The following is a 72089-nucleotide window of genomic DNA, read 5'->3' as shown; positions in this document are numbered from 1 at the left end:
ATAATCATTTATTATTGCAGCATACCTGACCTCTGGGTACCAGCAAGTCATGGAATACAAATGAAAACCTGTTAAAATTCCACCCACTCCTGTCCAGTGCTCCAAAAGTCTCATACTCTAGAGATCGCATAATGGTCACTCTAGGCTGTCCTGGCAAAACAGCCCATCTGTTCTGAGGTGAGGCTTAATGGTGTGTACTTTTTACATGGAACTTTGAATCAGCAAAATACTGCTGCCCTTGTATTCTTTTTTTAAGAAGATTTGTTTTATTTATTTCTCCCCTCCCCCTCATTGTTTGCTGTGTCTGTTGTCGAGCTGGTCTTCTCTTTCTAGGAGGCACCAGAAACTGAACCCAGGGACCTCCCATGTGGGAGGGAGGCACCTAATCACCCAACCCACCTCCGCTCCCTGCTTTGTTGCATCTCTCATTGTGCTTCCTCTCTTTGTCTTGGTTCAGTTGTCTCACTGAGTCAGCTCACTGCGCCAGCCCATCACGTCAGCTTGCTGTCTTGCTGGGTTCTCCAAGAGGCACTGGGAACTGAACCTGGGCCTCCCATGTGGTAGGCAGGAGCTCAGTCATCTGAGCCACATCTGCCTCCTTGCCCTTGTATTCTTTGGCCACACATCCCCACCCAGAGGCAAAAACATTCTCTATACTGTCAGCGATCAGATAGGCTGAGATGCCATCCAAGCCAGCCTTGCTCCCTCTTTTTTTTTGGCTTTTTCAAAGGTTTTTTTTTGTCTTTATTTTTTTAATGTTAGATTAAAAAAATATGAGGTCCCCATATACCCCCCACCGCCCTCACCCCACTTCTCCCCCCATAACAACAACCTCCTCCATCATCATGAGACATTCATTGCATTTGGTGAGTACATCTCTGAGCACCGCTGCACCTCATGGTCAGTGGTCCACATCACAGCCCACACTCTCCCACAGTCCATCCAGTGGGCCATGGCAGGGCATACAATGTCCAGTAACTGTCCCTGCAGCACCACCCAAGACAACTCCAAGTCCCGAAAAATGCCTCCACATCACATCTCTTCCTCCCACTCCCTACCCCAGCAGCTACCATGGCCACTTTCTCCACACCAATGTCACATTTTCTTCGATTACTAATCACAGTAGTTCATGAATAGAATATCAGTAAGTCCACTCTAATCCATACTCTATTCCTCCCCTCTTCTTATTACACACAGCAGTGACTCATGTCTGAGGATATTGGTGGCCCTTCTAAAAGTGCTGAACCCCATCCTGCATATGACAAAGCCATCCTCAGCGACCATGCTCAGTAAATCAATCTGCAAACAACGGCCACGCCAGTCCCACTAAGAGCATCACTCTCCATAGGTGGCTTTTTGCTTCCCAACCATTATGACTGTGTATACATTTACCTATGGGCCCCACACTTGGTGCAGCAGGAGGATGGTTCAGTGTGTAGTTTGATGCCCAAATCTTACCATTTACACCATGATCCCTTTAGGGATCTAGCTTAGAAAGTATGCACAGAAGGAACTGAGGCAAACAAAGAAAAAGAAATGTTGCATTTTGTTTTTATGGGTTTTTTTTCCTAGTTCCCAACCTCTTCAAATATATGGAGAATTGAATGAATGTCGAGAAAGCCAATTCAAGTATCCCCCACAGCAGCCTTCTAAGAAGTCCACACTAGACTGTGCTTTCTTGGATGGAACATAACCACTTGGCCAACCATAGCTGCAGGGGGAGCTGGGAAATGCAGTCTTTTCACTGGGTGTCCTGCCTTCCCGAATGAAATCAGAGCTCCCCATTGCTGTGGAAGAAGAATGGAACAGTAGGGGATGGTAACTAGCAGCCCTGTTGTAAACAATCAAAGATGCAGGTTGAGGAGTCTGAAAAAGAATGTGGACCAATCAATCTTAGTTATTTTTCCTCTCATGGGAATGAGTGAGCAAGGACATAGAGGGCAAGACAGAAGCTTCCAACTCTATGTCCAAAAGGCTTACAGTGTTGGCAGAAGTTCAGCCTGTGAGCTTTCCCCTATCCCCTACCCCCTTCATGCATCACCCTGATTTTTGTTCAGCTGTTCACCCTTCTTTCTTACAATCTAACTGACCCCACTCCAACCTTCAGGGGCAGAAGTGGTTCGTGCAGGAGGAATCTTGTCTCTCCTTCCATAGAATTAATTCAGGAAACCAGGCCTGGGACAGTCAGGGCATGGATTCCCCTGCACAGAGACTGATGGCCCAGTTCAGCCAGGAAGGTATTGGGGTGGGGAATGGGCATCGCTCTGCAGGGAAGTCCTTTTACCTCTCCTGGGAGTCATCAGAACAAGCTCACTCTCCTGTGGACATTGTGGTGTGCAAACATGAGACCTGGAGCTGCATTAACCTAAAAAACTTTTTCTGTAAAAAGCCAAATAGTAAATACTTTTGGTTTTGTAGGCCATACCATCTCTGTCGCAACTACTCAGCTCTTCCCTTGTAGGGCAAAAGCAGCCATAAGTAATAAATAAACAGATGCAGCTGTGTTCCAATAAAACTTTATTTATAAAAAAGGGGGCAGAGCATAGATTGCTGACCCCTTACCTAGAGGCCTAAATTAACTTCTGGTGGAAGGAACTGCCAAGGGACAGCAGTAAAAGAGACTCTGTGCCACCAGATGAAATCACTCCACTGCCATGCTTGCTGGGGTAGAAATGGGTTGGGGAAGTAGGTGCAGGGAGGAAAAGCAAGTGAGCACCTGGTGCTGTAGAGTTTGGTCTTTCCACTCAACTTGAAAAAACTGTTGACTCTTATCAAATTCATCCCAGGAGTTCCAAAGAGCTGAGAAACAGACAATGGGGGTAGCAGAGTTGGGGTGGCAGCGGGATAGAGAGATTTTTATGGACTGAAAATATCCACTGCATGGATTTACTGTAATATATTTAGTCAACCACCAATTGTTGAACATTTAGATTATTTTCCATTTTTAGTTACACACAACTATTTCATTCTTTGTGCACATCCATAATTATTTCCTTAGGATAAAAGAATATACAGGAAAGTGGATGTGGCTCAGCCCATTGGGCACTCACTTTTCATGTGGGAGGTCCCAGGTTAGGTTCCCAGTGCCTCCTGGAGAAGGTGAGCAAACAATGAGCAGACAGATGAGCAAACCACTGGGGGAAGGAGGGATAAATAAAGTGAATAAAAAATAAAAAACAAATTAACAAAAAGAATATACAAAACAAAACACTTTTGATATATATTACCAAATTATCCTTCATTAATAATATTTGACAGATTTTACCACACACTTCCCGGTACAAACTCCAATACCACTGTATAGTCAGCAATATATGTTATAGATGAATATTAAGAGATATTATATATTAAATATATCACATTAAATGTGTATGTTATATCTAAATATTATAAATATTGTATGTATAAATATTAAGAGATCTATTATAGAAATTGGTTCATTGTAGGGACTGGCAAGTCCAAATTCTGTAGGGCAGGCCACAAATTGGAAAATCCAATGATATTGACTTCCCCAGGAGAAGCTGGCTGAAGAAGAGGCAGGAATTTGTTTCTGACTGTTGAAATCCTCAGTGCTCACTTTGAGGCCTTGAATTGATTGTACAAGGAGACTCCTCTCACTGTGGAAGGTAACTTCCTTCATTGATTGTATCTGTGATCAGCTGTAATGATTTATCTACAAAATACCCTCACAGTAACAATCAGGCCAGTGCTAGTTTGACCAAATGACTGGATACCATAACCCAGACAAGTTGACACATGAAATTAATCTTTATAACCACCTTTAAGATTGTATTGACAGCTCCATTGGCTACTACCTCAGCAGAGTGAAGTTTGTCTTAACTGAAATTCATAAAAACTATCTAGGAATTGCAATGACTGAAGAGTTTGTCTTATTTGGCATTCTTATCAATAGAAAAAGAATGTGAAATTACTAATTGTGCAGTAAGACTGGTTTTTTGCTGAAATTAAGAAAAAAAATTTGTGAAAGAAATATATAATAACTTACGCATTATAAATGCCTTTCATTACACATGGGACATCACCGTCCCAGCAATACAACACTCAGACATGAGTGGCAATAATTAAAAGCGGTCATCTCTTATATTTTGCCAATTATTGCCCATACAATTCCCCTAGCTTTACACATACTTTAAAAATTTTGTCATTATAATGGTCTACTCATCAAGGCGTTTATTTACTGATTCGATTTGTTTGAGTTATAACTTTTAGATATTTAGACATGTAGAATGTGGGCTGTCATTAGTACCACTGCCCCAGACTCCATGCATGTTGCAGCAGGGCTGTCCGGATGTGCCATTTATAAAGTTGCTAAATAAATGGTTAGAAAATGATAGCTTATGTTTTTAAGTGACATTTATTTAATGATGATTAAGAGTAACTTTTTTCTATGTTTAGTTAATCATCTGTGTTCTTATTTCATTACTTAATTTTTCTTATCCTTTGCTTTACTTTATATTACTGTGTTCTTTTTCTAACCATTTTAAAGAATTTTTAAAAAATGTGTTTAAGAGCATTATCCCTTTGTCTAGCTTGTGACATTGATCTTTTTAGTCCATGCGGAAAATACTTTGAATCATGGAGTGAGGTAAAGATATAAATGGCCTTTCAAACCCATTTTCCCCCAATGTGATATATTGGTAATTACTCTCTTCCCTACTGATTTATGATAACTTATTAAATATTAATTTCCTCTAACTATTAGAGTAAGCTTCTGGTTTATTTATTCTTGTCTAATTATATCTTTTTGTATTTTGGAAACAATTTGAAACTGCTTTTTAAAAAATTTGCTAGTACAGTACAAAGAACTTTTTTTTTTCTGAATCATTTGAAAGTTGCCAGCATCCTGCCCCATTACCTCAAATACTTTAGTGTGTAGTACACTACAAATAAGTACATTCTCCTACATAACCACAATATAGCCATTGAAAATCAGGAAAACCGCATTGACCCATCCCTCACTGCCATCTCGTTCTCAGGTTTAATCTATTCCATTCAAGTTCCTCCAGGATCTCAATAATGTCCTCTCTGGCAAAAGGAATCAGTTCAGAATCATACCTTGAATTTAGCTGCCATGTCTCTTTAATTTTCTTTATTCTGGAATGCTCCTCAGTCTTTTCTTGACCTTATGATCTTGCCACTTTCGAAGATGACAAGCCAGTTCTTTTGTAGAAAGTTCCTCAGTTTGGGTTTGTCTGATGGTTCCTTGGAATGAGACTCAGCTCATGCGACTCTGGCAAGGACATCACGGAACAGTTGCCAGTCCTTCAAGGTGCGTCCTCTGGGTGGTGCCCAATCATGACGTATCCATCGCATGTGTGCAGACATTTCCATCTAGATTCATTTTGCTGTCTGTCTCTATACATGGAAAAACATGGCTTTATACCAGTAACCTCTAAATCCTCCCAACACCGCGGGGTTCGTTCTTATGATCCTGTTCTGATCTGAATTCTACAACTTTAAAACGTGAACTTGCTAAGATGGCCTCTCTTACCCAGTCGTTGTGAGGGAAGTCAGTCTACCTGTTTTGTTTAGCTTAGTTTTTTAATGTGGAGTACTCTATATTGTGATAGGAGAATAAAATACTTTTGACAAAATGAATGTATTTCAGTTCATCTTTGAAAGAAATAATTTAGATAAAGCTTTGAACACTTGTTAACACCTATTTCCTGCTTTATTCACCAGGCGAGGAGGTGGCAGGAGGACCCTAGGGACAGAAAAGTGGTCGGTGAAGCTCCCTTCTGGTGCTGCTTCTGTTGACACCGCTCTCTGCTGCTCAGTTAGTGGTTCTCATCTCATGCGCTATTTCTGTGAGCCAGAGAGTCAGGTGGAAATTGGGCAGTTTTCTGAGTTATATTATTGAGTAATTCAGGTTCTCTATTTACACATAAAAGTAGAAGAAAGTAACATTTGAATTCCAAATCCTCCACATTAAGGAGTCTATGTTGATTGAATTAACTGGATAATTCCCAGACCTTCACTTAGTGCTGTACTGTTCTAGCCACATATTGGTTGCTGCATCCAATAGTTCCCATTATTTTACAAGTATTAGCTCACGTAATCCTCACCACAATCCTTTGAGTAAGAAGTAGGCACTATTCTAGAGCCCACTTTGGAGAGAGAGAAATGGAGACACAGAGAAATGTTGCCTCAAGTTACACAGCTAGTAAGTAGGATCACTAGCATTTGAAACCAAGCAGTAGAGACCCAAAGTCGAAAGTCCTTCTTCACCTGACCCAATCCCCATTCCGATCCCACTCCTCTCCCTGCGAGTATCTACTCTTAGTGGTTTGGTGAGTAGGTATATACATACTTAGACATGTTTGTATATTACTATGCAGCTTTGGAACTCTTTCCTTTTCTCTTTCTAAAGCCTCACTGGGATCCTTCTGTATTCACTATTTTATCACCTGGGCTTGTTGTGCCCATGAGTACCTACAAATCCTCCTCGTTTCCTTACTTCTGCATAGTACCCATGGTTCCATGGCCCGGTGATGCACTTAACCATTCCCTATTGAGCATTTAAGTTGCTTTGTAATAACAAACACTGCAACAATCATTGTTGTTTGTACATTGTGTTTACACTACTGAACGTTTCTGCTGGAAAAAGTCTCATAGAAGCGCATTGCCAGTTGAAGGTTAAGAACATTTTAATTGATAATAGAAGCTGCCAGACTGCTCTCAAAAGCAGTACCCCTTTACAACTCCACCAGTGCCTGAGGGCATCTATTTTTTCACACCTCTGTCAATGCCACATATTATCAAACTTCTAAAAATTGTATTAACAAAATTATGTGTGCATATGGTAACCAAATAAAGAGCATCCCATACCCTACCTCCTTTAGTTTTACTTTTCAGAGGCAGGCTTGTTTAATCATTTCTATTTTTCACTCCTGGAAAAATGTAATTTGCTCTTATCTCTATTTCTTGACTATTAACTTCAGACATTATCTCTTGATTCTTGACTATGAAAGATAAGGATTTAGCTCACTTATACTACTCAGCTTCTCCCCCTTTCCCACCCCAGTGCTAGGTAGATATATTATTACATTTTGGTTTTCTATTAGTCATGTGTAGTAGAAGCTGCTAGTGTTTCTCTAACATCCATTCTCCACCTGCTTCTTAGAAGACTCCAGTGTTTAGCTGAGTGCCTTGCTGGACTTCCAGAAGCTTCCTCGGTGGGGAGGATGAAAGGCCACATGCCAGGTTGGTGACACAGAGAGATAAGGCCTAGATCACTGTGACACCACAGAGTAATCCAACCCACCTCGGACTGTCCACCTTTATTCTTGTTCTGTAAGAGAGAAACAAGCTTCTATTTCAGATTACTGTAAGTTTTGTTGATGTCGTTCCATGGACCCAAATCTAAGCCTAAACAATGTATTATCATTTTAACTTTGGTAATAATTACTATGCTGGTCCAGGATACATTATGTTTAGTCTCCATGTCTCCTCAGGCTCTTCTTGACTCTAACAGTGCCTTAAACAATCTTGGGTTTTGATTACTTTAGCAGTTTGGAAGAGTAATGTAGGATATCCCTTGATGGAGATTTGTCTGATGTTTTACTTATGATTAAATGGAAGTTATGATAGGTTACCAGGGGTAGGAAATGGGGATTTAATGCTTCAAATGCCCAATTTCTATTTGGATTGATTGCAAAGTCATGGTAATGCATGGTGGTGATGGTAGCACAACATTGTGAATGTAATTAACCGAACTGAATTGCACATTTGAATGTGGTTAAAAAGGGAAATTTTAGGTTGTATACATGCTCTAGAATAAATTTTTTAAAAAATCATAGGACTATACAACACAAACAGTGAACCCCATTGTAAATGATGGATTATAGTTAATAGTATAATTATAAAATATTCTTTCATGAATTGTAACAACTGTACCACACTAATGCAAGGTGTTAATAATAGGGTGTTATATAGAACTCTGTATTTTATGCATGATTTTTCTATAAACCTACAACGTCTCTAATGAAAATTTAAAAATTTTGTTAAGTAAATATTTTCCATAGTTTGGATGATTATATCAACTCTATGACATGACTCATTTTTTATATATATTATTAAAAGACCAAATTTAAACTCATTGATAAATTTAATCATGTATTATGTATATTTAATATATGGTTTTAATTTGTCCTGTTAAATACATATGTATATATTTCTAAAAAATTTGTGAGTGAAAGATGTTTGCATTATTCAATGATACAAACTGAATGAAAATGAGGAGATAATGTAATAAAGCATGACTTTTAATAACTTAAAAAAACAACAACATCAACAAAAGAAACTTGGAGTTATAGATTTGGGAGAGGAAGACCACAGAGTGAAGAGCCATTTTCATCACATCAAAGGTACCTACTATCAGCATGACTTATCTCTACTGATGTGTGAACCTGGGCCATCTGGCCAAAGTAGTGTTTCTCAGGATTCCCCTTTATAATGTTACACTTTTCCCCGTCCCCTTTCCATATTGAACACTTTGGAAGAAAGTCACCATCACAGCCCACACTTAAGGAGTGAGGCGTGGTTTAGTTTCCTAGGCTGCTCAAGCACATACCATGAAGTGGGTTGGCTTAAACAATGGGAATTTATTCACTCATGGTTTGAGGCTAGGAAAAAGTACAAATCAAGAAGGCATCACCAAGGAGATGCTTTCTTCCCAAAGACCAGTGCTCTGGGGAGGCCGCCAATGATCCTTGGCTCCTTTGTCACATGGGAAGGCATGTGGTGGCATCTCCTGGTTTCTCCCTTCTCCTCTGGGTTCATTGGTTTCAGCTTTTGCCTGTTTCCTCTGTGGTTTCTCTGTCACCTGGATTTCATTCCCTTACAAAGGACTCCAGTAACAGGATTAAAATCCATCCTGAAGGAGGTGGGCCACACCTTAACTGACGTAGCCTTATCGAAAAGTTCTACTTACACTGGGTTCAAACTTACAGGAATGTATTAAATTTAAGAACAAGTTTTTCCGGGATACATACAGCTTCAAACCACCACAAGGTGTTATGCTTTAACTCCTTGAGGGAACTAGGAATTCTGCAATATTTGTCTATTCTTCCCCATCTATTTATATCAGTATAGTCATAGATATTTATACTGCGGTTTATAATCTGTTACTACTTTATTTTGTTGCTTAAATTGCTCCAGCTTTGGCCATTGGGAGCTCTTTTAGTTGGCTACTATGTCCCTTTGACTTCATTGTGGGGTGTTTTTATTTATTTTTTGAGCACTTCTTTACTTTCTGGCACTATGAGATGCTCCAGGATCATTTATACCCTGCCCCCATCCTAGAATAAGCCATGTTTCCAAAGTTCCCTGGTTCCTTTTATTAGAGAATGGTATTAGAAACCAACATCTGGGTGCAAGGTGTGCTCTTGTTACTGGAACGTCATTGTGTGTGCATGTGTGTGTTTTGGGGGTGCGGGGGTGTTACTGAGGGGAAGAGACAGGTTGGACATTTATCATTCAAACAGAGTCTTTCTTTTGTTAACACCACTTAATTAAGAGTTAGGATATTAGAAAATACTCCTAAGAAGCTCTTTTAGAAAATTAGAAAGAAGTAATTTGTCTCTTGATTTGTGAGTTAAATTTATGAAGTGACCAGTAATTGTTAAACCCTTATATGAAAACATTCTTATATGAAATACAAAAAAAAGTCCAAAACGTTTTTTAAAAGCCAGGCATTCTCTTTTTGTACATAAAATTAAAGTGAATATTAATTAATTTATGGAAAATAATGAAATAATATTTAAATAAAAATGCTTATCTCATTGGCTAAAAGATTTTTTTGGGGGCGGGGGGTCTTTGGCATCCTCAGAAGCTGTTGTCCTTCCTGGCAGTGTTCTTGCCCATTGTTTTAATTGTGCTTTTACTAGCATGAGCCTGTGCCTATGTATGTCTTTGTCTCTTTCAGTATAAAGCTCTTCATTTGGAAGCTTCCCTTGTATGTACACTATTTTTCTAGCAGAATTTCTCTTATTTGTAGCAAAAACAAGCAGACTAATTCTGCTTCTCGTTTAGGATGAGAAAAGACGCAGATGGACTTTACTACCTGTTAACTCTGAGAAAACTCTTAAAAATATAGAAATCACACACATATATATATAATGTATAGGTCTATGGGAGAGTGGAGGAAAGCCTAGGAGTTTATTCTAGAGAATGGATTTCTTCAGAGATTGTAGAGAACTATGGGAGTTTTGGGATCTAGGTTTGGTTAGGTGAGTCAAGAACCACTAGGTGAGGGTCTAGGATGGATTGGATTCTGGAAGTTTCCCAAATGTAATGGTGGTTTTTTTCAGCATAACAACCCTCCTGCCCTACCCCCTCCTCTGTCAAATAAATCCCAAAACCTGAGTGAAAACTGAAAAGTCACTTATCAACCATGATGGTCCCCAGATGTACACAGGTAAATCTCATGTAAAAAATGTTTTTCCTGGTTCAGAACAAAATAAAATTCCCTTTTTGTCATTGCCACTGACTCTTTCCACTCCCGTTCATCTCTACAACCTATTCCTCTATCTCTCTGTGCTCCAAAATTAACATAAAACACATCTGTGGGTAAAGAATTGTGAGCAGCTAATGCTAATAATTCATTTTCTCTCTCACTTTAAAAGAACTTGGTTTTGGTACTCCTCACATGGTTCTTTTTTCTCCATCCTTTTCTTTTCTTCTTTCTCCTCTTGTCTGAAGCTTCATGGGGGAAGATGACTGCCACCTCTCTATCCCAGTGGGCGACCAAAGAGAAATACAGGCATTACAGGAAGGCTGAGAGCAATGAATGCTTTAGATTCCCAAGACCCTGTTCACAGGGATCCCAAAAGCCTGTTCCCATCAGAAAAGCCTCCACAAACCTCATCAAATACAGCAGTGATTTTTTGCACAAGCACTACTTGACAGATGCCACCTAGACAAATTTGTGTCTTGGTTCAAAGATCCAGGATGAAAACTGAAATTCCATCTGGAAATAACAGTGACTTGTCACCTGACGGGCACCAATTCATCAGTGGTTGGATGAAGTGGTCTAAGGAGATTTAATATTTCTGGAAGGTTAGTACCAAATGCAGGTGAAAACTCATTCATTCATTGTATCAGGCAGGGTCCATCAGGAGACAGAATCCACTCCAGTTATTGTAAGAGAAGAGTCTAATATAAAGAATGGCTTGCTAGCTATAGAGCTGTTAACTAGATTAGCATACAGTGCACTAATTACTGAAGGTTTCTGATAATTTTCCCACTGGTAAACTGACCAGTGCTAAACATCCAATAATGTGTTGTTTTTCTTCCTATCAACTGTTGCTGTGAGAATTTGTTGTTGCGTGAGTGACTGATGCTTATTTGCCTCATAATATAAGATTTAAAGTCTTACTTGGATGTGTCTGTGCAGTTTCTGCTCCATTAGACTGACCTGCAGAGCGAGTCATTATGCTGTGCCCCACAAAGGGGAATTTTCCCTACACATGGAAACGCTACATCCATCTCCTTCTTTTAAATCAATTCCTCTTGCCCATTATTATTACCAAGGTTGCCCACAGGAGGTAGAGAATGCAAATGGGTGTTCATTACTGCTGAATATATTAAAGTTTTTGTCCTTTTCATTTAACCTATTGAATGCACTTCAATAGATTTAATTTAAATCCTGTATTTTTCCCTGTCCCAGGGCAGACTTCCATGCTGCCTGGAGTGAAAGTGGCCCTGTTCTGTTGGTTGCCTTTTCACATTTCCTCTTCTTTGACCTCCTCCTCCCACCCCCACTCCCACCACTTTCATTTCTCTTCTGGAAAGCATTTCAAAACTGCCAAATAAAGGAAATAGTGTCATTGGGATGCATTGGAGTTTTAATGTGGTATTTGATGGAGTGCTACATGTTGTTTTGCTTACAAAATTGACTTAAATTATGTGAGTTGTCAGAAAAGCCATCCCTGTAGATGAGGGTAATGAAAGAGTATCTTATAGCAGAAGGGAATGGGATGACTCATTGATGCGTCTGAGTTGCAATTTTTTGTGGCTGTTTCTAAAAACATTTTAATTAAATTCACTGGTGATAGCACAGTGGCAGTCACAAATGGTAAACATAAATTAGCTGTTTTCAAACTGTACTGGAATCTTAGAGTTCCAGAGGGTGCCTATGGGAGGGGGGTTGTAGAAAGCAAGGAGGAAAAGGAAGATTTAACAGGTGGCAGAGATAAGCTAAATCGAGGAGTACTAATTTGAACCTTTTCTTATTTTTTGAAATGGTTTTTACTTATTTGCTTCAGACCTTCCTTTGAAAAAGAGGCAATAAAATTTAAGAAACAGAAGTCATCTTTGTACCTTTCCCTGGCCCCTTGCCCAACCTACCTCCAAGTGACCTCCCCTGAAGGTGGTATACAGCATTCCTATCTATGTTTTTTATACTTTCACTCATCTATGAATTTATCTGTAAATAATATACAATACTGTTGTATTTTTTGTTTACATATAGGAATTGTGCTGGACATACCATCTGCAACTTGTTTCTTTCACTGAACAACATGCTTTAGACATTTTTCCATGTTATATGAAGACCTCTTTCATGTTTATTAATTGCTTGTAGTATTACATTGCATGCTTACACAACAATTTATGAACCCAATCTCCTTTGGTTGGATATTTACATTGTTTCCAAGCCAGGGCCAGCATCCTTGTGCTTGTCTGTTCTGGGCAGTCTCTCAGATGGCCCCCAATGATCCCTTCCATTTTAGCATGGGTTCAATTTAGTCACTCACTTCTCCTGAATAGACGGCAGCAGGGGTGATAAGATACCATTTTGAAATAAGGTTACTAAAAGACTGTGGCTTCCATATTGGGAGCCCTTTCTCCTCTCACTTGCTTACTCTGAAGTAAGCCAGCTGCTATGATGTAAGTTACCCTATCAGAGGCCCACATGGCAAGGAACTAAAAGACACCCCTGGAGAACATCCAGCAAAGACCCGAGGCCATCAGTCCAACAGCCGAGGAACTGATTTCTTCAATCAACCATGTGCATGAGTTGGAAGCAGAGCCTCTCACAGTTGAGTCTTTGGATGAGACTACAGCCTTGAGTGATGTCTTCACTGCAACCTCTTCAGAAACCTTGAGCCAGAGATACCCAGCTAAACTGCATCCAGATTCCTGATACATAGAAACCTTGAGCTAACAAATGTTTGTTGTTCTAAGTGATTAAATTTGGGGGTAATTTGTTATGTGGCAATAGGTAGCTAATACAACGTCTCTGCAAATTACAAGTTTCTTTAGAGTTCTACTACAATTGAAATTACTGGGTCTTGGAATGCATGTTTGGAATTTTATTATAATTTTCAAAATATTATAGGTAAATATTTCAAATAAGAAAAAAGACAAGTAGTTATATTCAGTTATAACAACTATATGAACAAAGTTATTTGTTTGGCATAAATTATTCAGTCACTCCTAGAATTCTTCTATATTACTCACCATTTTATTATTTAGCACATGGTTGCTAGTCCCAAATTCTACACTTAGGTTAATATATGACTCTAAGTCCCAAGATTAGATTGTTTCTTTTTTTATTATTATTTCTTTCCCCTTCCCATCCCCCCAGTTGTCTGCTCTGTGTCTATTCGCTGTGTGTTCCTGTGTCTGCTTGCATTCTTGTCAGTGGCACTGGGAATCTGTCTTTTTGTTGTGTCATCTTGCTGCATCAGTTCTCCGTGTGTGCAGCACCACTCCTGGGCAGGTTATGCTTTTTTTGTGCAAGTAGGCTTTCCTTGAAGGACGCACATATCAGCACTGTGCATGGACCAGCTCACCACACAGGTCAGGAGGCTCTGGGTTTGAACCCTGGACTTCCAATATGGTAGGTGGACACTCTATAAGTTGAGCCAAATCCGCTTCCCTAGATTGTAGCTTAATTCCATTTCCAATTTGCTTTAATTTTATCTTCTTTTTGGCCAATAGGCCAGAATGGATGCTGTGCCAGTTATCTATTCATGGTTTCTCAAATCCAAATTCACCCTTCAATACCTGCTCTGTAATAATGGATTGGACTCTTAAGCATTTTCTTGTACAGTGAGCATGATGTTAAGCTCTGCCAGTAGAGGGCGCTAGAGGGACATTGCAGGAGGAAGAGATTGGTCTTCCTGGTTCTGCTGTACTGTATTTGGATTTTCTTGCTCATGTTGTATAGACTACCAGTGGTGTTCATAAGTGTGATGGGGATATCCAGTGGTGCTCTGACCCAACCACACAGCCCCTCAGCAAATTGCAGACCCAGGCAGAGCCTGGTGATCACTTTACTGTGATCTTCCCAAGTGATCTTGTCCCATCACTCCCTTAATCTTACTACAGACCCTGACACTCCTGCTAACTGCAAGCCCCTTTTAATCCCAATTGCAAATATCTTCTCTATCACCTCTTGCTTTTCTAGCTCACTTACTCTAGTGTCCCAACTGGAGCAACTCCATTAGACCCATCATCCACTTTCACTCTCCCTGCAATCAATCCCTTGTCTTTGTCTTCACACCCCTCCCAAGCCACCTTAAATTCAAGCTCTATCATTATAGTCATTATAGTAATCCCTCCTTACTTTGTTTTACTTACTTAGCTAAACCATAATCTAATTACATCAAATTCAACTTAAAGTCACAAACCCTTCTGCCTGGCCTCATCTTTCATTTTAATTAGCCTTCTAGAAACCAGAATTTCTCCAGACCATTTAGTCTCTCACTGTCCTAGATGACAAAATATCTTCTTGCTTCTCCTCAAACACCAACTCCTCTTCATCCTCACATGCAGCTGATAACTTAAAATTCCACTGGGAAAATAGAAGTAAACAGAATAGACCTTCCACTAGCTACCACTCCACATCTATCCACTCCCAGAACTCCGTTTTCACTCCTCTTTGTGGAGGAAACCATTACAGCCTATTCTCTTTCATGAAGCTTCAGCTCATCTCATCTACATCACCAGTTTTCCCCTCTTTTGTATCTTTTCCCAACAATTTTTAAACATGTTTCTCATCTTACAAAAAAAACTTTTTTTTTTTTTTTAGATTTATTTTATTTATTCCTCTCCCCTTCCCCACTCTTGTCTGCTGTGTCCATTCGCTGTGTGTTCTTCTGTGTCCACTTGCATTATCCTGTGGCACTGGGAAACTGTGTCTCTTTTTTGTTGCATCATCTTGCTGTGTCAGCTCTCCATGTGTGCGGTGCCACTCCTGGGCAAGCTGCGTTTTCATGTGGGGTGGCTCTCCTTGTGGGGCACACTCCTTGAGTGGGGGGGACCCCTACACGGGGATGCCCCTGCATGGCATGGCACTCCTTGTATGCAGCAGCAGTACTGTGCATGATCCAGCTCACCACATGGGTCAAAAGACCCTGCGGGGATCAAATCCTGGACCCCCCATATGGTAGGTGGATGCTCTTTCAGATGACCCATGTCCACTTCCCACAAAAGCCGTCTTGATGACATTTCTCCTTCTAGCTATTGCCTCTTTGTTGGCCTCCCTTTTCAGCAAAACTCTTCAAAAAAATTTTTTTTTTAAGATTTATTTTATTTATTTCTCTCCCCTTTGCCCCCACCCCGGTTGTCTGTTTTCTGTGTCTATTTGCTGCGTCTTCTTTGTCTGCTTCTGTTGTTGTCGGCGGCACAGGAATGTGTTACTTTTTGTTGCGTCATCTTGCTATGTCAGCTCTCCGTGTGTGCGACACCATTCCTGGGCAGACTTCACTTTCTTTTGTGCTGAGCGGCTCTTACGGGGCGCACTCCTTGTGCGTGGGGCTCCCCTACGTGGGGGACAGCGCTGGATGGCACAGCACTCCTTGCGTGCATCAGCACTGCGCATGGGCCAGCTCCACATGGGTCAAGGAGGCCCGGGTTTGAACTGCGGACCTCCCATGTGGTAGACGGACGCCCTAACCACTGGGCCAAGTCCGCCGCCCAAAAAGTTTTTGATATTTCATTTTCTGACTACTCTTCTACCATTTCTCTGTTGTCATCAATGTATAGAAGTTAAAGTAATTCAATGAACACCATCTAGATTTACCAATATTTATTAGTTGCTTAGCTCTCGTTGCTCACAAAAACAATGGTATATTTATTCCAGCAATTATCAAATAATGGTCTGTAGACTCTTGGAGGTCTGAGACAATTTCAGGGTGATCCACAAAGTCAAAACTTTACTACCAATATGTAAATTGCCTTTTTCACTATGTTGATATTTTTCATTTTTTAAAAAAAGATTTATCTATCCCCCCCACCCCTGTTGTTTTGGACTCTCTGTCTGCTTTCTATGTCCATTCATTGAGTGTTCTTCTGTGTCCACTTGTCTTCTCTTTCGGTGGCACTGGGAATGATCTCCAGAATAGGAGACAGGCACTCAATCTCTTATGTCACCTCAGCTCCCTGTTCTGCTGCATCTCTTATTTTATCTCCTCTATGTTTCCATTTTGTTGCATCATCTTGCTGTGCCAGCTCTCTGCAGGGGCCAGCATTCCACTCAGGCCAGCTTGCCTTCAGCAGGACGCCTTAGGAATTGAACCCTGGACCTCCTATATGGTAGATGGGAGCCCAATTGCTTGAGCCACATCTGTTTCCCCATTTGTTTTGTTTTTAGGAGGTACCAGGGATCAAAACTGGGACCTTGTACATGGGAAGCAGGTGCTCAGCCGCTTGAGCTCTTAATACATCCACTCCCCACCTTATACTATTTTGAAGCAAATACAAGGCATGGTATAATCTCATCCATAACAATTTCCTTACATATCTCTAAATAAGAGCTTTATGCATTAGTGTAAATGATTCTAAGGTGGCAGAACTAGAATATAAACTTTGCGTTGATTATCCATCTAAGTGTGGATGTTGCCCAGACTACTACAGATTCAATGCAATCATTTCCGCCCCCAAGAAAGTTACAGTCTAACAACAACTCCCAACATTAATAAAATATTTTGATCTTTAGTGCATTTTAAGCACTTGCCTTAATGGCTTTCAGCAAATTTTAACTATGAAGTCTCTGAAATACCTTTAAAAAATAGTCCAAGGTAATGGCACTGCTTCATCTCTTTTGCAAACTCAGTAATTTGGGTGATCAGTCTGTTAAAAAGGTTTCTGAGAGGGGAGTGGATATGCCTCATGTGGTTGAGTATCTGTTTCCTACATGGAAGGTCCCAGGTTCGGTTCCTGGTGCCTCCTAAAGAACAATGACGAAAAACAAACAGCAAGCAAAACAAATGAAAAAACTCAGGGGAGCTGATATGGCTCAGTGGTTGAGTACCAGCTTCCCACATACGAGGTCCTGGGTTCAATCCCTGGTGCAGGTTCCTCAAAAAATAAATAAAAACATAAAGTTTCTGAGGCCAAATCAAGGTTCTGAGCTTGTTTACTGATGTCTGCCATAAATACAGGAGAAGGAAGCAGTGGCACAAGCATTACATGTTTACCATTCCTGGTCTCAACAGAGAGTAATTTTTGCCACTCTTCTGAACTTATTTCTCTCTCATTTCGGCATGTTAAATTTTACAAGATTATGCTTAAAGAATACTTTAAATAACACATGTAGGCATGTCAGAATGGCTATTATATTGTCACTAACTATAATTCATATATTTTAAAGACTTTCTTTCATTAAAATGTACTGAAAACTAAAGGAAATAAGGACATTATGGTTGTTGTCATTCATAAAAATAAGCACCTAGAGACAACAGTGATGAACTGACAAGCAATTTATACTGCCTACCTTCCCCAGATATGCAGCAGGATATAGTGTCCATAAAACTAGGATAGTAGGTCAAACATATAAAAATATTATATGGAGAGAATCAAAGTAAAGTAAAATTTTACAAGTCAAATAAAGTAAAATAAATGCAATACTAAAGTTCTATCTCCCTCCCATTCCTTCCACTGATACTCCTCTCCCTCACTCACCAAGAAATTATACACTGTAGGAACAAATGAGTGTAAGAGGTTTTTATTCAATTTGTAAAGGATAGTTTTAAAACAAAATGTCAGTAACACTCTTAAAACATTGGTTTATTCCTTTAACATTTTCTCTAGCTTCACCCATTTTTATTACAAAAATCAGAAAAGTACAAATTCATTACAATATTTGCACAGTGTAACCACTAGTTGCCTAAACAAAAGCCAATTTTTATAAAACCATAAACTTAAAGCAATTTTATTACAAGAGATTTAAAAATTCTCCCAGCTAATTGGATATACATAGCGGCATATATTTTAAAGCAGAAAACCCCAAAATAATAAAAATAAGGAAAAAAACATGTCAAAATAGTTAAGTATTTTGACCTGATACAAATAGTAATTTCCACTACATATAAAGAAAACCATTATCTGTGGTAAAAATTCTAGAGACAAAATAGGAAATGCAGAATAAAAATACAATAAACCAGAAGGAAGTCCTAGGCTGACCCTGTTTTCAACAAACACAAGGCAGTGATCTACTTTACATCATTAAAGGAAGACCATTTATACCCCGAACCACTGTGTTTACAATTAAAACCACATGGCAAGTTGCAAAGGTAATTTCAAACAACATTTGAAAAAGACAAAAGTTCTCTTCTTCATATAAATCAATGCAAGAAATCTGTTGTAAGGCTGTTCCTTGCATAGGGAAATAGCTGTGTTGTGTCATAAATTCAACAGGAAAGAGGAAGCACAAGCTCTTCAAAATGATGCACATGTGCAAATATAAATTACCAGGCACCTCACTTAGAGCCCCCTAATTTATCTTTGACAGATATAATTTAATTTGACAAAAGGAAAAATGGCAATATCTGGTGGTAGTATTAAAAAGGAAATAATGAGTTTGGTGACAGAAAAATTAATTCCAAAAGTGCACCTTATGAAAGGACCAACAACCCACTGTAGAAACATCTAAATACCATACAAGCCCTACTCGTGCATAAACTAGGACAAACTTGTCAAATAAAAAGTTGACTTTGTCAGTAAATTAAGGTATAAAAACAATACAAGTTGTGACATTCCTTCAAATTAATGCTACATTAATATGTTGAGTTGGTTAATAGGAACGATTAATATGTTTCAGATAAAGACAGCCCATAATTTTTAAGACCCATGATAAAGGTGCATTGTACCCAAGACAGCACTGTCGTATCTTTCTTCCACTTTAACAGAACAGGAATGCTCTATAACACTACTAAGCTCAGGGATACTTTCAGCAGTGTCCCCGAACCCATGATAATGTCCATAGTGCAAATTCTCCCCCATATCTTCCACCCAGGAAGGCCTGTTAGCTACACAGCTACTTGGACTCCCGTTCAGGTGCAGAGAACCGCACATATCAGGGTTAATGCTCATAGTCTTTTCTGGCTCCTCAGTGTTATTAACAGAGAGAGAACCCTGGCTACTCATAAATGTCAGTCCTGGAACTAATCCATTGCTAATTCCATTAGATCCTGTTAAGCATTGGTCATTCCTGTTTTCCATCCCATTGAGCTGTGTCGTAGAGGGGAAGTCCAAATGTCCATTGATGACACATCCATTTGTCAATGTGTTCGATATGGAGCTACTGTTTTTCATATCTGCATTAAGAAATATACCTGTCACCAAAATTCAGAACCAGTGGGGGAGAAGAAACTGTAAAATGCTTCACAGCTGCTATAATTTTAAAGGATTCTTTTAGTTTCTTTCTTTCACTCTATTTCTTCTTTTTTTTGAACAAATTAGTCCCTTTTCTAAAGCAAAAAAAAAGTGCATAAGTAGATTTAAAAATATAACAACAGTGGTATTTGTCTGGCAAAATATGAAGTTTATGAATTCCAGTAGCACTGGGTAGCCAAATTTTCAAAAATTTAAGCTGAATAATACCAAAAGAAATGAAAAAAAAAAAAACATCAAAATATCTGTTCTCATACTATGATTTCTTTTGGGGAGCAGTTTTAAAGTCATATCCACAAAAGTCTATTGGAGCACCACTCACCCTGCAGTGTGCTTACGGTCCATGCCGTGGCATGGACCATGTATGTTTCTCATTTTCTTGTTTCGTAATAAATTTTTTACTCCCTTGCCTAAAAAAAAAAAAAGTCCAGCAGAACTGAAAGTAAGCTTTTCCGCAAAGGGTTAAAACCTCTCCACCACTTACGGAAAAAACCCAACAGTGCATTAAGGAAGCTCTTCAGACTAATCTAAGACAGCATCATATCATGCTTTTATTTTTAGGAGGTACCAGGATTGAACCTGGGACCTTGTACATGGGAAGGAGGCACTCAACCACTGATCTACAACCTCTACCATCATATGATGCTGTTTTCTCCAATAACAATAATAATAGTAATAAACAAAAAACAAGCTTTTAAAGCTTTTAAAAGCATCTTTTCTCACTAGAGAAGGAGTATTAAAAGAACAATTTTTTTTTCTTAGTAGCACTCTATATAGCACTTCTGCAAAATGCTACATGATAATTAGCAGAGTACAGAGAATACTGGTGACTACAGGAAAGAACTATGAATACTAATGATTCTCATACGTACAGTCTTGTACCCATTGTACAGTTCTCAATAATTTCTTATGAGTTCAACTACTCAAATGACTATGATATCCAAGGATTTTTTTTTATTAGATTACTTCCAAAAACATCTATGTTGGAAACAATGTTGTCAGGTTAGTCTGCATATATAGACATCAATTAAGAGGAGGATGTCGTAAGGAAAAAAGTCAATTACAAAATATACGAGCACAATGGGATAGGCAATTACAAGTTATTTTTGTGTATTTTGGAACTCAAGAATTTAAAAATATCCATGCTCACATGAAATCATGGAGCAGTACAAAAAATGATCTAAAAATTGCCTCTTGCTTGGTAATATTAAATTTTATCCTAATGTTCTTCTCTTGAAGTATGATATTAAATATATGAGCCCAGTTCTAATATTTTTTAGAATAGAGACATATTTAATGCACATTCAGTTACCTTAATATATCATACAACACCTGTAATTCTTCCCATAAGGGCTTACTTTTAGTCTCATCATCTATATACCTCTGATTTGCATTCTGATAGATTTCTGTGGGAAATGGCAATCTACTTAATGCCAACAAAACAATCATGGCTTGTTCAATGAACATAAATATTTCATTAATCATTTTTTTGCAATTTAAGAAACAATCATAGCTCAACAACTGCTATAAATTCTTCAGAGGATCAAAGATTTTTTTTTTTTCAAATCAAATGATAGCTTTTCTATTTAGTTAAAACTCAAAACTGGAAAACAAGTGTTTCAAGGATGAAATATGAAATAAAAACCAAATAAATGAAACTAATTATTCCCAGGGGAATATATATTGCTTTTTTTCCCCTTCAGAAATAGAACAGCTCTCCTAGTTTTGCTGATGGCATCACCATCAGTGTAAGTCTAGTTTACTACACTTATTTTTTCATTTAATTTTCACTGCATAGTTGTTTTTTAATTGAATCCATATAGTAAATAGTATTTTTCTTTAGCACCTACTTAAAAAAGTAAATGCATTCCATAATTTCATCTCAATATAAAGGTTTATAACCTCATATTGTTATGGAAAGTCTAGTAAAACTAAATATAAAAAATAAAAAACATACTAGAAAACTTGCTAGAACATAACCTTTGATTGGACAGTATTTACGTACGATGGCCATCTCAAATACTGTCCTTTACTCTGTTCAAGGCTGACTTTTAGAGACTAATATTTTCCTTCCACCCATTTAAAGATCTACTCCCATGTATTCCTCAAACATCTAAACAATGGAAATAGTGAAGGCAGCCATGATCTGCTCTGAGAAAAAGTTTCTGACAACTTATCTTTCTATAAATGGAAATCACATACATGAAACTGACCTTGTTTCATTTCAGTTCCAACAACATAATTTTACCTTACTTCCAGCCAGTTCAACATAGGAAGATCTGATTTTAGAAGAAATTACCATTCTATTTTGAGTCCTTTAAAGAAGTAAGAAACTTCAAATCCTCCTGAGTCTCGAATCCAGGGCATTTAAAATGTGAAAAATTATTTGCACATAATTTTTCAAACAAGTGCTATACTTGACAATAATTTTGCCAGAACAAAAAACAAAACCAAAATTACTTGTAAGTATTTAAATGAGAATAGTCTGAGTTTTTTATAATGAAACTCAAAGGACAAAGGAAAGTAGTTTTAAACTTTAAGTATAGAAATGTAATGTTAATTCACATAAGGTAAGATGAAAGTAATCTTCAGTGATTTCATACATTTTGTGAATTCAGTCAGATGGTATTATAAATCAAAATGATGGAAAATATGGGGTATACTTATTTGGTACCTATGACATGGGATGACCTTGACCTGAAACACAGCATGACTTTTTAAACATTACATTCAAGCTTGCTATTAAATTAAACTTGAAAACCCTGGGAATTAATATTTAGAAAACAAAGAATGACTTTGTTTGACTTTTGAAAAGCATTTAGCAATGCCTTAAAAAAAAAACCAAAACTGGCTCTATTGTTATTTATCTTTCTCCAATGTCAAACAGACACTGACTACAGAATATCTATTATTTTAAATGTATCATTCGATCAGCATTTCCCTATTTTATTGAAGTATTTGGCAACAAGATGAACCTCCCCCTAACAACTCTGCAGTTTCTAGAAAGATGTACACCTTTCTTTTTCATTTTAATGAAAAGAAACAATTTTTTCATTTAGATTGGGGAAAGTATATAAAATCTTTTATCCCCAGTGAAGAATTTAGCGTAGAAAAAGCCTTAATAATGCAATATAATAAAAAATGAATATTTTTAGAAAGATAACACATTGAGAATGGCTAAAATGTTTTCTTAGTTACCTAAATAAAAGGAACAGCAGAAAAAAGGATTAACTAAGTAGATACATACTTTCATATAGTCTAAATGCTAGAAGGAACTGAGCCTTCTGCCTCTTAAATATTCAAATATAACTATCAACTGTTTTAATATACCAAAATTTTATATGCAAAAATGTGTGGTTTGTGAAATATAGTGTTTAGCATTTCAATAGACTTATTCTGAATGCCATAGAAACCAAAGCAACCAGGAGTTTTAAGTGAAAGATTCCATACTGGTGTGTTTTGGTCAAAACCACATTTACAGCTGTTATTCTTGTTGTATATTGCCTGAAACTACTAGCAATAGCATGTTTGGTATGTTCATCCAGAGATCACATAAATGAAAATTTAAAATGCAAAACCTCATTAAAAATAAGCAAGGCACATTAACCAAAAGCCTCAATCAAAATAGGAAGATTGCACTTATATTTTCATATTCATTAGAATGCACCAAGAACATCCTTATAGCTACATATTTGTCCAAGATACGCAAATTATAGTATAACACTCTATAAAGACACTGGACAACAATGTGTGAAAATTTTAGAGAGGAATTATGTTAGAAATAACATGCATACTGCTTCTTGCAATGACAAAGGGTTTGCATTGCTGAAACAGTATATATTTCTATTTCTTTTGGTCCAACAGAACCACTCTCCTGTTGTTTGGTGTCTTCAACCATTTGATTGTTGTTGCAGTTAACAGGAAATTGTCCACTCCCACCTGTTACAACAGCAAACTCTCTATCAATGTGCATTTTGTCAGCATCATCTTCTGATTCACTGTTCACTACTGGCATGGAACAATCCAAGCTTTGAGCTGCACAGAAAACAAAGACTGTTTTAGATTCCCTTGTATATACAAGAAAACTTTAAGACAAATGTTTTTCATTCCTTTTTGTCAAAGCATATTCATGAATGCTTTAAATTGCAAAATTTTTTTAAAGTCTCAGATTACTGATAAACTTTACACTGAGAAGCTTTTCAACAATAAGTTTTCAAAAAACTTTGAAATATACAATGTTTCAATTAAAATCATTGAAAATTTCAGATAACCTAGTTATAGTTGATGGCAAAAATCCTCATTTTAAGGCTATTTTGAGAATAAAAATCAATATTATGTAAACTAGAGACATTTGTAAGCACTTTTCTCAAATTTAACATATTCCATAATTATGTACAAAATGTTCTTCATAGAAAAATACCATCAAAATGATCCTCAAAATAAATAAATAACACAAGCATTAAATTCAGTAACAGAAACTAAGTAAAGACCAAGACCCAACAGGTTTGTTCATATTGTTCCAGAGTGGAATCTAATCTCTCTATACAGCAAAATACAAAGCTGAAAATATTAAAAAGTCCAGGAAATTTGGAACTGAAGCTATATATGCACATTTCTTCCCAATTAAACTTTAAATTTTAGAGGGAAGCTAATCAGCATATCTAATCACTTTTCCTCCAAGTAATACATACTCTATGCAAAAAACCTTTCTCTCCCCAAACTACTAGTAATTCACATTCCTCAAGAATCAACCACTCCTTTGATGTACGGCCTTCTAGTCTAAGTAAGTACATATTTTTATAAGAACAAGGTAATAAAAATTGCTATACCTTGATTTTATTCCTTTAACATAGTATGAATGCATCCCCACATCAACTCAAAAGAATCTTTAAAAGTTCATGATTAACCTATTTTATGGCTATACTATAATCTACTTAACTGAATTTCCCATTGCTACCTGAGTTACTTCATTTTTCTTTCCTATCATGAATACTATAATCAACATTCTTATAAATGTACCTTTGTACGTATTCCTGGTTCTTTAGTCAACTACATACTTAGAATTATTCCTGGGTCAAAGGATATGCACAACAAATAAAACAACAATCTTCAGTGCTAAATGTTTCTTTGATATAGACATTTACAAAACAGAGAATTGATCTTAACAGCTTTGGTTAGTTCTAATTTCAGATGCACATGAATCATTTTCAGTACAGGAATGAGTACACCCGTTCCAGATTACTGTTCAAATTGTATAGAAACCACAGGTAGTACTATTCAACTTTGCTAATGAACTAGTAACCCAATTTCTTATGGAGTGTTATTACTATGTGGCAGATAGTATGACTTGGCTAGCTGGGACATAGAAATCTGCACAAGTATAGCGCAAAAAGCATTCTTTAAACATAGTTCCTTTAAAATCACAGGCATTAAAACAGTGGATTTCAGTCTTTCCCACTAAAAGCTTTTCTTAATCCTCCACATCCCTGGAGAAAGCAGCAGTCCACAGGCCCGAAATCAGTGATGGCAAGGCTCCAACCTTCACTATGAAACAGGGCTCACTTTCAAGGAGTCAGACAGAAAGAGGGCATTTTAATAAAATAACAGGCAAGGGATGTGGAGTAGTGGGCACAGGCCAAGAGTAGATTCCTTAGTGTTTCAGGTCTACCGGATGACTAACTTCTCAACCTGCAGGGAGTTTAGTCATTTTAGACGATAAAACAGGTAGACTAATCCAATCAGAAATGGGGGCAGGTTTCAAACCCATCTGATTCTGACATGCTGCTCTTTCCTCATTCTACACAACTTAAGTCAAATCAGGTAGTTTTTCCTATTTTGAAACCAAGTAGCCTATCATGCTAAAACCACAAATATACTTTGTTAAAAAGAAACTGACTTCACTGGGAATACAATTAGTTACCTTAATGTCTGACTTTGTCTTAGATTCCAGGTGCCAAAAATCTTGGGATAAGTGGCAACTATAGGATATATTTGCAATTTCAGACTTATAAAAAGCAGGCAGAAAAATGAAGAACTCCCTCCCTCAAAAAAAAAACTTCATGAAAGCTAGGATATGTATTTTTACTCACTAAGCTCAGTGCCTAGAATAGTACATTGGTATCACTAGCTGGAAAGCACGCACGCACACACGCACACACACAGAAAACAAACAAAAGCAGTAGAGTATCCAATAAGTAAATCTGAAAAATCAATCATCTCAGGTAAAATTGACAAGAGGAAGTGTAATATGAGGGCATATCTGCCACTAGAGGGCCAAAAAAGCCTGTGGCCAAAGGGAGCTGGGGCGCACTGGAAGTAAAAAAAGGCATGTCTATGAAGAGGAACGGAAACACACCACTTTAAAGCAAAAATTAAACCCTTAACTAATTACTATGCAGTGCACCAGGGATTCTCTAAATATCCAAAACAGTTGTCTAGTAGACGCATTTTTATTGATCCAGATACAAAATTTCTCATTAGCAAATCAGGATAACATGAAACAGACCAAGCTTTTATATTTTGGCAGTCAAGAAACTCATTATGTGTAAAATAGATGTTAATATAAATATCCTAAAAGTTCATTCATTCTCTGTAGATACACAAGTCTTTGTAGGGGTATGCAGAAAATACACTGTTTGGGGGCTGATACCCTGGGACATCAAGTCTGCATTATTTTCACCAAAAATGCAACAGCTGGACAAAATCCCTAAAAATCGCTAAGGCCTCTGTCAAAAAGATTCCAAGGCTATGTGAACAATTCTTTATGACCAGTTTGAAAAGGTGGAAAAGATTTTACCTCATGTTTAAGAGCTAGAGAAGATATGCTGCTTTACAGAAATAACATTAGATGCTGAAGTTGTACCATTAGGGAGGCTTACTTGAAGGAAGTGTTGATTAAGCGATGTTAGGAAGATGCACTTATTGTTCAACTGGCAAACAACTCATACTGACGTTTTGAATATGTATATAAAACCAAGATTTTGTTAGGCACATTTCAAATGTTCATGAAAAAAATGCCTAAAAAGCTTATTTTGAAGGCAGAGAATTCTAATAAGCAAAAACTAACCTATACTGTCATATCTTAGGATGTAAGTATTCCATAACAACGTGAGCCTAATTAACAGCACTTACAGTTGAATGTGGTTAAAGAGAAAATTTAGGTTATATATATGGTATTAGACTAAAAATTTTTTAAGTGTGTACCTGCACAACACAGTGAAGCCTAGGTTAAACCATGGACTACAGTTAATAGTAAAATTATAAAAATGTGCTTTCAGTAATTTTAAGAAATGCAAGGTGTTAAAAAGGGTGGTATGTGGCAACCTCTACCAAAAAATTTAAAACCTAAGTGCCCTAATTACCTAAAGTTTGACAAACCCCGTATTGGCCAAGTCCCCAAACCAAAATGAAATACCATACACGCAAAAATTGCCAACTTAAATGAATTTGGGGGTCATGACACATATTAACAATGTATCTTCCCTTCTTTAAGCTACCAGTGTGAAAGGGTTCCCATATTTAACCCGTAATTCCTTAAGAGGTTGTGGCTGGGTCCTCTAGGACACCTCATATCTCTGCTGGCCTTTCCATGGAGTAAAGTGTATTTTTCATTATGGAAAACTCTTAACCATTGGGGACGCCATTAAAGGTAAAAGGCAAGAAAATTTTGTGTTTTCTTTCAACCATTACTAATTACTCTTTATTCTACTGTATATTTTACTCATTCATTTTTTCTTAAAAGGGGCCTCCTAAAAGTAATAGTGCCTAAGGCCAAAAAAAAAAAAAATAGCAAGGTTTCTTCAACAGCAAAGTTGACTTCTGACTCCTGTCATGGCACAAAACAGGGTGAGCTTAATTCAAGAACATAGAAAAGTGATGCTGAAAACCAGCATGCCAAGGACACAAAAACAAGCAGCAGTGACCATTTTGGAGACAATATGTTTTTCAGATTTAAGGGGCTTGGGAGGGAAATTCTACATGAAATTAAAGTGTGCTGAATAACATGTGGTAGGCAGTAATATCTTGATTTTGTCACTGTCTACAGCACCGTGAACAAATTAGGTGCATGGGACTTGCAGGAATTCAAGACATTAATAGTTATATAATTCCGATTTTATGTTTAAGATGTCATGGCCTGGGATCACGTGTGGCTTGAACGGTTGAGCGTCTGCCTCCCACACGGGAGGTCCCACGTTCAATTTTGGTGCCTCCTGAAAATAAAACAAAAAACCCCAAGCAAAACAAACCAAATCCGGGAAGTCTGTGGCTCAGTGGTTGAGTGCCGGCTTCCCTCACAAGAGGTCCGGGGGTCAAACTCCAACCCACCCCCCAAAAAGATGTTGTATTCAGGAATCAAGACATGCGGTGTTATTTTAAAAGTTAAGGTGTGCTTTCTCTAATCTGGTTCAATTAAATATATATATAGCCATCTACAGCAAATTTGAGAAAATTGAAGGACTCGAGAAGCTGAGGGAAGTTTAAAATGTACATACATGCATATATTAAACATTTCTTGGCTGGCATATATTTAACATTTCTTGGCTGGACTAATAGAATTTAAAAATAATCACTCCCGAGGACATCTTAAATCTTATGTCTTACGTAAAAAGCTAATAAATATTATTTAACAAATTTGCTAAGATAAATCCCACCTAGTCTTTAAGCTTTGTTAAGACAAAAAAATTAGGAATAGGAAGTGGATACTCAATTATCTCACTTGCTAAACTCATCCTGGGAATGTGTGCTGAGAAACTTCTAATTTAAAACTGAAAGGTATATGCTGTAGGTATTATTACTAAGATATTTTTATAATTAAATACCTACTATATGGTACATGAGATTCCAAGATAGTAATGTACCTATTTGTTCACAACAAAACTGAATTCAGCATGTGCGATCTGGTATTACCACAGCCTACTTCTTATGGCTACTGTTCCCATCTATAAAATTCAAGGTTTCAGTTTTTACCGTTTTCATACTGCCCCTCAAAATTCTGGAGCTTCAACCAAAACAACTAAAATAAGATCAAATTTTCATTCTTTTCTAAACAGATCATTGATAATTTGGACATGTTTTCAAGGAAAGATACATGAATGTAATTCCTGAAGACTAACTAGGAAAGCTAAGAAACCTTAATTCATTTAAAAATAGAAAACTGCAGCTATAGTCCTGAAGTACATCTGTCATACCATCTTGAGCAAATGGTTAAAAATTAGAAAAAAGAAAACATATGATGCTTCCTTAAATCACCCCAAATTTGGGGAAACTATTACCCCCAAAAACATTTAATCAAAACCAAATAACTTTGGATTTTAACTCTCCAGGTTCATGACTATACCTACTGATTATGTCTGTATCCTTAACCAAAATTTTATACCTGACATGATTGATTTTATATTTTGAGTATAAGCTTTTGTGGTATAACTTGTTTCCAAAGAGCAATTTATATTCAAGCAATACAAAAAGGCCATGTCATTATTGTTCTGTAACATCTTCTAATCCTATATATTTTCCAAAGGAAAATTAATTCTTATATTTTTAAACCAGAAGTATTTCTTGAAAGTTGAGGGAGATGATTACTTTTTATGAGGAGGATGGAGTAACTTTCAGCTCCATGGTTCCAAAATTAAGTGAATTCTACAGGGCACCACTTTAAGAGCTGGCTTAGCCAGCTCAAAGTAATAGCTTTTATGAATATAAATTCCAGACTAAAACTTCAATCTACAAAATTCTTAGATTCCAGGTAGAATGAACTAAGTTTTTAAATAAGTTCCAAGCTATATTTCTATATTTAGCCAAGATATTATCCCAGGAGCCCTTAAAAAAATTAGTCAAAATTGTACAGCAAAACACATAACTTTAAGCATTTCTAAATGCTTTTATATAATTCAGATTGAGCAAAAAACACAAAGGACTGAAATAGGAAGCCTTAGAAAATTGTAATTAATGATCAGTAGACAAATTAGGTATACCATGGAATAAGTTGCTTTGAAATAATGTTCATCTGGGACCAAAGATTTCTGCTGTGACGTTTACAGGAAATAGTATTCTTATTCATAAATCAGTGTGTATTTAGACCAGTGGTTCAACCTTAGGTACACATAAAGCCTATGTTTAACCTGCGAGACTTAAAACAGAAAAAAATGCCAGGCTCCAAGCATATTTTTAAAATTAGATCTTCTAGGCTGAAGACTGGAAATGCATAGTTTGAAAAGATACATGGGTGTATTTCATGTGTAAAATCTGAACTTTTATCCACTGGCCAACCAAAATGAACCCTAATCTAAAGGAGGAAATAAAATTCACTGAAAATCACCATCAACTATTCAAACTAATTTTGTGTGGTAATAAGTTGTAGCAATCTTCAAGTTTAAGGAATCCCTGGGAAATCTTCTCAAGTTACTTAACACCCAATGAGACAGACCTTAAAAATGTTGAGTATAGTTAAAAAATTCTTTTGAGTCTTACAAGATATTAAGTGACATCTTTTAAAAAATATTAAAAGGGATTTATGATTTACCAGCAATAAGGGAAAATAAAAGCATAAACCATTTTTTAAATGATACTTAAACTGCAGACTAAAATAAATCTGTATGTACAATTCAGGCATAAGGGAATAATGTAGCTAACACTTAAATACCTTCAGTAATATTAACTAGGAGTTCCAGAAGCTAAATGAAAAAACAAAGATTTTTTTTTTTAATGAATACTTTTAAAATATAGTAAATATATTAGGAAAAAATATATTGGAACACAATACAAAAAATGACAATGCAGGACAATATTTCACCATTAGAAAACATTACCTCTGAATTCATGCAAACCTCCATGTAGTGCTTAGCTGGATTGATCTTCTAAGAAATTTTTCAATAACTCATAAAAATCCTCAATTTGTTAAACTACATAATGTTCACATTTTTTTCTACAAATGTCACATAGCCTCAAGAGTTTTTATAGTGACCAAGGTTTAAACATTGTGAAGTTGATAATGCAGGCATTTTACCCACTTTATAAGAGAAGTGTTTTCATTCAGATACACGGAAGTTAAATTAAGCTAGGCACTGCATGGAAAGAAGATAAAGCTGATTATCTCAAATTTAAAAGGCAACTAAAACCTCTAGTGGAGATCTTTAAGTGTTTGATCAGGTCTCTCTTTCTATACTTGCAGTAATTGTTTTTTTTAAAACCAAAGAGGAAGACAGTGTTTATACTCAGCAAACCTTATTTGAGGTAAAAACTTCAACGTGATTACTTTTTAACCCTGGGTCATTTTCACCTCTAATCTCATATCTAATTTTCCCTTGTTGGCTAAGTATTCCTTGGAAGTTACAGTCTCATAATTAAGAAATTTTATATACAGATATATATATATTCCCCCCCTAGATGAATGGGAGGAATTTAAATTTGAACAGTAACTATATCTAGTTGACTCTGCTTACATGCAAACTCCAAAACTTATCTAAAGGAAAAGAGAAAGTAGAAGGCTACTTAAAACTATATAACTTACCTTATAGACTTAAATCCTTAACCTTCAACTGACACACTGGATCTTGCTGTGATAAATAAGCATACACTACAATGTGGGGATATGGAGACCAGCTGAAGTCAAACCCAAGTGTAAGTGGCAAAGAAAGAAGTTTGGAAACATTACTTTCCCAGATGTGAAAACAGGTTTTACTGCCATAACATTTTTTTAATAAAGATCAGGAACATTGACAGGGGGGTAAAAAAAATCAGGCATGGTGGCAGATTTTTTTAATAGTTATATTTCAAACAGATACAACAAATGAAAAAAAAAATCTATTCCATGGCAGGTAAACTTCAGTGCTAAGAAACTTATATATACATTTACATTTGAGCTGTTATATCCTCCCCTTTTGTTAACCAGCCAATCTTCAAAGTGGCAAAGGAGAGAAAAAACTTCATCATCACTGCACAAGAATTCTCTGGGTGCATATAATACCTTAAGTGAAGATCTCACCTCAATAGTAGTTTCAGACATAAAAAAGAGGCCACATTAAAGTAAAAAGTCTGTTCCTTTCCACCCATAGCGGTCTCACCTTCTGTTCTAGCTTTCTTTACTCCAGTGGATTCCAAATCTTCCAAGGATCTCTTTCGATTTGTTCCCATACTAATATGATTAGGGAATATATTCTGATGAACCCCATTTAAGGTGCCATTATTATAGAAACTGTTCAGATGACAATTCTGAAGGTTCAAGAGAAACTGGGTACATTCTTGAAAACCCTGGGTTTGGGCAATGTCTGCTGCTGTCAGGCCACTGGCATTTCTTAGGCTGTATGACACAAAAGAACTGAATTACATTCCATTGGCATTTTCACTTGGCATTTGTTCCTGCTGAACTGACTAACTATCTGAAGGTGATATGAAAGAGTATACAAATTTACAGTAAATTTTCATTAAAGAACTAATCATCCTAGTTCTGTAACTAACTTTTCTCATACACATTTGATTTCTAAGCAAGATTTGGGAGAAAGTAATTTAAAAATCAATATACTAAACTTTTTTTAAAAAAGCATCTTCCTATTTATCTTCTCAAAATTGTTTTATGTTAGTCTGAAGTACCTAAATGTATGCTAACTTCAGACTTAATGTGAAACTGAATTCTACATTATTTGCACTTAATTTTAATCCATTCCTTCAGCTTGAGTAAAATAACAAACAAACATGTACTGAAATTGTCCATGGCATTCATAACAAGTGGCTTCCTAAATACAAAAATAACTGGCTTATTGACAAGCCTAAGTCTGCTCAAAGCAGACTTTATGCTAATATGTGACACTATAAGTGGAAGTTTAGAAGAATGTCCTGAATTAAAATAATTTATCATCAGTCAGAAGATCAGGAGGTAAAGGGATTTATCATATTTTTAGGTCTGTCTTAGGAAAACTTGCAGGAGTATTAAATCTTGGCATTCTGGGTCATTTGAGTGGCTATTTCCTTCAAAAAGTCTTGCAGTACTATTCTAGGAACTTACTCCCTATGTTAAGATTCCTACCACTTAAAAGAAACAAGATCATCAAACTTAGCTAATTTAAACACTAAAAATTTAAGTTAATATGTGTTCTACAGTAGCTATAATTCAGAATAAAGTAGGAAGTAGTGATAGAATGTTAAGTGAAAGATGTGAACAAGATGAGCATAAATGAGCAGTTGAACTTGTAAACCTTAATTGGGATACTGAAAACAAAAGCTACTCCATGTTGAAGTTCCCCTGGAAGGTAAGAATACACACTGCTCTGTGAAATAAACCTGTAAAAAAGCAAAACATTCAGTTAGGTGCAGACTGATTAAACTGAAACTGAAGAGTACTCCTAAACAGCAAAAATGGCTCCATATCTATATAGCAAGCTATGCTACATATACAACCAAGATATGACACCAAGTTAAAGGCCTTATCTTACATCTACTGAAATAACCAACCCAGAACTTTTGTTTCCTAGGATTGCTCTTGTTAAAATACATGTTGAGAGGTAAAGTTACAGAATCAGGGACAAACAGGAGTTTTCTGTTTATAAAGCTAACCATAAGCTTTGAATTCATATTTCCAGTCACCATACTACAACCTCAGAAATGAAAAATCTCAATTTTTGGACAATCACTAAACATTTCTCCATTTATGAAAGCCATGAAATAAAGAAATGTGTTAAACGGCTTGAAGAAAAGCAAAAGCCCAAACTCTAATTGATCAGATATAAAACAACAACAAAAAAGAAAAACACAAGACCTGAGAAGCCCAGAAATCAACCAAATTTTCCTAGAAATATAAAATGGCTGTGTCTAGGACCAATGAGGACTAAAACTGACATTATTTGCCATTGAGACTTTAATGGCTGTGAATTCTGATTAATACTATTCTAGCATTTCATAATATTTTTATTTTGATAATGAGTTAAATGAAAAGGAAACACCCCAGATTGGGCAGAACTAGCTACATGCATTACATGTATACAAATATATATACACTTTTTAATATTGACTTTTTAACTGAAGTATAGCATATATAAGTACACAAATAGATGTATAGCTGGATGATTTTTAAAAAAATACAGTGTGCTTCATTTTTTAGAAGATATCAGAAGAGAAGATGGTCCAGAGAAGATGGTCTACCATAATTATCAAGAATGACCCCCCCCCAAAAAATTAAAATATGGCTACTCTTCAAAATTTGAAAAGACAAAGACTGAGAGCACAGGAAAAGTTTATAGAATGGTCATTCCTATGGATAAGTATAAAGTTACTCTCCAAAATAAAAAAAAAATACAGAAATGAGAAGCGCTCCTGGAAATTAGGGCAAACAAAAATACTAACTTGATAAAGCTGACAGTAAAGATTACTCCTTAGCAGACCACAGAATTATAAAGCAAAGAGATTTTGTAAAATGGCAGTTATAATCATAAATACCAGTTCACTAAGGAGAATTAAGAGGCTTATGGGCCATACCAACATTATGAAGTTGTTAACAAACAGGACATTCAAGGTACATTCAACTTCTTTACTCCTCTCATTCAGAAAATGAACAGTAGAATGAATTGGGGTTAGAAGAACAATTTTACTCTTCTTCCAAGGAAATATAACCTTAAAGAAAAATTAGCAACAAGTTATTGCTAATATCTAGAGACAATCCAGGACTGTAAATGTTCTGGCAAGCATACTTTGCTATATCTAGATATTATAGGCAAAGTTTCCTGGCCTTGCTTCTTTTCAACCAAAAGTAGTAACACTTGCAAACCATTCTTCTTTAGACTAATTTTCAAGTGATTTTAGGTATTATTTTCAAATCCTACTTTAGCTAACCTCATGGTATATATTCCCACATACTAACCAAGCAATTAAGAAAGAACAATCACAAGTCAAACTGAACTTACACTGGTTTTTCATGTCACCTTGGGGGCCTGAAGTTAGGCTGATTCAAAAAAGATGAGATTAAAAATAAAAATTCTGGGAACATACGGACAGACACCAGACTCTGGGACCGACGATTATGGGAAGAATTTACTAGGAGATTATATACATTTTCTCAGTGCTTAAATGGCATTATCCCCCTCTTTGGTATTATCAGAAACAGGAACAGAAATAGTATTCTTCCTCTGCTTCTCATCAGCTTATAAAAGATTGCAATTTCTCTTGTTACTAATATACAGTTTCATTTTATTTCAGTTTATATTCTTCTTGAGCAAAAGTTAGTGCCCAACTCTGGTACGGTTTCTGGTTTTACAAACAGATAAAAAAACTGACCACTCTCACTTGCCTCCTGTCTCCAAATGCCTTCATTCCCATTTTCTCTTCTACTTACCTATATTTCATCACATCTATTCTCTCCCCTGTGAAATGTTAATTGAACTCCCTAATTCTCCTCTGCATGTTAAAATACTTACAAGTAAACGTTTAATGGTGTGTACTAGAGGGTGACCTGAAACAAACATTAGGGATTACCAAATCCAGGGATAGGCAAACTTTTTCTGTAAAGGGCTACAGAGTAAATATTTTAGGCGTTGCATCCCATCAATCTCTGTTACAACAATATGTAAATAACCGAGCATGGTTATGTTGTAATTAATCTTTATGTACAGACACTGGAATTTCAATTTCACATAATTTTGTGTGTCATAAAATAGCCTCATTCTTTTGATTTTTTTTTTTAACCATTCAAAAATGTAAAAAAACTATTCTTAGCTTACAAGCCATATAAAAATACAGTGGACCATATGTGGTCAAAACATTTAAACAAAGAGGTGATATTTATAACTATTATTCTACTCTTAATAATGGATATCTGCCATGGTTCTCTGAAAAAAAAAAAGTCAATTTTATGCATTATTCACTATAAAAAGAAAACTTAAAAAGTTGCCAATGTGTCACAAAATGTTAAATACCAAGAAAAAGATCTAAGAAAAACTTTAGTGGAAAAAAGTAAAATAAAAAAATAACATAAAAGACCTTGAAAAAGCAAAGTTAACACTTAGAAGTGAGTGTTTTCTGCTAAAAGTTCTAAGTGCCTTATAATTAAATTAGCCAATGTGCTTAATATAAGTAGGGTGAAAAGTATCTTCATAGATCTGGATTCCTCAAACTATTTTTTTTTAAGGAGGTACAAGGGTTTGAACCCAGGACCTCGTACATGGGAAGCAAGTGCTCAAACACTAAGCTACATTCATTTACCAATAAACATTGGTTTTTCCATTTGTTTTGTTTTATGTTTTTAGGAGGTACTAGAGATCAAACCTAGGACCTCATACATGGGAAGCAGGCAGTCAATACTTGAGCTACAACTGCTTCCTTCAAACTACATTTTAATAGTTTAATAAGTAGAGATTTGCAAATATTATTATAGAGGCTGGAAATCATGTGGGTTTCCAAGTCAAAGACTAAAGCATATAATCATTAAAAGGTATAGTTCTTAGAACACTTAATTTCTAATGAGTCTTAGATCTGTTTTCAAATATAATTTTCTATTTGTTAAATGATGATACAATTTTAATGTTTTAGTAGTTGAGATGCATCAACTTATAAACCTCCAACCACTAAGTATTTCAAGTTAAGCTGAAATTAAATCTAAATTATCTTCCATTTTGTCCCTAAAACTCAATGAGAGCTGGACAAGTAGGATTTATAGAGCATATGATAATTTCACATTCAAATTTACTACTTTGTTCAATAAATATTTACTGAACAGATTGTATGACCACATTAGCTGCTGGCCACTCCTATTAATATTAAGTGAGGTATTTTTAAAAACAAAGTTGATCAGTATTGCAGTATTTACATTTCCCAAGGGAAATTTCAAATATTTGGAAGAAATTGTTCAAAAATTCTCTCAAAACTACCTTTTGAAAGAAAATCAGGGTAGTAATGAAACTGTACACAGTATTTTTAAACTGGTTGCTTAAAAACTTATGCAGACTCTGCACTGATCTAAAATTTATCTTTATACAAAGCTGAAAACAGGAGAACTCTCATTAAGGAGCTTGCTATGAGTTCCTTTTAAAGCTGCAGTTCACTCCCTTTGGTGCCCTAAAACATCCATTTGAAAAATCTTTGAAAATGGGCAGGGTTTTCTTGTTTTCTTAAAATGAGGTATCAATCATCTCGATATTCTTACTGGTTGCTAAAATTTAAGTAATTGGTCTTCATCAGGTTTTTAGGCTGGTAAACTAAATTTGCTACAACTTATTTTGGAAACTATAATTGACATGCCTCTATCTCTAGATTCTAGATCCTGTAATACTTGCCAAGACTATAAAAAATAATCTTTGGGCAGGGGCATCTATTTTTTCCCAATATTTCTACTATTCTTTCAGAACTGAAATTATAAAACATGGAAAAACATAGAATAATCTTTACAATAATTGCCCCACTGAAAAACTAAGAGAGATGAATCAAACTGGCATTCTTAACTTTTCTAGTTAAAACATAAATGTTTAGATACGTTTTTAGTATATTTTAAGACCCCTTTGTATTAATCTACTATACTGTTATGTAAGAAAATTCTGAACAGGATATTAACATTTCTATAACTAAGAATTTTCCCTAAAGAATTTTTAAAACTCAATTTTTTGCCAGCTAATCCTCCATCTCTTTTCCACTTATAGTGCCACAATAGCACAGTATATGAGAAGCCATTCTAATAAGAACTTTAAAAAAAATTTTAAAGAACCACGGATCAGGAAATACCTGAAATATTTTATTATGTGAGTTGTCACATCACCTTCAGGATGTTTGCTTTTTGTTAATGCCATGTGACAATAAAAAGTACCCACAATTTTTATATAAATAGTATTTCTGTTAAAATTCTGATCTCAACTTATCTATTGTTAGTTTACAAATAAAAAGGTAGATATCATAAATTAGGGTAAGCAAAGCATGCAAATCTAAAGAATCTATATCTGAATTCCTAGATTAGCATTAAAACCAATCACCGCAACAAATACCTCAACAGTATGCCTTGTGTGCAGAAAGGAAGCGATACTGAACATTCAATGCCACAACTGTAAGGTTTTCGGAGAAGCACCTGTGGCAGTTTCAGCAGTTTCTATATGGAATGCTCCCCCTTTCTAGGATTACTTGAAAAAATCAAGTCAATTCGAATTACGTAGCTGTAAAACATTGACATGTGTAGTTTTTACAGATTCAGAATCTTCTGTTTGATTTCAAACGGGCAATGGTTCATAAAACAGGAAACTTAAATAAGAAGGGATCACATATTTGCAGGCAACATTTGGATTAAAAATACATATACATACATAAGGTGCAGAAGCACATTATTGAGCTTAAGCCATTGTCATGTGACCACCTTAACATGAGATACTACTCTAGCACACTGCCTTTTAAATTACGTCAAGGTAAAATTTTAGCATGACGCCAATTTAAATACGGCAATATTTCAACAAAAGTTTAATAGTATGGACTAAAAGCCATTAACTCACGATTCTGGTTACTTTAAAATTTGGTATGCTGTATCTCAAATACATTAGTAACTATTCCTAGATGAAAATAAGCAAATACATGGAATCATTAAAAAAAAAGATAAAAACATTACTAAATGTCCATTTGTACAGACAAAACATTAGCAAACATCTAGAATTTTTTCAGTAAAAGAAATACATGTGTATTTTTAACCCTTTGGTATCCAAATGCAAATAATTATGGAGACTTTCTTAAAAATATTCTTTAGGTAACAATTAATAGGAAGAAACTATGTTTTCCAAAGTTTCTACCTGAATAAATTTGGTGCCAAGTTTTCATTTCAAGTTCAACAATATAGAGTATACTTTTGTATCGCAGTTTAACCCAAATTATGTTTGCATACATTAAAATAAGAGCCCTATTCAAAGAGTTTAATGGAATATTTACCATTCTCCCATTATAATTTAGCAAAGGAAAAGGATATATGGTTTTAGAAATTGCTGGTTTTATTTGAAAACCTCTATTTATAAAGGCACTGGTTAAGCAATTAATTAAAATCTATAATTATTTCAGTTGTTATGAAAAATAATCAAAATTCAAAACTAAACTTGCCAACAGCTCTGGAATACTTGTCAATGCATCAACTGTTCCTGTTTGGCAGGTAGATTAATACTATTTTAGGAAATAATTCCTCCACCTTGCTTGTAACACTTAAAAACAGGATAAAAAGAGGCAGGAATTAGAAAGATCAGACAAGTCTGTTCTAAGGACAATTAGAGATAAGGGAGGCATTACTAGGATGATGAGGATGACCAGAATTTAGAGTATTTAAAATCAGACAATACTTACACTACAATTGAAGGCTTAAATATTCATTCAAAGTCATAATTCTACTAAATTTCATAACTGAACTATTATTCTGAAGTGCGAATGGGCAAGTCAGGTAAAAATAAAAATTCAGAATACTAGATTCACTACTCAAATATTAAAACTAGCTTTAAATTTACTAAACTTAAAAAAGATTAAGCAAATGAGAATTAGCCAATCCTAAACTTATTTTTCAAAAAAAATAATCTTTTAAAAAAAATTTTCCCTAACAAAAATTTTGGTTCTAGATGGGTAGATAAGATGGGTAATAAAATGGCGCCAATTACAAGCCATTAATTATTCCATTTGAATTAAGAATTTTAAAGTTCAGTAATGTATTTTAGCAACACTGCAATAAAAACTATTAACATCATATTTTAGACTTTTGTTATGTTTTCTAAATTAGGCAAAAAGATTTCTTTTTAGAGTGAGTCAATGACCTTGCATATTATAAGACTAAATATGCTTCTTCTGCTATCTGATAACCAGTTAGGGACAAACTAATTAAGTTAAAATATACGTAGCCCATTTGAAGATCTTGTTACCACAGATTGAATAGCTTCTGCAAAAATGCTCTACTATAGAAATGTGTAAGACATTAGTATAACCTAATTAAACACCAGTATCTGTAAAACATGGTATTAAAAAGAGCTGGCAAAATTACCTGAGACCCAAGTAAATCTGGTTTCACCTTAAATCCAGCTAACTCCCTATTTTCCTATTCAGAGGCATAAAGGCTATTTTATATCTGGTTAATATGGAAAAATTCTCCACTTTATAAATAAAGATAAAATAATATAAAATAGAGGCAAAAAAGTAACCAAAATTAAACTGGTACCAAAATACTGAAGTAAAGGTTCAAAATGACATTTTTTCCAAAATCTCAAGAAGAAAATCTTAAGCTATTTATTTACCATCATCCAAAACAAAAAGAGGCAACTTTTTCATATTAGTATATGTCCTCTTTCGATCAAAAACTTTGTGTGAAACAACATCCAAAGAGTAGCTGCCATAAAAAACTGAAATAGCATACAAACAAAGTTAAGGATGCTGACAAAATAAAATACATAATGAAAACCCCATTCTTGAACACAGGGAGAAAAAAATGAGAATCATCTATAGAGGATTAAATCATTTAAAGTACACAAACATTTAGCTTGGTCAGAGAACTAACATTTAATCCTGTATGTTTCTATTTATAGATGCAAATGATGCCAAATGATAATGACCATCACAGAAGCCAGAAACAAAACCTCAAATGGAAAAGAAAACTTGGCACCAAAATCAAGATTTAAAATAACAAAAGAAAAAGAAAGTCTATTAACATACTCACGTGTGGTGCTAGAAAATTTAATACGATGCACAGCAGTTGATATGCGTTATCTTATAGGTGCAACCTACATTAACAAGTAAGTTATATAACAAACCATTCTAACCACAAATACTTAGTATACTTGCCCTCATCATTATCTATCTAATAGCCAATAAAGCAAAACAATTTTAAGACTTTGGCTATTTTATGTAGCAGATATATAAAACGCAAAGTAGGAATTAAGAGCAAAATTATTAACTTAAAAATACTGGCATGAGATAGTTTTTAATCTATTGACCAAAAAAAGGAAAACTATATATTATCTCCTAAATATTATAGCATGTAATATGAAGAATTAATAGTCTGGCCCTTCTGAAGAAAAAATAAATAACCTTAAATAAGTTAAGTTAATTCTGTATACCTTGACTTTTTTTTTTTAAAGGGGGGGTATTGTTTGCTAGGACTATCAGAAGAGCAGCATTATAGGAAACAAATGAAATAGACCTGAATACCATTATTTTGGGGAACCAAATTGCTACAATGTTGGTAAACAAAAAGTTAAACTATAAAAAGGTGCAGAACAGATATAAAAGAAGCAATCTGCAATTTAGTTTACTGGCAGAAGTGACATTTTATCTAGATATTAAAATTAAATAACCACAAATACAATAGCAATAAATAATAATTACTGGATTACTTGCTCTATCTCCAGGCCAAGGCCTTATAATTTTAAGAATCACTTTTGGCTCTATGGCTCAGACTAAATATTTCTTCTAAAGAAAAAAAATCTGTAAGTTCAATCAAGGGAAATCACCACAATGCAGGGTCTTGAGGGAGTGGCTCTTATACTGAGAACGAAAAACAGACTGGCATTTGAGGCCATGCTCAATCACAGTGTTGGTGGAGGTGGGAAAAGAGACACTTGAGGGTCCTGTAATCAAGGACAGAATTGTAAATAAAATATTCTCATTTTAAGATGACATCTAATAAAAAAAAAGGACATAGTGATATTTATTGGATCAAAGGATTAGGCTATCCATTAATAAAACTAACAACTTTATAATAAAATGTTCAGGACCAATTAGTGTACTGTTTAGAAAGTTAAGTCATTAAAAAGAACAACTTTGAATTTTCCATTATTTCAATAAATGACAAGCGATTTAATCAATTACTTTTTATATGACTCTGTATTTTATAATCAAAGCTTCTGTTATTAATATTAAAGATGTAAGATTTTTATTTAAATACAGCTATAAAACTGCAGTAATTCATTAAAAATTATGCTCCATATTTTAAAACTTATATAAAATATACATATTCATATTATCGATTGTTTTTACATTATCTTCTTAACTACATATGAAATAAGTAACAAGGTTCCCTGCAATATAACAGGTAACAGAGGCATATTTATATACTAAATCACTATATTATTAAATGACAAAGCTTAAATCACTGATTCATCTCAACAACAATACTTAATGAAACAGAAGCTCAGAAACTTAAAGACTACTGACAGCCTCCAGTATTCACACATGCCTTGCATTAACCTACATGGTTTTGCTGTCCAGGAGCATGTCAATATTTATTATTGTAATACAGAGTCAAAATAATGAAATGGAAACCAAAGGGTTAAACTAAATTAGTTTTGTGGTTTTTATTTCTCCCAAAGTTTAAATTTTTCTATTTCCAATTAGAATAAAGTGTTTTATAATTAATCTTTATGAAGTATTCAAAAACACTCAAATTAGCTAAAACAAAAAAGCTGATATTATTAGTTATTTTGGTTGTTACAGCTACATAGCTTACACTCAACATTTAAGGGTGAAAACCGCATCCATTTTGTTAATGCTGTGAACTGCAGAAGAAAAATTTTTATAATAAATTTTTAAGAGAAAGTTAATACAAAAGAGTTTAACAGGTAAAATAAATGTCTAATACCATGGTGACCTAAAAATTTCCATAAAAGATCATACTCTTAAACATTAAGATTTTTCTATCAGGCCATAAATAAAATAAGCTAGTTCTTCTAAAATGGTCTAAAGATTATTCTAAAATAATGCCATCAGTATCAAAAGCTTAAAGCAAGCTTTAAGTCTTTAAAGTATATAGCTCCATTTTACAAAGAGCTATAAACCATTAAAAGTCATAATAGGTTTTCAAATGTAATGTTCTCACATCTGCAAAGAAAAAGAAATCAAAGCTTAGAAAAGCTAATTGTCTAAGAATTTTTTTTGAGGCAGAAGAGGCTTGAAAAATTCTAATCTAATCCAAGCCCCTCATTTCAAAATTAAAACTTGGCAAAGGAAAATTTGAAGACTTGTCCACAGCAATATGCTATTTAGTGGCAAAGTCAATGGTTTTAGCTCCAACTCTAATTCTTTCCATCATAATATACTCTCTCATGACAAGACTTTAGAGACTAACATGAAATTAAACTCCCTTGGGCTAGAGGTCAATATAATCCACATAACAACCTTCTTCACTGGCACCAATGGACTTAAAATTTTTATAAAATTATGCTAAATATATATATATTTAAAAAGCTTTTTAAAGAAATTATTGTTTGCTCTAAATATTTTTTTAAATATCCTTTAGTTCAAAAGAATAAATCAAAACACTTACTCGATGTGAGCGCCATTAGCCACAAGGGCACTTATGCAATCTAGGCTACCAGACCGAGCTGCTTTATGAATAGGAGTTTCACCTTCACAATCCTAAGGGGGAAAAAGAAAAAAAAAGCAAACTACACACAAATATTCTGCTGTAATAAAATTTTTTAACATTTTAAAATGAGATAATTAACATAGACTAGAGAATTTCTTTTATCTTTGAAATAAAATAACATGGTACCCAAATTTGAAACAGAATACAAAAAGGAAACAGTCATTCTTCAAAGGTTTTAAAGTACAATAGCCTTCAACAAAAAATCCTGGGGCCACTACTGTAGTGACAGCTTAGTGCTCTGGGTGGCAATTTATAAATCATTTTATGCTGGATCTTAGCACAATGGTATTCAATATAAAAGCCAAAAAATTACCCTATGACAAGTAGGAAAGAATTAATATTAAAACAGTAATCAAGGTCAAGAAACAGTATTTAATACATAATTTATGGCTTAATCTACACATTTTCATCTAACCTGAATCAAGATGTCAGTGCTTTTCTTGAATTTTCTATCTTCAATTGGATTAGGACCGTATGTTTAGATAAGAGGTTAACCGGTTAGGCAAAAAGATGAGATGGGAGAATACAAGGGTCAAATACAACAAGATTTATATACAAATTAAAGAGTTTGGAATCAAGCCTGTATGTATGTGACTGGCAAAAATTTTGTTCAAGGATTTTTAGAAAAGTTGTATTATAATAAACATTATGCTTTAGAAAAATTATTCTGGAGGTGGAAGAGGCAGAAGGAAGTGAGTAGACACAAACTATTTTGGAGACTACAGCATTCACCTAAAAGAAAGAGGATTTATACTGTATGCATTAAAAAAATCTGACATACAATTTCATTAACAGGGGGTACTCAACTAATTAAGAAGTAGAATAAATATACTCTAAGATATAAGCAATAAAGAGGAGGAAGTTTCACTTCTTCCAGAAAAATTGATTTGGGTCTTTCTGTGGGGGAAATTTAGACTGGCTAGCTAGCATTTTTCGACTTTCAGAAAACGGTTCTTGAATCAATCACCCTTCAATGTTACTGGAAACTGTAATTGGCAATAAATACTACCATGCAATTAAGAGATAAAGATATAAAGGAGTAGGGCCATCTGTGCATAGTGCCTGGCCCTTGCAAAATAGTTCATTCACAAATTCAGTAAATGTTCAAATTCCTTCACCAAAGCATATCAATTCATGGGGGGGAGGGTATATCAAAGAGAGGGTCAACCAAAGTAAAAGAGGGACTGATAATTTTACAAGGAAAAGAAAACCACCCTATTTCCCCCACCTCCAGAAAAGGGGGGATTGTATATAATAAAGACAAATAAAAATAACAAAATAAAATAAGTACTGTCAGGAAAACTAGAGCTGAGAATTAGATGAGATTTGCAAAAAAATGCTTAAGAAATCAAAAAAGCCATCTTCAAGAGTGTGAGCCTATTAACAGGTGTCAGAGAAAAAGTCCCCAGGCTCCTATTTGTGTTATCCAAGGAGAACCATCTTTAAACTGGGAAGGACAGAACAAATACTATTTAAAGAACACTGCAGCCAAGAGAGATGATACTAAGAGTAAACAGCCATTTTAAGGCTATCCAAGTTATCAAGCTCAGACCAATCACATCTCAAAAGCACTCAATATTCTGCAGTATGATTAGAGAACTCTTCTTGGTAAACTCTGAGTAATATAGGAATGTGGGAGAAGAGCCAAAATTCTAAAGATAGGCAAGTAACCTTGATTTTTCTGAAAAGAAACACTGATTTCTAATGTAGACCCCAGAAACAAACCAACGGCTGCATTAAAAAGAGGACTTGCAAATACTTAAAGTGGTAATCACTGGTAGTTAATATAGACTTAGTAAATCTTACTAACTCACATGAGAACTAACTTCATTTCTTCTTTAGATAAACTTAGAACACAGTACATCTGGATTTCAGTAGGCTCTTATGCTATCCTTATGGACAGTCTATATTAATCTTGGGGAAAATGAACTTAGGGCAATAAATACCATGCCAAAAGATCAACAGACTAAAATTAACAGGATGATTTATAAAGAAGTGCTATTACAGTTTAAAAAGAAAAAACAAACAATGCGAAAGATCTGGACCTGAGTTTATAACAGTTTAGGTAGGATATTAGAAAAAGTTATTGCATACTTCAGGATGAGTCAACAGTATGTTGAGTATAGCTAACAAAAAGGCAATTACGACTTCAAGGGTCACTGAAGTGTCCATAACAAGAGAAATCACGTCTAACCACTAATGTAATAGAGTAAGGCAATATCTGAATCTTAGACCTGAACTCAAACCAAGAAACCTAGGACCTAGTACATCGGAAGAAGGTGCTCAAACCACTGAGCTATACCTGCTCCCCAACCGAAAAACTTTTAAGAAAAATTCCAGGATACTATACTTCAAATGATATCCTAGGCACATTTGAGGGAATGGGTATTTAACCAGGTGAGTATTTTAAATATATATAGAGGACTGTCAGGAGAAAGAAGGACTAGAAGTTGGAAGACCCTGTTGGGGATTCTTGCCTTGAGAAGGTATGTGCAGTAAAGATCTCCATACAGCACTACTCCGGGGTGTCACAGAGAAAGCGAGGGAGTATTAGGGCTCTATACTCCCCATACTGGTCTAGTTGGTGAAAACACTGAATTTCCATGAAATACTTTATTTGATGAGGCAGGCTTTCTAGATTTAAATCTGAAAAGCAATGTTAGAAATCTCCATAGACAAATTAAATGGGACATAACAATATAATGAAAATTAACACAAAAATATTCTACACTTAAATTCCTTATTAATGCTAAATATTAATTACGTGACTCATAGACTCATTATCCATATGTTATTGACAAGGAAATAGAGCTACAGACCAATTAAATAACTTGCCCAAAGTCATAGCTATGAGGTGACAGAACCTGGAATCAGGCCCAAGTCTTCAGACATCAAGCCTCCAGTATGCCTTCTATTGGGCCAGTTGAGTGTGGTGGATTAAAAAAAAGGGGGAAGGAAGGAGAATGCAGGACATAAGGAATAAGACGAATGGACTGATAATCCAACGTCTAGCTCAATAACGTTACTGTTGAAAACATGAATAAAAGCAACAAAGCAGCAGAGAAATGCAATTACATAAATACATAGAGACAGAAGGAAGAGAAAAAGAAGGGGTATGGTAAATTTAAAAGTTGTACCAGATCCCAAGTTCCAGTTCAGTAAGAGAGCTAGGTCGGAAAATCAGGGTTCTTTTCCCTTTATTTTCCTTTCCAATGAAAGTCTCTTAAGGAGAAGAAATTGCCGTACTAACCCTTGTTCCTTTTTAACTACTCATTGTTTTAAACCATGGCTAAAAACAGCTTTCCTACACTACTGCTTTTTAGCTACCTTTAAAAGAGGATCTTTATACCTGGTTATCACCAAGGAATGAAATTTAGGAAAGGCAGAGAAAAGCAGAAAGGAGAAAATAAAAGTTCTTTTGCACATAACAGGTACTTGACAATTATTAGTAGGAAAACATACAAAAATAGGAGAAAAGGAAAAGAGGAAATTAGAAAGGCATAAAGAATAGCTACAAAAGCCAGTGGCAAAGTACTTTAGACTAACCTATCCTCAAGAAAAGAAGCTAAATCTGGGGATTGCTCTAAAACAGATTATCTATTAGACATTTCCATACACAGATGCTTGTTTTAAAGTAACCAAGTGCCTTATAATCTAAACACTCTTCCTGTGTTTTGTTTCACTTAGGTGAAAAGAACACTGAAAACACACCATGAAAAATTCTACACACATAAATTCATGTTCACATGCTTAATCTTAAAATACAAAAACCTTGTACTTATTGAGCAGGAATCAATTATTCATTCCAATAATTACATGACAGTTACTTGTATGCATTTAGTCATTGTCCCCAACTTTTATCTGAAGCAATTCATTTTGGTACATCTGCAAATATTAACTTAGACATGAGCTGATTAATAGGCATTCTTTGCTAGCATGGAAGTGTTTGATAGTTATCTGAGGAAAAGAGATTAATAAATGAAGCTAAGGCAGCTGTGAGCAGGGGAGTCAGGAAACCTGGGCTCAGTGCCAAACTCAATTACCAGCTATAACCTTGGGCAAATCACCTTGGATCATAGTGGATTATCATAAATCAAACATGTGAAAGCTATACAGAGAAAGCATTTATTTTTATGTAAAACACCTATTATCTACAAATAAAAATTCAAGTTAGCCTACAAGTAAAGATATTGAACTCTAATTAAGGCCTCAATTTAAAACTCAGTACCATGTGAGTAATTATTACCTGTTTGTTAATGTTGGCTCCTGCTTGAATCAACCAGATTAGGCACTGAGGATGTCCTCCAAAAGCAGCAATATGGGCTGGTGTTTGGGCATAGCGTGTGGTAGAGACATTGAGAGTGGCTCCAGCTCTCACCAATTGTATTAAACACTCCAACTTTAAAGACAGCAGGAGTAGGGATGAAAAACATACATCAATGTCAGTATACTATTAGATATTACAAATCATCTAAATTCTGTAATGGTAATAAATAGCATTTTTGGGGGGTCACAAAATGTTTTATTTTCAAGGGAACAAAATAAGACACTTCTTCCCAATGCCACACAACCTTTTAAAACGCATTTAAAAGAAAACTTTTCCTTGTCCTTAAAAAATTGGTTCATAGGAATAGAAGACAATTAAAAAAATTAGACTGCGTACTCAAAGAATATGAAAAAGACTAAGTTTAAACAACTGGATTTTGCCACTTTGCACATACTATTCTAAAGAATAAAAATATTCAAACTCTCTCTAAAGATTTTAAAAATATATCCTGCCATTCATACAACCAGTGTTCTTTGAACATTCAATTGAGGCCTATTCTGCAGATTACTTTCTTAGGGGAAAGACAAGTGGAGGAAGAGGTGAGAGAGCAGCACTTAAGTCTTTAAAAACCCTTTGTATAGGAGAGGTAACCATACCCAAGAAAAACCTAAGGCTTTGTAGCCAGGCACTGGTATTATGCTAGGCCCTAGTTGTTTACCACAGTCAACAAATACTAAGCTAGTGCCAACCATGTGCCAGGTCCTGTGCTAATAGAAGGGAAGCTGTCCTCAAATACTTACCTGGTTTGTTCTCTAGTCTAGGATGGCCCCATTTCCCCCTCACTGATCACAACCCAGAGTAGGTGAAAAAAACTGTCTGGCTCCAAGGAATTATCCTCAAAAGGACAGACCTTAAAGAATAACTCACACTTCAATCTCATCCAAGTATATCTACATTTTTAAGCAATTTAAACCTTTCCTTGCAAAGGAAAGATCACTTTAATAGATATTTTTGTGAGATGAAGTCTGTTGGGCAATTGGGAGTATAGGGATAACTAAAACCTGTCTAAGGCAGGGGTTCTTAACCTTTTTTGTTCTGTGGACCCCTTTGCAGTCAGGTGAAAAACATGGACCCCTTATTAAGTTCACACTATACTGTGTATTATTTTATAAATATACCACACGTGCACCAACACGTCCCCCCAAGAATCATGGTTTTTTGAATTTCAATTTAAGTTCATGGACCCCTGGTCTAAGGAATGTGAATGTGATAGTCAAGGCTGATAAACAGATACAACTTCTATATACTACCTTTATTTACAGAGTGAGAAACAAGAAAAATGAATGTGTAGATACTAATGGTAAGATGAATAGGTCTCAAACTCGATAATATAGAAACAAAAAAATCACTTGGCATGCTCTAAGTGGTTAATTTTTAACATCAATTGAAAGCTCAGTGAACTTAAACCTGCCACCTATTTTTTTAACTTTAGGTAACTGGGTTTGGAATTCTGCAGATATTGTTCAATATGATGTTTTTAAAAGCAAGGTTTAATTAGAGATTTTAAATAACAGTCCTCAGGAACAAGTAACAAATGTGCACAATTGGCACATTTCTAGGAACACATGCATGAAAGTTGGGAGTACCTTATAGTATGTTAAATACCAAACTAGTTCTCTGCTACAAGCACTGAACAATGTAGGTTAAAATGTATATAAAAAAGGAGGGCAGTGTTTGGCAAAGTGTGTGTATGTGGCGGGGGGGACTGGACTGGGAATCTAACCTTGAGTCCTGGTCTCATTTCTGCCAACAGTTCTTTCTCATAGATGTGAAGGAAGTGGAAACTAGAAAAGGGATTTCTAAGGTCTCTTCCTTATCAACAAGACTACAGTACAAATGATTAAATACACTAAAAACCCTAAGGAACCTGCCTCTAGTTACAATATTTGGTCTCCTAGGTTAATCTACTATTCAAATTCTATAGAAGTAGAGACTTGTGAAAAGACAGGATGGTAAATACTCTAAGTGACCATTTGCAATGATGCTTTAAACATTCTACAAATTGTATGCCTACTGTAACACAATACTGCATCTACCTTAAAGCACTGATTTCTCAAACAGGGAAGAGAGACTTTTACAAAAAACTGTCCTTGCCTACTAGATAAGTCTTTTCCCTATAAAATGTAGGGATAGAAAAGATCTTGAGAACCAATGCTTTGAGAGTTTCCTAAAATTTACTGTAAGGATAAAGCTGAGTAAATTACACTCTCAAGGGAGATAATGCCTCAGATTACTGATTGCCTTAGGAAAGTTACCTTCAAGGTTGGAGAGAGAAAGTTCTAGTGCGTTTGTAAGAGATTGTTTCTCACAGGCACTCATTTTTGGTGATGATACTATCAAAGCACAACCAGAGATTGGTACAATAGTGGTCTGTTAGCATACAGTTGATTAATTTGCTCCCCCACTGCCATTGGCAAAATTCCCTCTCATTTTTTTCCACTAAAATAAATCTATAACTTTCCATTTAAGGGGGGAATCAAAAACTGTCCAAATAGACAACTGTATTATGAATGTGACACCAGGAAAGACCAATATAAATGGCAACTTCATCTGCTGACAATTGGAAAAAAAACCACTAAAACATTTAGGTCTTAAGGTAAAATGACTTAATTTCATATTATTCTGGACATAGTTTTGTCACATACCATTTCTTTATTTCAACCCAATCTTATCATCTAAGAGGGGAAAAAAATTATAAATGTCCCTGAATTTTGGCAAGCTTAAAATCTTTAATCATTAAAAAAGTTCACTTTTGCAGAAATGCAGTGAATCTCAGTTTAAAAGTAGTAAGGCACCTACCTCTGCGAGCAAATAACCCAATTTAACTTTACAGATGGGGAAAATATTGTCTAAATTTAAAAAAATTTAAAGTAGCACCTATTTTTCCCCTAAATTTCAAATTTAAAAAAATGATAAGTAAAGGTTCTCAGGGAAAGTACATCTATTTATTTTAACCCCCTATTACAGTAACTTACATGCAAAATAAATACAACTATCACTGATTTTACTGGACCTGGAGGAGTTAAGCACCCGTACAATATTGTAAAGACTGTTCCCTTAAAAGCATTAAAAAAAGTTACTATTCACCTTACACATGTGTCTGGTAACTTTCCAATTTAATCAGGTCAGTTATCCCACAACCCTAACCTAAAATGCAACTTTAGGCTACAAAGTGAAAATGTCTCTGAGCAGAAGTGAAAAGGAAAGTAGGTTAGTTGTGTTAAAAGATAATGCAGGACATGTCATAAAGCCTTTACGCTTTGTTAATTTGAACATGAACTTTATATAAAGCAAAGATTAATAATTAAAAACACTGTTGAGGTGTTTGCTCCTCCAGTCACACATAAACAGCGATAAGAGTGACACCTATGAATTCAGAGTTGATTTCAAATATACACAAACCAGTCCTTTATGCCCAGTAGTTCCTGAAGGCATAACTGTATGCACAGAACAGTGTAATTGATGACTCGAGTTATACCACTTAGTATTTTGTACGTATGTATAATCTTACTCCAAAACGTCTTATGTCAAAATTATCTTAAAGTAGTCCATAATCTGAAAAACTGAACACATTCTCTAAAATACACTGCATCTTGTCCCAGGTATTTTCCACAGGGACAATCTGATGGAATTTGCAGGTAGTTCCTAGATAAAAATAAGTCTGATCCAAAGATTTTTTGTGTGTGAAAACCTTTTGCTCCATGCTTTGTCATTACTGTAATACGAACAGTTGCAGGCTTTTCTTAAAGTTAAACTCACATTTAGAAACATGACTGTTTCCAAGTTACTTATCAAGGGCCCCTCCTCTTTTTTTTAACGGATTATTTTTAGGGCATGTCAATTACTGGGAGTGTCCGGTTAATTAACGTTTTTCATATTCCCACCCCTGAACCACTTACTCCGTTTAGTCATAGGGCCGAGAATAACAACCCCGTGGTGGAAATTTTAATACCTTAGAAACAAAACATTTCCGAAAGGCATCTCTAACTTCTAACTTAAATTGAGAAAACCGGCATGGATAATGATGTCCAAAAAAAGAAATTTCACTTTCTAAGATCTAATGCAACTTGAATTACTTAGCCCAAAAGACCCCCTTATTATTCCCCGAGATACCTAACATCTTCGTTGTCATAACAGAAAACGGTGATTCAGGTGCTGTGTAACCTTTCCTCAGCAGGCGGGCAAAACAGCGGGGCAGGCTCAAGCAGAACCAAGCCGAGCGGTAAGAGGTTCTCAAAATACTGTCCTCGTGAGCCTAACTGGGCTCTTTAATACACAGAATTCTAGAAGAGGGGTAATGTGAAGAGGGATCCCCCCCACCCCAGTCCCCCCAATACGAGGCCTTCGCCCCCTCTGCCCGGCCCTAGGAGAAGCGTGAACGCAAGAGGCCCAGAGGTGCCCCCTAACTCAGCCAAGAGCGACTGCGCCCGGGGCCTGCAAACGTCGCCGCCTCCCCGGGCGGCACCCGCGTCCCGCGGCCCAGCGCACCCCTGGGTCGGGACCAGACTGGGCGCCGTCTCAGAGGAACCCGCCCCCGTTTGAAACTGGCTCCGCCCCGAGCCCCCTGCCCGCCGCACCCCCCTCCCGAGGCCCCCACCTCGCCCACGCCGCCGCACAGGCGCCCCAGGGCCCGCGGCGCGCGGGCGACATCCCCGCCCGGCCCGCTTCCGTCCCGTCCCGTCCCTCCCCCACTCCCGCTCCCCCCCGCGCGGGCCCCAGGGGCGGTCGGCCCGCCGGGGTCTCCGGCCCCCGCCTTCCCCAGTTCTCACAGGAAAGCCCGGGAACCGGGAGCTGCAGAAAATGGCGCCTTAAAGCGCCACAGTCCTCGCAGCCCTCCGCGCGCATCCGGGAAGGGCCTTGCGGCCCCCGCTCCGCAACCCGTGCGCCCGCTCACGCCAACCACCTTGCCGAAGTGCGCGGCCCAGTGCACGGGCGTCCAGCCGTAGAAGGAGTCCTCGGCGGCCAGGTGGGCGCAGGGCGTCTGCTGCAGCAGCGAGCAGAGTGCGGCCAGGTCCCCGTCGCGGCAGGCGCGGTGCAGCGGGAAGCGGAGCGACAGCAGCTCCTCGCTGGAGAAGCCCGCGTCCACCCCCGTGCCGGTTCCCGCCGCCGACATGATTCGCGACCAGCGAGCGCGCCGCTGAGCATCCGAAGCCGGCCCCGCCGCCGGCAGAGATCTGGAGCCAGGCCCCGCAGCGGCAGGAGGGGCTGAAAGGAGGAGGCCCTGGGAAGGCGCCGAGAGGCCGCCGCCAAATCTGCCTGGACACAAAGGCGACAAGAGCAGCGCCGCCCCGTCGTCCCACAGGCGGCCGAGTCGGGCGAGCACTGAGAGGGGCTGCGAGGGCGGCGCGGAGCGCGGCCCGGCGGGGCGGGGCCAGACTGGGGGCGGGGCCGGGCTTGGCCGGGGGCGGCCGGGGGCGCGGCTCGGGGCGCGGCTCGGGTGGCCGGAGTTCGAGCCCCAGCGGCTCGGGTTGCTGCTCAGGCTCCCCGACCTGGGCCCCTGGGGCGGGTCGTGAGCTAGCAGTGCCTAGGAGGAGGACTGGCCCCTCCAGAGAAGCTCTTCCCCTTGAAAAAAAAAAAATCAGATTCTGGAATTGTACAGAATTTTGAGGGTTGTTTTTCTTTTTTTTTTAACGACTCTCCCCGCCCCCCGAGCACAGGGGAGCCGCCTGGGTCTCCACTGTGGTTTTATTTAAGCCCTGTGCATTTAATTCTACCAATTAATACTTATTGAGCGCCTGCAGGGAGCAGAGCATCTCATTAAAAACCTAAAAACTAACAAGCCCAGTTTCTTTGGCAGAACAGAAAAATAAATTAGTCGGCTTTGTCTCTTAATTAGGAAAGCCTACCTTGTAATCAAGCACAGTTTGAGTAATGATAGGGCAATAAATTTGCAATTTTAAAAGCTAAGTTATAAAAACCAGAGAGCACAAAATTAACGAAGAAATAAAGCTGTAATGAAATATTAAATTTCCTGTTTCAAGTGACCGAGTATAATAGTCTTTTTTCAATAAGTAAGATCTTTCTGTTTATGAGTAACACATGAAAATCATCAATAGTTTTGCTACGGAGGAATAGCCCTCTAAAATATACAGATATTCCTTCATAATCTTTTTCTCAATATATATTTCATTTCTGTATATTGTTTTTCCTTGTATATATTGCTTTCCATTTTTCTTTTACACAATTCTAAATCACAGTAATTCCGCTAAATAATAGATGTTTGGAAAAATATTGATGCACAAGAGAGTATACTGCACCCTCATTTAATAAAACAAGATATTAGAAACCTAAAGCTTGACAAAGGGAAATAGTTAAATTGTAGTGTGAATGTAGAATACAACCATCTGGTAATACAACAAACATTGTTTTCCCAATGGAATAAACATTGGGAAATGCTGGAGATGTAGTAAATGACAAAAGCAGTAAAGTATTTCAATTTAGTGGGCACTTATTACTGAATGGGAAATGGGGATGAGACAGAATGTACTTTCAAGGAGTTTACAATCAGGTAGACTAAAACAGAATTTTTAAATAGTTCAATTTCTGTAATACTTTTCAGTTGGGGTCAAAAAGGTAGAAAATGTTGTAAATTAATTTTAAGCTTCGTTCACACCATAATTCAAATATTTTCCTTTCTATACACCATGCTGATTTTGTTTTTAAAGATTTATTTACTGTATTTTTCTTTATTTACCTCCTCTCCCCCAGATGGTTGTCAGTTGTTTGCTGGCCTTCTCCAGGAGGCACGGGAACCAAACCAGGGACCTCCCACGTAAGTGGGGAGTGCCCAAAGGTTGAGTCACCCCCACTCCTTGCTGGCTTGTGACAGCTGCTTCTTGCGTGGGGGGCAGTGTCTGCTCATCTTCTCTTAGGAGGCACCTGGACAGAACCTGGGACCTCCCATGTGGTAAGGGGGCACCCATTTGGTTGAGCCACATCTGCTTCCCCATCGTGCTGATTTTATTTTTTTGTTTTGTTTTGCTTTTATTATTTATACTTTTTAATTTATTTTTAAGATATTTAGATTATCATAAATGTTACGTAAAAAATATGGGAGATTCCCATTTGCTCCGCTCCCTACCCCTCGCACATTTTCCCAGATTAACAACATTCTTCATTAGTGTGGTATATTTGTTACAACTGATGAGCACATTTTGGAGCATTGCCTCTAAGCGTGGGTTACAGTTTACATTGTAGTTTATACTCTATCATACACAAATTTTGTAAGTTATAACAAGTTATAATGGACCATATCTGTCATTGCAATGTCATTCAGGACCATTCCCAGGTCCTGAAAATGCCCCCATACTACAACTATTTTTTTCTCTCCCTCCCCTCACAACCTCCAGTGGCTACTGCCTCCACATAGGTGATAACAGTCCTTCTACTACGAGAATCACAGTAAGTCTATATAGTAGAGTAACAATAAGTCTACTCTAGTCCATCATTCATTTCCCAATCCTGAGGATTCTGGGATGGTGATGCCCACTCTGCCTCTAATGGAGAGGGGGCTTAGATCCCATGGGCCAGATGGATGGGAGTATCTTGCTTGCAGTTGCAGACTCTGTTCCTTGGAATGGTGGATGTCCCTCATCATCTTGTTAGTTGTCTGGGTGAACCCAATGAACTTGAGAGTAGGTGCTGCAACTCTGTTGTGATTCAGGGCCCAGCTGGCCATCATGCTGATTTTGATCTAATTATCTCTCTTTAAGATATATCTCCTTTTAATTACCTCCACTCTTCATAGGAAAGAGACTCCATTTTGCAGAAGGACTTGAGCATGCCTTATAATCCTTAATTAATGAGAGGGAAGTTTACGGCTTCCTTACTCTGCATTCTGTGAGCAGGAAACAGAAACATAGATAAGCTTAGAAACTTGCCCAAGGACAAACTGCATGCTTGCAGCAGTGCTTAAAATACCATTTAGCCCTAGTTTCTAACCCACAGATTTTTTTAAACCTCAGAATTTATTTATTTTGCATAAAGCATCTTAAGGGCTAGGAAAATAAAATAGATTCGTAATAGGACTCTTAGAGTACATCCTTTTTCAGTTAAGATAACTTTGTTTTCCTAGGATTATTTGGATTATATGTATACTTCCCTAGCTATCCAGAAAGAGATCAACACATATATGATGATGGCTCCCTAAGATATGCCTTATGAGAATTATATGGCACTGTCTAGTGAGTACTCTCATTTAGCATTGTTCAGTTGATCACTCAAGTTTTCCCCAACTCTTAAAACCATTACCGCTTGGATTTTCTTTAGGATTCTTATTTATGAAAAAGTTCTAGGGAAAAGAAAAAAGATTCTTTTTCTTTTATTTGACTTTTGTCTTTTATTTGACTATTGCAGTCATAAATAATCAAACTTAGTTATCTGACTATGATTCAAATACATGACAAAACAGAAGACTCAAAATACTAAAAACAAAACCAAACAAAAAACCTATATTTAAGATCGACATTGTATTTTTCTGAAATAGGACCATCCTATGTAAGAAACTGCTCAAATGTAGTTGTTCTAGAAGAGGCAGGACTCAGTTGAATGAATGTCATAAAAATGCACAGAAATGTCAATACATTTGGTAGGCATTGATGGAACATCCTAATGCTAACATTACCCTAGGAACAGGATATACCTCTGAACAGTATTTCATAACGAAGATAAAAATTAGAGAGGAAGGTGGGGTCCCATATTATAAAAAGTATTAAATACCAAACTAAAAAGCTATTTTTTAATTCCAAAATGTGTAGGGAACCAGTGAATGGTTTTGTTGTTCTACCAGGTAAGAGGGAGAGAGGTGTGGCATATGGGAAATTTAATCTTGATCAGATTTGCAATTTGGCTTTGTGGAAGAGCAAGTCCACTTGGATGACACTGAGCCTGGGCTAAAAGTAAGACCAGAGAAACCTTACAGTCCTTGAAATTTAAGATTTCCTCTGCCAGGAAGGCTTCTTCTACGCATTCGCACCATCTCAGCCAGATTCAATTCATGAATTCCCCTGCCTCAGGGAGCCTTTCCCAGCCTTGCGCCCTGGCCGCCCTGTAAAGCCTGCCCAACTCCTTTCAGTTTCCTTTTCAAAAGCTGTTACCAGTGTAAAAAATCGCCTTACAGGTGCTTTCTTCTCCTCTAGGCTGTTTTCCAGAGGCTTAGCGTTTTAGTTTTCTATTGGCCCAAATGAAAAAAAAAAATTCAACTGGACAAGTAAATGTTATTTATTTTAAATAGTGAAATAAACCAAATTAAAAAAAAAAAAATTCTTGAGTATGAAGAGACATGCCCTGAAACTGCATTTCTGTATCTGTGGAAACTCTTGATAAGAAACATGCCAGAAGTTTGCTTCTGGTTGCTTTAAGTGTGAAAGCAGATGTTTGTCATTGGTGGCAGCCTCTTTCTCATACTCGAAGGGAACTCTTGGGTGGCCCTCTTGCTCAGGCAGGCCTAAGAACTTATTGTGAAAATACTTTAGACTAGGATGTCCATGTTCTTTTGAATAATGTAACAGGGTAGACCCATGGTGGGTGGAATGAAAGGGTCCATTTTTACAGAGAGATTTTTTGTTCTTTTAATATGAACAAAAGAGGAATATGTATATTTACTCTATTAAACACAGAGACAGAATTTGGGAAACTCTGGGACTTGGGAGAGAGTGGAGATTGGAAAGGGCCTGTGAGCCAGGGAGAAGCAGATCCCAAACTGGGGCAAAGGAGAGTGACTTCGGCAGTTTCAAAGTACTGGGTTGTGTGAGAACAGAAGCACAGCAGTGTGCGGAATCACCAAAGTTTAGCCAACAGGTGGTTGGTTAAAACAGGCAAATACAATTTGAATAATTCAGTATATATTTCTTCACACCTGTGCCTGGGAGTCTCTCAGTTATTAGGTATCTCTACCACCTAGGACAGTACCTGACCTATATTAAAACCTCAGTACAAATTCGTTGAATGACCAAATGTGGGCTGAAACTCAAAATCTGTTCATAGTTCCTTTTCAGAAAAGGGGGCCTACATTTTACATCAGGGATCTTGACTATAAAGCAGCTTTTAGAATCTTACTAATTTCCCTGTGCCTTCCTTTTGTCTTGTTAAAAAGTGATTAGCACAAATACCCTTAAGATAAAATAAAGAGCTTTGTTCCACTTAGAAGCAAAGGAGACACCCTCTGTTGTCAGACTTGTGATAAAAGAAAAATTAGGGAAGAGGGCGGTGAAATGTACTGGAGAATAAAAATGAAAAAAAAACAACAACAGTTTGAGGTGCTGGTGCCTGCTACCCTAAAAGAGAGAGAACAAGAGGAGGCTTGTGCCTGAGGAGGAGTTCTTGGGCTGAACAATAAGGATGATCTGCATTTGGTTTCCTGGCGCCACATTAATTTGGCAACAATGCAGTCTTTTAAAATGTTTTCAACTGATTCTTTAATTTCCCCATGTTATTACCATAGAGAAAGTTCCCTGTAGAGTCATTGCTATTATTAAAATTTGCTTCAGCTTTTCCACCTGGGAGGGGTGTTGAACTCCCTAAACAGGGCAGGCTGGGAAAATCCCTAGGTTACATACCACCAGAGGCCTCTGTATCCCTCCTCTAAGTAAGACTGCCACATTTTTCAGGTGAAGACTGCTAACCCCTTGCTCGTTGGACCAGACCCAGGTACCCAGTGTGATCAAAGGGATTTATCTTATTTTCTTATTCCCACTCATATTTCTTCCTTAAAAATGTTCCAGAAACAAGAGTAACCTGTTAGGAATCCCTGTTACTAGGGAAAAAATAAGTTTAACCATCTGATGTTTGAATAGGATGTTAATGTTTAATAGGTTGTCAAATTAAAACTAATCTTTGAGCCCATTATTATTATTTTTTTAAATATTTATTTCCTCCTCCTCCACCCTGCTGTTTTTGCTATCTGTGTCCATTCGCTGTGTGATCTTCTGTATCTCTCTTTTCGTCTTCTCATTTTTTCTCCTCTAGGATTCACGTGAATTCGATCCTGGGGATCTCTGATATGGAGAAAGGTTCCCTGGCAGCTGCTTCACCTCGGTTTGTTGTTTCTGCTGCATTTCACCTTGACTCACCCCTTGCCCTTCATCTCTCTTTTTTGTTGCTTCATCATCTTGGCTGCGTGACTCACTTGCCTGGGCACTGACTCACTGCATGGGCACTTGGCTCGCTGTGTGGGTGCTGGCTTGCCATGTGGGCACTCGTGCAGGCACTCAGCTCACCATGCGGGCACTTGGCTCGCTGCACGGGCACCTGGCTCACCACGGGGGTACTTATGCGGGCACTCGGCTAGCCACATAGACACCCAGCTTGCCACGTGGGCACTTGGCTGGCCGCGCAGGCACTCAGCTTACCACCTGGGCACTGGTTCACCAGGCAGGCATGCTTTCTCTTCTTTTTCATCAGGAGGCCCCAGGGATCAAACCTGGTTCTTCCCGTATGGTAGGCGGAAGCCCTATCACTTGAGCCACATCTGCTTCCTGAGACCATTATTTAGAAGAAAACAAGACATGACTCTAAATGAATGAATGCAGGACCAGTGAGTCAGTTTGGAAACGCCAGAGCATTGGAAAGGAATGCAGAAAGTATACCAAGATGTTAGGGTGGGGAGGAAAAAGATCAAATAGCTTGTTTCACAATATGGTCTCTACCTAGACCATAAATGCTTGTCTTCTGTTATTCCCATTTTGTCTAGGACCTTGCACCACAATTCCTGGTCCTTTCAAACTTGGAAGCAGTCTCTATGTGCAACTGCTGAGTGTTTAGGGAAGTAGCCAGAAATGGGGATAGAAATGAAAGAAAACAGCACAGCTCCTATGATGGTGGGAAGCCTGGGGAATTGTTGCTTGGATCATTTAATTTCTCATTATGTCAACCTTTTTTTCCCCTGTATCTGTTTCCCCTGTATCTGAGATTGATATATTTGGAAAGAATATTGCACAGGCCTCCTTTGCCAATGGGGGAGTACCTTAATCTCTCTGGTTTGGTTTCCTCATTTATTAAAGGATGATAATTATCCTGTCTAAATAAAAAGGTCATTCTCAGAGTGAGATAAGATTGTGGATTTGAAAAGGATTTTTAGATTGTAAAGATACACGTTATTAGACCATTTTCCAAAGTGCCTTTATTTTATACTGCTGCCAGTGATTTTTTAAAATTTCAGTAACCAGTTCTTTCTGGTATTAGGTATTGCTATTAATTTTTTTTTCTTAAAGGCCAAATTACAGAGGTGAAGACCTCCAGTGGCTTGTTATCAGAAATTGGCCCTATGCAGAGTTCACCCCAGCTGTTTGTGAGCATCCCTTGGGTGCCAACCCAGGGTCCTCTGTCCTTACTTCTTGCCTTGACAGTCCCTTTGAGATTGCCTCTCTTGGGCACTGCCATCTGTAAGGGCTACTGATGCTACAAACATTCTGCCCTGGGAAGAGGAGATACTGCTCTCCCCTGGTCCACTTCATCTCAAATATAGGATGGACCCTCCCTCTTGATTCTCCCAAGTACAGCACAGAGCGGGCTATAACTTTGATTAACACTTAATGAAGGTTTGGGTATACCGGCAAGGAGATACTGCTCTACCAAAAATAATTAAAAACCAGTTCACAGACCCAGAGCTGTTCTCATTGTCTTTTACTTGATTGCCTTCCTGCTTCACTTCCAGCCTACCTCCATGGACTAGTAGGCAAGAAAAGAAATAAAATTAGAACTCTACCTCATGTCCTCCTCAAAAATCTGTTCTGGGTAGATTAGACTTAAAGGTGGAAGCAAATTTTTTTAAATTGTATAGAAGAAAACAACAGACCATCTTTTTAAAAAATCTTTATTTTTTTTAAAAAAGAAATTCACATTACATAAATGTTACACAAAAAATATAGGGGATTCCCATATGCCCCACTTCCTAGCCCTCCCACATTTTCCCACATCAGCAACAGCCTTCATTAATTTAGTACATTTGCCACAACTGATGAACACATCTTGGAGCATTGCCACTGAGCGATGATTATAGTTTACATTGTAGTTTACACTCTGTCCCACATATTTTTGCAAGTTATTACCAGATATACGATGGCCTGTCTCTGTCAATGCAATGTCATTCAGGTAATTCCCAAATCCCCAAAACACCCCCAAATTACACCTATTTTTCTGTCTCCCTCCCCTCAGAACCTCCAGTGGTCACTGCCTCCATATCCATGATAAAAGTTCTTCCATTGCTATGATCACGACAAGTCTACAGTAGAAAAACTGTAAGTTTGCCCTAGTCCATTGTTCATTCCCCAATCCTGATGATTCTGTGATGGCAATGCCCACTCCACCTCTAACTGAGAGGGGGCTTAGATCCCACTGGGTAGAGACTTTCTTGCTTTCAGTTGAAGATGCTCTCTGTTCCTTGAGATGGTCATTGTTAGTCATCCATCTCCTTTTTAGTTGTTCTGGGACAGTCCAATGAATTAGAGAGTAGGTGTTGCAAGTCTGTTGAGTTTCGGGGCCCAACCGACATATGGACAGCCCAAAGATTTAAGTCTCTTGGACATAAAACTATTAAATCTAGGACTAACTATAGGTTCATATGGAAGGGCAGCAGAGCCACATGTAGGGAAAACACAACTAAGTCCAATTCTATCACACTGGGGAGCATAAATTCCAAAGTAGTGCCCTATATTAGTCAGCCAAAGGGGTGCTGATGCAAAATACCAGAAATTGGTTGGTTTTTATAAAAGGTGTTTATTTGGGGTAGGAGCTTACAGATACCAGGCCATAAAGCATAAGTTACTTCCCTCACCAAACTCTATTTTCACGTGTTGGAGCAAGATGGCTGCCAATGTCTGCAAGGATTCAGGCTTCCTGGATTCCTCCCTTCCAGGGTCTTGCTCCTCTTCTCTTTCCTCTGTGAGCTTACTTCCTGGGGCTCCATCTTAAGAATCAAACTCCAACATCAAGAACCTTCAACTCTGTCCTTTGCCATGCCTTTTATCAGCAAGTCCCCACCCACCAAAGGGCAGGTACCCAACACCCTACTGACAAAAGATACTCTCATATGCCCAGACGAAAAGACCAGTTCACAAACATAATCCAATATTTTCTTTTGGAATTCATCAATAATACCAAAGTGCTACAGGCCACTGGCAGGGCACCAGACTCCTGAGCTGTCTGTCCTGCCTGTAATGTCTGGATAGACACTTCTCCAAAGAAGAAATACAAATAGCTAAAAATCACATGACAAGATGCTCAGCATCACTAGCTATTAGGGAAATGCAAATCAAAACTACAATGAGATATCTTACACCCAATAGAATACTGGCTATTTAAAAAATAGAGGACTACATGTGTTGGAGAAGATGTGGAGGAATGGGAATCCTTATCCCTTGCTGGTTGGAATGTAGAATGGTGCAGCCCTTGTGGAGGACAGTTTGGTGGTTCCTCAGGAAGCTAACTGTAGAACTGCCATACGATCCAGCAATCCCATTGCTGGTATATACCTGGAAGAACTGAAAGCAGGGACATGAACAGATATATGCACACCAATGTCCATAGTGGCATTATTCATTATTTTTTTTCAATTTCCCCCCTTTACTGCTTGTGCTCACTGTCTGCTCCCTGTGTCCATTTGCTGGGCATACTTCTCTTCTCGTCTTCTCTTTTAGGAGGCACTGGGAACGGATACTGGGACCTTCTGACTTGGGAGAGAGATAATCACTTGAGTGACCTCATCTCCCCAGTTTGTTGTATCTCTCATTGTCTTTCCTCTGTTTCTTTTTTTTGTGCATGTCATCTTGTTGAGTCAGCTCTCTGCATGGGCCAGCCTACCATGTGGGCCAGCTCTCCCTGTGGGCCACCTCGCTGTGCAGGTCAGTTCACCATGTGAGCCAGCTCACCTTCACCAGGAGGCCCCAGAAACCAAACCCAGGACCTACCATGTGATAGACGGGCACCCAAACGCTTGAGATGCATTCACTTCCTGCGTTACTCACTATTGCAAAAAGTTGTAAACAACCCAAATGTCCATCAAGAGATGAAAGGATAAAAAATTGTGGTATAATCATACAGTGGAATATTACTTAACTGTAAGAAGGAATACAGTATTAACACACAGGATAAAATGCATGAATCTTGAAGATCTTATGTTGAGTGAAGCAAACCAGGCACTGAAGGACAAATATTACATGGCTTTACTGATATGAATTAAGCAAACTGAGCAGGCTCACAGAGCTAGAGTCTGGAAGACAGGTTTATAGGAGACAGAAAGGGAGAAGAAGGTTATGAGTCAATGCTCATATGGGCAAAATCTATGATAAGGTGAAAGCATGTAGTTGTGCAGTGGAGGGGCATGATAGTGGTACAGTGCTGCTATTGGGCTGGGCAGTGCTGGTCTGTGAGGAGGGCAGGTTAGACTGTCCATGGAACTGGGCAAGGGTTGGGGGAGGAAACAGGTGAACTCCGGAGATTTGCTGGTATGTGGTTCAAATTACAATGTTGGGAATGTTCTTCTGGCAAACATGGCAGGGGAGGGTTACTGGTTTAAGGTGTTGGATGTGGGGGACACATGGGACATGTCTTACCTGGGGAAGGCTTCTAGGGCATGTGTAGCATTCATCTTCCCATAGTGTGTTGTATCAGGGAGTGGAAACTCACATAATGAGCATGAAGGTGTTTGACCCCCATCCTGGGAAGTCCTCCTATGATTTCAAACAGAGGGGCAGGAGTATCTCGAGAGCATAGTCAGTGCCTAATAAGGAAGAACAGACCAGTTAAACTCTCAATGTTGTTGCAAGTAACTGTGAATCTGCTCCTTCAATGAGCTAATCTTGGTGGTTACCATGGTCCCCAAGAGGAGAGAGATGGAGGAGTAAAACAAATGGAACATGGGACATTTTTTGGGGTGATGGAATTATTCTACGTGATCTTGAAGGATGGATACAGACCACATCAAGCTTCATCAAAATCTATAAAAGTATAGGGTCCAGATGATCTTTGTGACATAAAAGCAGTGAGGGATTTCTTAATAAGACATATAAAGTGCAACCATAAAAAAATGAACAAATGTGGCTATATATATATTTTAAAATGAACAAATGTGGTTATATAATAAAATCAAAAGTAAATACAATCAACAAGGAAAAGATTAATAACAAAAGAAAAAATGGGGGAAAAAAAGAAAATGGGCAAAAGATAGAACAAGCAATTTGAAAAGATGCTCAGTAATTAGTTGTTTCTCCTGTCTTACTATACGGATTAATTCTATCAGCAGGCAAATCTGCTATGGTATCCCTTGGAATGATACTACACCTTAACATAACCTCAGCTCTCTTAACTACACATAGCTTTTCAGCTACTGGCATATCTCTTGGCTTCCCTTCACAGCCTAACTTCCTTGTCTATAGTCATTGCCTCCCATTTTCTTCTCAGCCTATTCCAACTGGGCTTCAGACTCAAGCACCCCAAAGAAATAGATCTCTTATCAAATTCATCACAAACCTTAATGTTTGTCAAATCTAGTGATGGCTTCTCCAGTCTAATCTTATTTTATCTTTAAAAGCATTCAGCAAGGTGGCAATTTACTCTTTTTTGAAATTTTCCCTTCTCTTAGCTTTTGTGACACTCCAGCTCTCCTGTTCAACCTCTAAGTGTTGGAGTACTTCAGTGTTGGGTCCTAGATCTTCTTTTCTTCTTACTTTCTCCCTAGGCAATGTCATTTAATACCTATCCTCATATACTATTTATATGCTGGTGATTCATGAATTTATATCTCTAGTACTGACCTCTCCTCTAAGTCCCAGACTCATAAATCCAACGGCTTAGTTAATATTTCTATTTGGATCTCTTGTAGACATTTCCACTTATGCCCCAAATAAAATTCTTAACTCATCCTCCCCACACCTGTTACCCCATCCCACACAAACACCATGTTCTCTGCCTCTGCAGATTACACCAATGTCTACCAAATGGCTCAAGTCCAGCACTTAGGAATCATCACTCTCTCCACTCCCCATATAAAATGCATTAGCACATCAGTGACTCTATATCCAAATATATCTCAAGTCCATTCAGTCTTTCATTTTCTACTCCTACCACCACAATCCCTCCTCTTTTGCCTAAACTAATGTAAGAGCCCCTCAACTTTCCCTGCGCAGCAGCCAGAGAATCTTTTAAAAGTGTAAATCTGATAGGACCACTTCCTTAACACCTTCCAGTGCCTTTTCAATGAACTTGAAATAAAATTGAAAATACCTTACCCTGGCATACAAACTTGAAATGATCTCATGGGGCCCCTGCTGACTTCTCTAACCCCACTTTCATCACTCACCCTGTCCCTCACTCACTCGTCAAATGGTCCTTCTTCTGCTCCTGAAAGAAGCTGCCCTTCTGCTGGGAATGTTCTTACCGAAGATTTTCACACACTTGGCTCCTTGTCTTTCCAGCCTGACCTCAAAAATCATCTCAATGGAAAGATCTTCCCTGAACACCCATTTGGTAATCCTAACCCCCAAGTCATTTTCTGTAATATTATCCCTCTTTTCTTTCCTTTGTAGCATTACCACTGAAGGTATCTTATTTATTTACTTACTGTCTTGACCGCCCTACTTGACGGTATGTTCCGCAAGAGCAAGACGGTCCCAAATTCCAGGAGCAGGGGGCCTCATTCACAGTAGATGCTTAAAATTTGTTAAATGAATGACAATGAGTAAATTAAAATAAAATTATAGTGGAGTTGCCTCTTTAAGGGTTAGATTATAAATTTTGGCAATCTTCTGCTTTTTTTCCCAAAGCTACCATTTAAAATCTCTTAAAATTGCTCATAAAGCAATTTGTATAGCACCGTGCTGTCCAGTATGGTAGTCAATAACCGCATATGGCTGCTGAGTAATTGGAATGTGTTTAGTGAGACTGAGGAACTGAATTTTTAATTTTATTTAATAATAATACTTTTTAATGTGAAAAATAATGTTTTTCTACTCATTAATCAATCAGTTTCATTTGTCATCTTTTCCCCCAACATCATTGTACAGGAAGTCTTGGCTAATTCAATAAGACAAGAACAGGAAATACAAGGTGTATACATTGGGAAGGAGGAAATAAAACTATCTTTGGTCACAGATGATATGGTTGTCTATCTAGAAAATCTCAAAGAATTGACAAAAAAAAAAACTTCTGGAACTAATAAGCGATTATAGCAAGGTTGCAGAATACAGTTAATAATAAAAAGTCAATTGCTTTTCTATTTTTTTAAGACTTATTTTTATTTATTCCTCCGCCACCGCCTTGTTGTTTGAGCTCACTGTCTGCTCATCTTCTTTTTAGGAGGCACCAGGAACCCAACACAGGACCTCGCATGTGGGAGGGAGGTGCCCAATGACTTGAGCCCCCTCCACTCCCAATTGCTTTTCTATATATCAGCAATGAACAATTAGCATTTGAAATAAAAACCACAATGCCATCTACTTAGCACTAAAATAAATGAAATGCTTAGGTATAAACCTAACAAAATATGTTCATATTCAATATGAAGAAGACTATAGAGCTGATAAGCGAAATCAAAGATTTAAATAAATGGTCACATATTTCATGTTAATGGATAGGAAGAGTCAGTTTTAAGATATCAGTTCTTCCCAACTTAAAATACAGCTCAATGCAATTCCATTCAAAATCCCTGCAAGTTATTTTCTGGATATCAACAGGATGATTCTAAAGTATGTATGGAAAGGCAAAAGACCCAGAATAGCCAACACAATACTGAAGAAAAATAGTCTGAGTTATACTACCCAACAAGACTTAATATAAAGGTACAGTGATCAAGACAGTGTAGTAACGGTGAAAGAAGAGACAAATAAGGGAGCAAAGTAGAAAGCCCAGAAACTGAGCCCTACAAATACAGTCAGCTGATCTTGCATAAGGGAGTAAAGGCAATTTATGGATAATCTTTTCAACAAATTGTTTCTGGAACAACTAGACATCCACATGCCAAAAAGAAAAAAACGTGAAACTAAGAGAGAAATTACACATCTCACAAAAATAAATTCAAAATGAATCATAGACCTAAATGCAAAATGTAAAACTATACAGCTTCTGAAATAACATATGAGAAAATCCAGGTGACTTTGGGTTTGGCAATAACTTTTTAGATACAACACCAAAAGCACAATTGATAAAAGAAAAAACTGAATTTGGACTTCATTAATATAAAAACTTCTGCTCTGTGAAAAACACTGTTAAGAGAATGAGAAGACAAGCCACAGACAGGGAGAAAATATTTGCAAACCACTTATCTGATAAAGGATTTCTTTCCAAAATATACAAAGAACTTTTAAAACGCAACAATAAGAAAGCAAAAAAACAATTAAAAAATGCACAAAAGATGCTAAACAGACATCTTGCCAAGAAGATATATAGATGGCAAAAAAGTATATGAAAAGGTACTCAAAGGTATGTGTGTGGCATATGTGACTTTGCATTTTCTCCCCCATCCCTTACAGTTCTTTCCCCTTCCAGTCACAGCAACATTTCATTCCCAAATAGCCTCAGGAACAGGTTGTGTACTTGCTACCGATCAGTAAACCCGTCATCATAAATGTTTAACCTTTTCTCCCAGAAACTTTCAGAACAATCTATTCTTTTGAACTGCTTGACCGCCCTCATGTCAATAGATCTTTTATGTAGTCACTGCAAACATGTAGCTTCTGCCCTATGGATAAACATGGTAAATATTCGTTCCATTGTTATCTCCCTAAGCACTGAATTCTGTAAAAGTCACACTCCCCCTCACATGCTTTCCCATCTGCACATGGACATTTACTGTAAAAGACCTCTTTCGTTTTGCGGTGAATGTGGACAACCCAGCTCAGAACTGTCATTTCTCCTGTCACTGAGGACGAGGACCCCAAGTAAGCCCCCAATAAACGTTCACTTACTTGCCAAACTGGACTTGCCTTAGTCATTCTTTGGTCTGACATATCCCTCTCAGTTCAGCAGGCAGCTGTCATTTTATACAGACCCTTGCTATACTTGGGACAATGTATCATTAGGAAATTGCAAATTAAAGTCACTACACATGGGAAGCCAATGTGGTTCAAGCATTTGGGTGCCCACCTGCTGTAAGGGAGGTCCCAGGTTCGGTTCCTGATGCTTTATAGAGAAGATGAGCAAGACAACTTTGCTGGCATGGCTAGCTGACACAACAAGGAGACATAAAAAGGAAACACAGTAGAGATACAACAAAGCAGGCAGTGGAGATGGTTCAAGTAATTGAGCACCTCTCTCCCACATGGAAGGTCCAGGGTTCAGTTCCCAGTGCCTCCTAAAGAGAAGTCAAGCAGACATAGAAAGAGAGAGTAAAATGAATGGACACAGAGCAGACAGTGAGTGCAAACAATGCAGGGGAGGGGGATAAATAAATTAATTAAAATAAAACAACCTACTACACAACGTATTAGTACCAAAATACTGACAGTGTCACAACAAATGTTAGCAATGATGTGAAGCAGCAAGAATTCTCATACCCTGTTTGTGGAAAGGCAAAATGGTACAGATGCTTTGGAAGACAGTTTGGTAGTCTCTTACAAAGCTAAGCATAAACTTACCATGCAATCTAGAGGTCCCTCTCCCAGTAATGAGTTGAAAACTTATGACTGTACAAAAACTTGCACTGGAATGTTTGTGGCAGTTTTATTCATAATTGCCAAAACTTGGAAGCAACCAAGATGTCCATCAATAGGTGAATAAACAAAACTGTTGTATATCTATACAATGGAATATTATTCAGCAACAAAAGTAAATTAGTGATTAAGCCAGGAAAGGCATGGTGGAACCTTAAATGCATATTGCTAAGTAAAAGAAGCCAGTCTGAAAAGGCTACATACTGTATGACTCCAACCATATGACACTTTGGAAAAGACAAAACTTTAGACAGAATAAAAAGGTCAACAACTGCAAGAGGGAGGAGGAAGGAGAAGGGCAGGTTGAAGAAGTGCAGCACAAGGCATTTTTAGGGCAGTGAAGCTATTCTGTATGATACTGTCATAGTGATATATGATTTTTTTTTTTCAGGAGGTACTGGGGATTGAACCTAGGACGTTGAACATGTGAAGCGGGTGCTCAACCACTGAGCTCCACCCTCTCCACATATACATACTATTTAGCATTTGTCAAAACCCATTGAACTGTACGACAGCAAGAGTGAACCCTAATTTAATCTGTGGATTTTAGTTAATTACAGTGTGTCAGTGTTTGTTCATCGGTTGTAACAAATGCAGCACACTAATGCAAGATGTTAATAATAGGGGACTTTGTGTGTGTTTGGGGGTACATATGGAAAATCTCTGTACTTTTGGTACGACTTTTCTGTAAACTTAAAACTGCTCTAAAATATAAAGTCTATTTGTAAAAGTTTAATGTTATAATTGAGATGTGATGTAAATGTAAAATACACACTGAATTTCAGAGATTTAGTGTGGTAGGTTGCATTATATACCCTAGAAAAACCAGGTCTAATCCATTCCTATGGATATGAATCCATTGTAAATAGGACATTTTGGGGATGTTATTTTAGTTAAGGTATGGCCAACTGAATCAGGATGGGCCTTAATCCTATTACTGGAGTCCTTTATAAAAAGAAGAAATCTAGTAATAGTAGAGAAAGCCACACGGAGACCTGACACAGCAAGATGACACAACAAAAAGAAACACGGAATCCCAGTGCCGCTGATAAGCATAGACGTGGTCATAGAAGAACACGCAGCAAATGAACACAGAGAGCAGACAACGGAGGGGGTGGGGAAGGGGAGAGAAATAAATGAAAAATAAATCTTTAAAAAAAAAAGACAGTGAGCTGGTGCGACAGGCAGGTGCAGTAAGTTGTCTCAACAAGATGACTCAACAAGGAACACAAGAATAATAACTTAATGAGAGACACAACGAAGCAGGGAACAGAGGTGGTTCAAGCAATTAGGCACCTCCCTCCCACATCGGAGGGCCCGGGTTCAGTTCCCAGTGCTTCCTAAGGATACAAGGAAGATGAACAGACACAGCACATGCAAACAACGAGGGGGTGGGGAGAAATAGATAAATAAAATAAATCTTGACAAGGAAAAAAAAAGAATTAAGTGCAAGTCAAATATGTATATGATGTGACCCCACTGTAACAACTTTTAGTTTAAAGTAATATGGATCATATGGTTCTATTTCTGTTTATGAGTCTATCTCTTTATAAATAGATTTGGGAAATTCTTTTCATTTGAGATTTTCTAGGTGGTGAGATTTGGGGACATTTATTTGTTGAACATTTCCATTGACTTTTAAATTGAGCTTTTTTTTTTTAATGAAAATAATAGTTTTTGTAGAGAAATCCAGAGATGAAGAAGTATACAAAGTAGAAAGTGAGTTAAAAGCCCCTTGAAATTTCACCCCAGACAGTTGCATTTGTTGTGTGTATTTCCATACACATGTATACACACACGTAAGTATAGTTTTTTCCCAAAGATTTATTTATTTATTATCCCCTCCCCCCTGTTTTTGCTCTCTGTATCCATTTGCTGTGTGATCTTCTGTATCCATTTCTCTTTTGGTCTTCTCTTATTTTTTCTCCTCTAGGATTCACCGGGATTCGATCCTGGGGACCTTTGATGTGGAGAGAGGTTCCCGGTTAGCTGTGCCACCTCAGTTCCTGGGTTCTGCTGTGCTTTGCCTTGACTCTCCCCTTGTCTCTCTTTTATTGCATCATCATCTTGCTGAGTGACTCACTTGCACAGGCACTGGCCCACCATGTGGGCACTAGATCACCGTGAGGGCACTGGCTCACCACACAGGCATGCTTTCTCTTCTTTTTCACAAGGAGGCCCCAGGGATTGAACCCAGGTCCTCCTATATGGTAAATGGAAGCCCTATCTCTTGAGCCACATCCACTTCCTGGAAGTATAGTTATACTTCAATATACCTATGATTCTTCAACAAAAATGGAATCATATTATATAAACTGTTCTGTAAAGAGAGTAATTTATCATATGACTTCAGTCATTTACTTAACAAACTTTAGGCAGCTGTGGGTGTTGTTTCTGATAGCTGTGTAGTATTCCAATGCATTACTGTACCATAATTTTTTACCTGGCTTTTATTGATGGATACATCTTTCTTTTTTTTCCTTTGTGAGTATAAGCAATGTTGCAATGAATATATTTGTATATAGTTCTATACACACTTGCCCAGTTTAATGAAATGTGGTCTCTAGGTCAACTTTATGCACATTTTAATGGCTTTTCATATATTTCCCAATTTTCCAGAAAATTTGTACCAACTTTTACTAGTTAACAGTATTTAAGAGAGCCTGTTTCCTTATACCTGACCAACATTGGGTATTATTAACATTTTTAAAGTTAGAAAATTTGATATGCAAAAAATAATTCATTCAATAAATATTAATTAAGAACCTACCATATGCTATTGTTAGTTTGCACTTTTAAAATTATTGATGAGGCTCTATTGTGAATCTATGCATTTTACGTTTTCATATATTTTGTATTTCTGCTCAGAGTTGCCAGCTGGTATCCTTGGGTTATCTTTTTTACTAATTTATAAGAGCCTTTTATAGTTAAGAATATCAACTCTGTTATAAACTGTTACAAATAGTTATTTTAATTATTTTAATGGTGTCCTTTATTATGCAAAAGTTTTCTATTCTATGTAGTCGAATTTATCATTTTTTAGTTGCTAAGAAAAGTGCTCTTAGATTATAAAAATATTTTTGTACCAATTAATGCCGCCCAGCTTCAGATTTCATATCTACTAAGTCTCCTATCATAGATAATAATTCTTTTTATTAAACTTCCCGTTTAAATTACTGATTGGATCCAGACTTGTACAATTCCCTTATATTTTCTTTTAGTATTTCTGATGCTTTTATTCTTTTTTTTTTCAGCTTTAATCCATATTTTATTTCTCCATCCTGAAGGCCCTGCGGTAGTGATGCATATTTTACCTCTCAATTGAGAGAGGGCTTGCTTTTATTCTTAATATTTAAATATTTAGCTCATCTAAATTAATCTTATGTGGTTTGGCATGAGGACTGATGTCCTCTCTGATCACACCCCACCTCCCCCAGTGCCACTTTCTTCCTACTTAATTGTTGTGTCCCTGACAATCCCCACAGGGGCCTCTGCCTTTGGCTGGCACTGGCAGGCTCAGGCACACTCCCTTCCTAGAGCACATGAACGCACTTTCTAGCCATGGATAGTCCCTGCAAAAGGACTGGGACTGTGAACTTTGAAATGTCAAACACACTACTGCCCTGTGCCCCAGACCTGGGTACCACTGTGTGTGGTCTGTGCTTGCATACTGACAATGACGCATGGACATGCTGTGTTCCAGTCTCTGCCTGTGCAAAGAAGAAAAGGCCCCCAATGTGGTGACAGCTCCCCCCTCTCACACTGGATCCATCTTTAGCCATAGTCATTGGATTGACTCTTCTCCTGAGAATTAAACTACTGACAAGGAAAATCTGCAGCTTCCCAGGCACCCTTGCCAGAGAGCTGGGGAGCCTGTCTAAAGTTGCCCAAGGGGACGTCCATAGGACCTGGTATGCTCAGAGCCAAGAGCAAAAGGAACTAGAAAGGAAGACCCCAGAAGACTTTCTTTCGTGAGTCACTGCAAACCCTCTCTCCTTGTCTGCAGATTGAACTAGTGGGAATGCAGCATGCTAGTTTATGGCAGGGAATAAGGTAGACAAATTTCTAATAGCCTGGATGCACTGGGCCAAGTAGGAAGTGAAATCCTCAACAGAAAGGAGAGGACCAATTATGGGCCAAGGTGACATTG

At 37.2% G+C, this 72089-nt stretch overlaps 1 protein-coding gene across 1 annotated transcript; it reads right to left on the bottom strand.

Moving 5' to 3' along the window:
- Window positions 1-17958: 17958 nt before the first annotated feature.
- ANKRD10 (ankyrin repeat domain 10) lies at window positions 17959-52665 on the bottom strand. The gene is made up of 6 exons (XM_058276423.2): window positions 52204-52665; window positions 47220-47372; window positions 42872-42963; window positions 31701-31936; window positions 23581-23676; window positions 17959-19565 (listed from the first exon to the last, which is right to left on the bottom strand). The coding sequence occupies exons 1-6, from the start codon at window positions 52411-52413 to the stop codon at window positions 19090-19092; spliced, it is 1263 nt and encodes a 420-aa protein (XP_058132406.1). The 5' UTR covers window positions 52414-52665; the 3' UTR covers window positions 17959-19089.
- Window positions 52666-72089: the final 19424 nt, after the last annotated feature.

The sequence above is a fragment of the Dasypus novemcinctus genome, chromosome 15 (genome assembly GCF_030445035.2).
Source record: "Dasypus novemcinctus isolate mDasNov1 chromosome 15, mDasNov1.1.hap2, whole genome shotgun sequence".
Classification (NCBI taxonomy): domain Eukaryota; kingdom Metazoa; phylum Chordata; class Mammalia; order Cingulata; family Dasypodidae; genus Dasypus; species Dasypus novemcinctus.
The sequence above is the reverse complement of the archived record's forward strand: the minus strand, read 5'-3'. Positions and strand labels throughout refer to the sequence as shown.

What these genes read in the sequence shown, in the direction of transcription:
- ANKRD10 (XM_058276423.2), bottom strand. Translation starts at nt 52,413, where the DNA reads ATGTCGGCGGCGGGAACCGGCACGGGGGTGGACGCGGGCTTCTCCAGC. An exon ending in GAGCCAACATTAACAAACAG is followed by an intron (nt 42,964 to 47,219) that starts GTAATAATTACT and finishes TTTCCCCCTTAG; the next exon opens with GATTGTGAAGGTGAAACTCC. An exon ending in GCTAATGGCGCTCACATCGA is followed by an intron (nt 31,937 to 42,871) that starts GTAAGTGTTTTG and finishes TGTGTCATACAG; the next exon opens with CCTAAGAAATGCCAGTGGCC.